A 72,089-nucleotide genomic window follows, 5' to 3' on the forward strand; every position below is an offset into this window, starting at 1 on the left:
GCTTGTTCACACATTTTTGTGTTGTGGATGTAACGACAGTCTAAGAAGACCCAGCCTCTCGAGCTCTGTTGATCTCTGTACTCTCTGTGTGTTACATCTCTGAAGACGAGGAATGTGCAGAGGACCACCAACAAGGATGGAACAGAAAAGAACTGAGAGTGCCTGAAGGAACAAAGTCGTTTAATACATTGATGTAGATGGCTTCCAAAAATGATAAGGAACTTTTGCTGATGGACAGTCAGTGTTAATGCAGTGAGAGTGGACGGCAGTGAGGAAGGTCAATCACCAAGCATGAGTCATAGGAACGTGTTCAGAGCTGGAGCCGACACAGAAGGAAAAAGTAGAAGATATAGAGGTCATCCCTGCAAAAATGCCAGTTCACAGCCGCGAAATCCTTTATTTGCAAACAGAGAGATCAGATAGATTCAGTGCCTAAGCTGAGACCCAGCTTTACCAATAAGAATAACATCAGCCAAATGGGTTCAGGATGTGAGGCCAACTGCAGAGAGAAAGTCACAGAGGCTTGGACAATACAAAAATTAGTGAGGTGTGCGAAGAGTGACACTTAAACATCAACGTCACAATGCCAAGGGCGGATGCCCAGCCATGTTTACAATTTGGCTTGATGGGCCGACTGACCTAACTCTGCTCCCAGAACTTCTCAATTTATGAAAATGTAAGTTAATGACCGGCACATCAATACACACATCAATAATAACCCTATTGATGGGATGTGTTCAACTATGGGTGGAAATACGATTGACACGGAAGTTCAGCAACTCTCGACATATGAACAGCACACTGAATCCAAAAGTCATTGCTGGTGAGAGACAGAGGACACACGGTCAGATGCAAAATACCTTTCTCATAATGATGAATAAATGAATCAGATCACTAATCTGATCACCATCCTTTTCTTAGTTATCCTGGGATCCAACCGCTGTCTTAAAAATGCAATGCTGGCCACCCGTAGTGTGAAAATCTGATTCAAATGGAGAATAATGTATGTACACACTACCAGGGTGCAGAAAGCTTCAGTGGATCTTCAGTGGCTGCAGACACATGTTTAGATAAGTATATAAGGACTTTCCATTGCAGGCATAGGACGGCACAATGGCACAGCAGGTGGAGCTGCTGCATCAAAGCACTAGTGAACCAGCACTAGGACGTCTGTGGAGTTTGTTTGTTCGCGTGGGTGTCCTCCGGGTGCTCTGGATCCCAAAGACATACGGGTTTGTAGGTTAATTGGCAGCTGTAAATTGCCCCTCGTGTGTAGGGAGTGGATGAGAAAATGGGATAATATAGAACTAGTGTGAATGGGTGATGGATTGTCATTGTAGACTCGGTGGGCCGGAGGGCTTGTTTCCATGCTGTATCTCAAAAATTAAAACTAAATGTGTCTGCAAATAAGGGTGTATTAAAGGGCCCACAGCATAAAAACTAATAAAACAGAAACATCAACTGAGCATTTGGGCGCTGGTAACATAAAAACATTTAACCCTTTATCTTCTCGTGACCACAGAGATTATGGGGTTAGAGAGCTGAGAACAACTCTCTAGTGTTCGATGGATGCTGCCTGACCTGCTGGGTATTTCCAGCTTTTTGTGGGGGGGTTTTCCAGGACCCATCTGAGTCTGATTCAGATGAATCTGGAAAGAGAGTTGAATGAAAGTCAGTTGAAATATATGCTAATAAAGGGAAGTGGATTACATGGAAGTTTAAAATTTAAAAAAAAAAGGCAAATGCTTGATATCTGAAAAATAAAATCAGGAATTGCTGGTTACACCCAGCTGCATCTGTTTTGGGTCAAGGACACTTCATCAGAATTGGGAAAGGCAACGGAATAACGTCACTCACTCCGACAGCCACGGGGCCACTTGTACCCACCGTCACCATAGCAGATGACAAAATGGCTTTCCTGAAAGTAAATCAGCGGAAAGCAATTGACTCCAAAGGAATTCCTGGGCGTGTCCTCGGAACAAATGTGGACCAGTTGGCATGAAGTATTCACAAATATCGTTAACATTGTGGGTGATATTGTAGATAGTGAAGATGGTTGTCAAAAAGTGCAGCAGGATCTTGATCGGTTGGGCAGGTGGGCTGAAGAATGGTTGATGGAGTTTAATACAGAGAAATGTGAGGTATTGTATTTTGGGAAGACTAGCATGGGCAGGACCTACACAGTGAATGGTAGGGCTCTGGGGAGCATTGTTGAATAGAGGGATATAGGGGTGCAGGCACATTGTACAAGATACAGCATGGAAACAGGCCCTTCGACCCATCGAGTCCATGTCAAACATCGATCATCCGCTCATGCTAGTTCTTTGTTATCCTACTTTTGCATTCACTCCCTGCACACTAGGGGTAATTTACAATTAAGTTTCAGACCTGCACGTCTTTGGGATGTGCAGGATACTAGAGCACATGGAGGAAACCCACGTAGTCATAGGGAGGATGTGCAAACTCCATAAAGACAGCACCCGAGGTCAGGATTGTACCTGGGTCTCTGGTGCTGTGAAGCAGCAACGCTATCAGCTGTGCTGCTCATGACTACCATCAGATAGCCCTGACATCTACAATCATGAAGAGCTTTGAAAGGTTGGGCATGGCGCATATCAACTCCAGCCTCCCAGACAGCCTTTATTCATAGCAGTGAAGATAACTACAGGAATCTCTGCCTCAAGGAGGCAGCTATTATCATTAAAGACTCGCACCATTTCACCACACTCTCAATATGTTGCTATCATCAGGAAGAAGGTACAAGAGCCTGAGAACAGCTTGATCCTATCAACCATCAGACTCATGAACCACATTGCACAAATCTATATCAGCACCAAACTATTATGGAGTTTGTATATGGTTGCACCACCTACATTAGCTTGCACTATTATGGTCTAGATAACCTGGTATAACTGATAATTTATTGTATTGTCGTTTTTGGATATTTATTTATTGTGTTAATGCGTTAATATGCCTGTAAAGCAGCAGCAAGTAAGAATTGCATGGTTCTGATCCCGGTGCATATGCAATTAAATACACTTTGCTCTGTACCCCTTCAATTATTGTTACCCAATTCAATGATTCTTTCTCATTCTTGAACTTTGAATCTCTGCTGATTCAAATCCCCTCACACCAGTCCCGCCCAGACCAGCAGCACATGTATTGAGAAACAGCACCGAACAGTTACGTATTCTTCTCGTTTCCTTTCTAGTCCTTTCTAGTCCTTTATTTCAACTCCATGTGGAGATGGAAACCTCGGTCATCTATGAATAACTCTGAGGAGTGTTTACGATCACAGATAGAGTGAGTCAGTGAGCCTGCATCTGGTCTCAATTGACATGAGACTATGGTAAACATATGGCCCAATTTCAAGCAGACGTCATTGTTGATGTGGGCTGATAAGATGGTCTTGTTTCCTTTTGCTCAGTCTATTGTTTTGCTGCAGGGTTGACTGGAGTCCTTAGTTCAGGCATGAAAGATGGGAAATTACATGCGCAAATTGCCTTTTGGTTACCTGGTGTGATAATGAAGGCGGAGGCTGTTACAAAAGTGGCATTTAAGAGCTTTTAGATAGGCACATGGATATGCAGAAAACAGAGGGATCATATGCAGGCAGAGATTAGTTTATCTTGGCATTATGTTCAGCACAGATATTGTGGGCTGAAGGACCTGTCCCTGTGCTGCACTGTTCTGTTCTATGTTCTATTCACTCTGGTGAAATTTTATATTGCATAACCTTGAAGTAACAGCACAGTGTAATCTGATTTCTGCACTGGTATGCTATGTGTGTCACCTTTGGTTCCTTTAGATACACACTTGAATCCATAGTTTCTAATCACTTGAGACATGTGAGACTGTAGATGCTAGAATCCTGAGCAAAAATCCATCTTCCGGAGGAACTTAGTGGTGAGTTAGCATCTCTGGATCAATATAGATAGATTTTGGATAGGAACCTTTCTTCAGACTGACGGAATAGAGAGGAGATAGTCAAGTCAAGTCGAGTCACATTTATTTATATAGCACATTTAAAAAACAACTCTCGTTGGCCAAAGTGCTTTATATTTGTTATAAGAATAGTATAAACAAACAAACTACATACATATATACATATAGCCCTTGCTCAGTGGACGTCAGGAAAGGCTTGGGAGTATAGATTTTAGTCTTGACTTAAAGGAGTCGATGGAGGGGGCAGTTCTGATGGGAAGGGGGATGCTGTTCCACAGTCTAGGAGCTGCAACCGCAAAGGCGCGGTCGCCCCTAAGCTTATGCCTAGACCGCGAGATATTCAGCAGCCCCAAGTCGGCCGATCTGAGGGACCTGGAGGTGGAGTGGTGGGTGAGAAGACTTTTAATGTAGGAGGGGACAAACCCATTGAGGGCTTTGTAGACATAGAGGAAGGTCTTGAAATGTATACGGAACCGCACAGGGAGCTAGTGGAGAGAGGTCAGGATCGGGGTGATGTGGTCCCTTTTTCGGGTGCCCGTCAGGAGTCTCACTGTGGCGTTTTGGACCAGTTGCAGACGGGACAGGGAAGATTGGCTGATGCCAGTGTAAAGAGAGTTGCAGTAATCTAGGCGGGAGGAGATAAATGTGTGGATGATCTTTTCGAGGTCATCAAAGTGGAGGAATTGTTTTATTTTAGCTATCGTCCAAAGCTGAAAGAAGCTAGCTTTTACCACAGCATTGACTTGTTTGTCAAATTTCAGTGCTGAGTCAAATATCACGCCGAGGTTTTTGACGTGAGGTTTGAGTAGTGGGGTAAGGCTTCCAAGACTGCCTGCTATCATTTTGATTGAGTCCGAGGGGCCGAGAAGGATGACCTCAGACTTACTCTCATTTAGTTGGAGGAAGTTCTAGGCCATCCAGCACTTTATATCCTCGAGGCAGCGGGTAAGGTTAAGTAGATTTGATTGATTTTTGGGCTTCAGGGGGAGATAGAGTTGTGTAGATAGCTGGTAGAAAGAGGTGAGGAGAAGGGATGTGGTAAAAGCTAACATGCGAAATGTAGACCCAAGGAGGAGAGGTTAATTGGCAAATGTGTCAGGTGGGGGTGAGAAGACTGAGATCGTAACCAAGGCTGGAGGTGATGTGGAGAAGACAAACGGGTGCAAATGGTGGAATTGGAAAGGAAAGTGGGGATTGAAATGCGGGTTCAGTGAAAGGGATTGGACGAAGAAGGGAGGAAAGAAAAGTGGGGCATGGGGAGACAGAAGGAGTTGGTGCTGAGCAGTTGGAAGAGGTGGAAGAGAGTGAAGGAACTGGGTGATGAGGTTGGGGAAAGAGAGGCATATGTGGAATGGAGTGGAGAATGGTGGGCAAATGAGTAGGAGCGGGGAATGGGGTGGTTTACCTGAAACTGGATAATTCAATACTCATGCTATTGGGTTGCATGCTACAAAGCTATGTATAAGGTGTTGTTCTTCCATTTTGTGTGTGGCCTCGCTCTGGAAGTGGAGAAGCCCCAGGACAGAGAGGTCAGTATGGGATGGGGAGGTTAATTGAAGTGGCTAGCAACCGGCGATCAGAACATAAGTGTTTGACAAAGCGGTTACCATGTCTGTACTTGGTCTCACCGGTGCAGCTTACCATGTGCAGAGTTCTTCTCCTTATTGATTCTATAAAAAACATTCTTGATTTTGAACATCTCTATAACATCTCTTCTAAACCATCCCAGCTCTAAGGAGAATTCCATAAGGTCACATGATAGGAGTAGAATCAGGCCAGTTGGTCCATCAAGTTTACTCCGCCATTCAATCATGGCTGATCCAACTCTTCCCCCTAACCCCATTCTCCTGCCTTCTCCCCATAACCCCTGTCACGCGTAATAATGAAGAATCTATCTATCGCTACCTGAAAAATATCCATTGTCTTGGCCTCCACAGCCTTCTGTGGCAAAGAATTCCAGAGGTTCACCACCCTCTGACTAAAGAAATTCCTCCTCATCTCCTTCCTAAAGGAACGTCCTTCAATTCTGTGGCTGTGACCTCCAGTCTTAGACTCTCCCACTAGTGGAAACATCCTCCACACATTCACCCAATCCAAGCCTTTCACTATTCGGTAAGTGTCAATGAGGGTGCCCCTCATCCTTCTAAACTACAGCGAGTACTGGCCCAGTGCCGTCAAATGCTCATCATATGTTAACCCGTTCATTCGTGGGATCATTCTTGTAAACCGGCTCTGGACCCTCTCCAGAGCCAGCACATCCTTCTTTAGATATGGTGCCCAAAATTGCTCACAATACTCCAATTGTGGCATGACCAGCGCCTTATAGAGCCTCAGCATTACATCCCTGTCTTTGTATTCTAGCCCTCTTGAAATAAATGCTAGTATTGCATTTGCCTTACCCACTATCGATTCAACTTACAAATTAACTTTTTGAGAATCCTGCACCAGCTCTCACAAGTCTTCAGGTTCCACCCAACTGGACTACCTCCATTCTCGTAAATCCTAGATAAACCTCCATTGCACACCTCAGTACACGTGACAATAAACTAAACTCAAACTCCAGGAAGAGCGCAAGGAAATAGGAGTAGGAGAAGGCTACTCGGCCCCTCAAGCCTGCCCCACCATTTAATATGATTCTGGACAACCTCTGCGGCATCAGCTTTTCCATGCCAGTTCTCTAAAGCTGTCTTCAGTTTCTCACACCCTGATTGTTTGAGCTTCCACAACCCGCCAGGGTATAGAATTCCAAAGATTCCTCACGCTCTGTATGAAGAAGATCTGACATACCTCAGTTTCCACCTCCTAAATCTTGTAGCTATCAACTTGTATATGAGTTGTATATATATATATAACAGATATAACTTGTAACCATTTCCACATCTTGACATCTACCCAGTTCTACCCCCTTAGGATCTTAAATTGCCTAATAAGATCACCCTTCAATCTTCTGATCTCCAAAAGAGTATAGATCCAATTTCTTTAGCTGTACAAGTTAGGGCAACCCTCTTGTTTCAGGAATTAGTTTCCAAGGGCCTGAATTAGACACTTTGCTCAGCTGAGCTGAATTGACACTTCTTCAAAGTTTGGCAATGTCTTTACTTTTTCATTCTTTGCCATGGGACTCTGGAGCAGTTTTTGAACAGCATTCTCAAGTTGTCTGAGATCATCAAAGTCTTGCGCACATATTTCCCCTGTTCGCTTGCAACCCTTTTAGAACTGAACTAATTTCTCTGACTAAAATGCATCACTTCACACTTCTTTCATTAAACTTTCATCTGCCGAAGATCTGGCCATTTCAGCGGTCTCTCAATGTGTTTCCAAGTCTCTTACTATCCACATTGTTTACTGCATTCCCAGTCACATCTGGAAATGTTGAAGCTATGCCATATATCCACAAGCCAGGTCATTTAATACAAATCAAAAAATAACAGTGGGGGCATAACTGCACACAAACCTTCCAGTCAGAGAAAACAACAGCACGCTGTAACTCTCTGCTCGCTATCCTTGTCTTTTATTTATGTCCCTGTAGCTACTGGCCCTTTAATTCAATGGGATTTACAATAGCAAACAAGTCTAATAAATGGTACTCAATCAAACACTGTTAAGAACTCCAAGCACACAATGGGAGCAACATTACTCTCATATTCAAATAAATCCAAACTTTTACATTAATTGATCAAAGAGGTACAGGTTCGGTGCAGAAAAGTACCCTCTCGGCCACTTTGTCCATGACGACAGTGGGGCATATTTACGCTAATCTCATTTGCCCCTATTAGGCCTGAGTCCCTCCAAGCCTTTCCTCTCCAAACAACTGTCCAAAAGTTGTTTTAATGTTTTAATTGTATCTTCCTCCATCACCACCTCCAGAGGATCATTCCAGATAATCACCACTCTTCGTGTGAAAAAATTATCTTTAAAGTTCTCCCTACTCACTGCAAATTTGTGCCCTCTAATTCTATACATCTCTGCCCTTGGAAAAACTATCTATTCCATCTCACCCTCAACATTTTATAAACCTCTTCAAGGTCACCACTCAGACTCCTACATGCCTGTGAGAATAAACCCAGCCTATCCACAGCTCTCCATTCTAGGCAAAATCCTGATGAATCTCCTCTGTACTCGCTCTGTTGATACCGCATCTTTGCTGTAATGTAATGATCAGCACTGTACACAATACTTCATGCACGATCTAGCCAATGATTTTTACAGCTGCAACGTGGCATATCAACTTTTATACTCAAAGCCTTGGCCTATAAAGGCAAGCATACTAAATGTGTTAACCGTGAACTAATCCATTAGTTCCTATCTTCCCAAAGAAAATTTGCCTTGGAATATTTTCTCTATAGGTTTCTCAACCTTGGGTGGCACATTGGTGCAGTGGACAGCGCCAGAGCCCCGGGCTTAATCCTGACTACTAATGATATCAGTACAGAGTTTGTATGTTCTCCTTATGCATGTGTGGGTTTTCTCCGGGTGCTCCAGTTTCCTTCCACATTCCAAAAACGTGCAGGCTTGTAGGTTAATTGGCTCCTGTAAATTGTCCCTAATGTGTAGGATAGAACTAGTGTATGGGTGATTGCTGGTCGGCACAGACTTTGCGGATCGAAGGGCCTGTATCCATGCTGTATCTCTGAACTAAACATAAATAAACGTTGAAATTTACCTATTTGTCAGTTTTCTCACTTCTCTCCCAGTGTCACATTCACTCACATCACTCTTACTCTCACTCACTCACACAAACTCACACACACACACACACATACTCATTTGCACACACACGTTCTCACTCACACACACCACTCTGTTTAGAATAGGGGCAGTATCTGCATCAGCCATCCCTCTGACACCACCTCCACTATCCAGGGAAGATTAGAAAATTGTGACCACAATTTCAATCTCTTTTGCTCTTAGTAATTTAGGATGCTTCCGATTTGAGCGTACGACCTTTCTACTTTAAGAATATCTTTTTATCTATTTTTATTCTAAACAATATCACTATTTCCTCTTTTACTGCTGCATTGGCAATGAACTTTTCTAGGGAATACATGCAAAGTACTCATTTAGTACCTCTCCACAAAAAAAAATATTTTTGGTCCTTAACTAGCCGCTCCCTTCTAGCGAGTACCCTTTTACTATTTTTATGTTTATCAAAGTCTTCTCGGTGCCCTTTTATGTTACCCACTAATCTATTTTTTCACTCTGTCTCTTTGCCACTCCTGTGGCAAGTGCAGAAATGTAACTTTAATTGGTTTTGGTGGGCTTCTTCGAACAGCTGCATGTTGTACATGTTTAATCTCCACACTCGGGGTGGGGCATGTATCTGCTGTCACCCCAAGCTCCCTCCCACGCTTATCTGCAGACTTCATTCTTTTTGCAGCCCCACAGCACTTGAACAGGCCATTCACCCCATCGATTGAGGTCCAGCCACCAAGCTCCCATATCTACAAATCTGATTTTATGCTTCCTGACATTTTCATCAATTCCCCCCCAGATTCTACCACTTAGCCATGCACCTGGGGCAATATACAGGGCCTAGTAACCTAGCACCCACATGTCTTTGGGATAGAAACATACGTACATAGAAACATAGAAAATAGGTGCAGGAGTAGGCCATTCGGTCCTTTGAGCCAGCACTGCCATTCAATATGTTCATGGCTGATTATCCAATATCATGATGATCGTCAATACCCTGTTCCTGCTTTTTCCCCATATACATTGATTCTGTTAGATCTAAGAGCTATATCTATCTTGAAAACATCCAGTGAATCGGCCTCCACTGCCTTCTGTGGCAGAGAATTCCACAGATTCATAACTCTCTGGGTGAAAAGGTGTTTCCTCATTGGACGAAGACAAACACAAGAGAGAGGGAAAATAAGGTTGCTACAGGCCCAGAGAAAATATTATATGGAGTGTGTACAACATTTTCTGTTTTTGTTTCAGATTTCAGATACTCACTGCCGATGATGCTAATTACCTCAGCTTATTAAAGAAGCAATTGTAAATCAATTCTAACTTGGTTGGATGCCTTGACACTTCCTCATCTCTGACTACTCAAGTGGTCTGGTATGGTCCTGTTTAGACAATTCCTGGTAAATCCATGAAACAGCTGGAAGAACACAACCTGTTAAGTAGCATCTGTGGAGGGAAATGGACAGATGACATTTCTTTAGAATGGTCATGAGCAGATAGTCTGTTTCATTGCCAATATTAGGCCGGCCACCAGGGTGAATGCCCACAGTGTTCTTTGAAATAGACTATGAACAGTTCTCAGTTCAGCCTGAGAGTTGCAGGAGTAGGCCATTCGGCCCTTTGAGCCAGCACCGCCATTCAAATTGATTATCCAAAATCAATACCCCGTTCTTGCTTTCTCCCCATATCCCTTGATTCTGTTAACACTGACTATATCTAACTCTCTCTTGACTGGAGACGGTAGGAGGTAACCCATTTGTTCTTCAAATAGAGTATGCAAACTCCACGCAGGCAGCACCAGGGGTCAGAAATCACTGGACCTGTGAGGTAGTGGTTCACCTGTTCCAGCAGAACTGAACTGGAGTAGCCATATGCATATATTCTCTTTGAATACATTGAAGTTAATCCTTTGCCAGTTAAATACTTTTATAAGTGATGTGTAGTTTATTCTTTGGCATGATGATTGATTATATTCATTCTATAAAGGAAGTTTTGAAGATAAAGTTAATTCAGGGAAAATATTGGCTAATAATATAAATATTTAGTTGAGATGTTTTATAAATACATGAAAGGAACAAGGATAACCAACAGCTAATAGATCTGCCATCTCACAGCTCAAGAAACCTGGGATCAGTCCTGGTCTCGGCTGCTGTCTGTGTAAAGTTTACATATTGTCTCTGGGTTTCCCCTGAGTGCCCCCACTTTCCTCCCACATCCTAAAGACATGTGGGGCTGAAAACTGCCCCCAAATGTTCAGCTGAGTGGTAGAATCTTGGGCAGGATTGATGGGAGTGTGGGGAAATAAAAATAGGGTTAGTGTAAATGGTCAGTGCAGAGTCAGTGGGCTGAGGGGCCTGTTTTCATGCTTTATGTTTAATTGGAAAAAGTAGGTCCCATAAGACTGGGTCCTGTTACGCAACATGTGAAATGCATTCCAAACTCTTCCACTTCTGCATTATCTGTCTCCTACATTTTCCTTCAGGGAAGTGGAATATAATAAAGGATTTGACAAGGGGCTGAGTGGGTAGGGGGAGACCTTAAAGCGAAACAGCAGAGAGAGAATATATTAAGAAATCCAGCATCTTTAAAAGTGCTTACACAGCTTGGTACACTACCAAAACATATCCCAAGCCTTGAAAGTAGAACAGTGAGAGCCTCAACATCAGCTTCTGATCTTCATTGGCAACAGGCAAGGTCTGGAAGTCACACTGAAGTTATAGCCAAAAAAGCACATCAACACGTCGAGAAGTCTAAGGAAGTTCAGCGTGTCTCCAATGACTTGTAACCATCTCTACAGATGCACCATAGAAAGCATCTTATCTGAATGTATCACAAGAAGATAGATACAAAATGCTGGAATAAGGCAGCATTTCTGGAGACGAATAGGTGACGTTTCCAATCAAGATCCCTCTTCAAAGTGAAGAATGGTCCCAATCCAAAATGTCACCTATCCATTCTCATCTCCTTCCTGATCATGAACCAAGTTAAGTCACTTAGCCCAGGCATGCTGCCACCAGGTCCCTCCAAGTGTGGACAATTTTACATATCTGACAAGGTTTTGTTCAAGAGGGCGGTCACTTGTGGCGCAGCGGTAGAGTTACTGCCTTACAGCGAATACAGCGCCAGAGACAACTGTATTTTCCTTCCACTATCTGACCGCCCTCTCTTACTGTCACACTCGTATCTCCTCCCACTGTCACATTGTCCTCCATTTCTACTCTTACTCTCCGCCCCGCCAACAGTCTTTCACAAACGGTCCTCTCAAAATTTTGCCCCACTCACTTTAAAGCCAACTAGTCTCCGATATTTCCACCCTTGGAAAATGTTTCTGACTGCCCACTCTATCTATGCATCGCCATAATTATATATACTTCTATGAGGTCTAGATGCTCCATCAGACTCTGATACTTCAGAGAAAACTATCCAAATGTTTCCAAACTCTCCTTATAGCTAGTATCCCCTAATCCAGGCAGCATACTGGTAAACAACCTTTCCAGAACTCCACATCCTTACTGTAATAGGGTAACCAGAACTGCACACAATACTCCAAATGCAGCCTAATCAAAGTCCTATGAAGCTATAACTTGACTTCCTGACTCTTATACTCAATGCCCCGACTAATGAAGAAAAACTTATCATATGCCTTGTTTACCACACTATCTACATGTGTTGCCACACACTGCCCACACCCCAGGATAGGTTCCAAAGTTAATTGGCCATAATAATATGCCCCTGGTGTGTTGGAGAGTGGTTGAATCTTGGGTGGAGTAGATGGGAACATGGGGAGAATCAGTCAGGATTAATGTAGAATTGGTGCGAGTAGGTGGTTGAATTGTTGGCATAGGCACGATGGGCCGAAGGGCCCGTTCCCGTGCAGTATCTCTCTATTACTGTGATTCAGTGAGCACCATAAGAAGGACCATAAGATTCCCATGTCCTGCAAGAGTGTGTGAACGGACCCTTGTCTTGCAAGGCTGGTGTGGAGTTTGCAGCCTCACCCTCACCCACACCCTCTCCTGGACCCTGTCCAACCACCGCTGGCCTGGGAACATTGTCAAATCTTCCCAGGCTGGCAGGACCATCACTTGCTCATGATTTGTGGTCACAGACTGGTTTGTCCATTGGAAGCAGATACGTAGTGCAGCTGTTCGCAGTTACTGCCAGAGAGTGCCGCCCTTACATGAAAAGGCAGTGCGGTGGGAGTTTTGACGTCGGTTTGATATGACACCCTTATCTGTGGTCTGACGTTAGGAACTGTTTCATGTATTACTTTGAGGGGCGATGTGAAATATCAGGCATTCATTTTCGTGAATAGTTCCCAAACTTCCTTGGTGCCTCTTCGCTATTCAGGAGAACAGTACAATTACTCTTCTTCTTCTCTTTGTTTTCTTATCGCGTTGAAGATGGCCATTCGGCCCGTTGTCTTTATCCTGGCTCACAAAACAATCGCATTCGGACATTAATTTTTCCTGTAACCTATTCTCGCAACATTCCCATCAGCTCCTTCTCAGTTTCTACCCTTCACCTACACACTGGGGGCAATTTAGAGTGGCCAAGTAACTCACCAACTCGCACATCTTATGGATGAAGGCGAATACGATGAAACCCATGGAAAGCCCAGATGGTCACAGGGAGAACGTGCAAACTCCGCATGGACAGTACCTGAGGTCAACATCGAACCTGGATCAGCTGCACTGTGGGGATGTGGCTCTCCCCGCTGTGCCACTGTGGTACCCAATCTATAGGAAGAAGCTTAATTAGTACTATTGATTTCAAAAAGAAAGTAACTGCTATTTACCCTCTTCGGCTCTTTCCCCCAGACCAGAGCTGTTACAAGCGTTACCTCACTGTGCCAGAGATCCAGGTTCAATCCTGATTTTGGGTGCAGCCTATGTTGAATTTGCATCTTCTCCCTGTTACTGTGTGGGTTTCCTCCGGGTGCTCCGGTTTCCTCCCTCACCCCAAAGACGCATGGATTCGTAGGTTAATTGGCCTCTGTAAAAGTAGGTCAGGAGTGGGTCAGGAGTGGTTGTGAAAGTAGATTAACATAGAACCAGTATGAACAGGTTATCGATGGTCGGCAGAAACTCGATGGGCTGAGAGACCTGTTTCCATGCTGCATGCTAAACTAAACAGAGAATGCTACTGTCGTTTGACCAGAAAGGTTAAAGTCTATTTTCTACCATGATGACGTTACCTTAAATAATTGCATTGTTTGAAAATACAGCATAGAACTTTCGGCCCACCAAGTCTGCACCGAACATTTATGCACTAGTCCAATGCTGTCCTATTTTCCAATCCACTCCCAACACACTAGAGGCAATTTACAAAGGCCAATTGACTTACAAGCCCACATGGCTTTGAGATATTTGAGAAAACCGGAACACTGGAAGTAGAACGTAGAATATAGAATCGGACAGCATAAGAATAGGCCCTTCAGCCCACAATATCTGTGCCAAACATGATGCCAAGTGCAACTCGTATCTGCCAGTACATAATCCATGTCCCTCCATTCAATGACTATACAAATGTTTCTTGAATGCTGCATTTGTATCTACCTCCACCGCCAACCCCAGCAGCGCATTCCAGGCACTCACCAACCTCTGTGTAAAAAACGTGTCCTGCACATTTTTATATAACTAAAAGCCTTCGTCTTGTTTGTGCCCACGATGTGTCTCTGTCTGTGTCGATCTGCTTAATTCCTATCTTCTTCCAAACGCTAGGCCACAGCCTTCCCATTTTCACACATCCTACTCACATTCTTCACATGGTGGCGATAAACATCTTCCCATCGCATTTCCACCTGTATTTCTGAAGTTATCGACGATTCAAGTTTTAAAAAAAGGAAAAAACGGTTCTCACACACAGCCACAGTGCCAGAATGACATCACGATGGGGCGTTGCCAATAGTAACCGCAGCTTCTCACAGACAATCTTTTTCCCAGTAGGTTCCACTGATGATGTCACAATGCAACTCACAGTGCACCAATCACAATGGGCTCTCAAGCTGCCGCATGCCACAATGACATAACAATGGGACGTTGCCAACGGTAACTGCAGCATGAGGTTCCTGCCCATGTACCAATATTTGAAGGGGCTGCTCCTCAAGTTCTGGTTGCATTTTAGTCCCACAATCCTGGTGTTTGGACACAAGGCAGGGAGTGGGGAGGGTCGATCGGGGGAGGGGGGGATCTCCCTGTCGGTTTGCGCCTGGGCCTGGCCGAGATGGTCCAGGTAGCGGGCTGTCGATGGTCACACCAGAGTTGGCTGCCTGCCCCTCTTCCGGGCCTACGTCCGTGCTCGCTTGTACCTGTAGAGGGAACACGCGGTGTCCACGGGGACGCTGGAGGCCTTCTGTCAGTGCTGGTCGCCGCGGAGGGAGAATGCTGCGCGCTGCCATCGAGGGAGAGAGGGAGAGGGAGAGAGAGATGGAGAAAGAGAGAGAGAGAGAGAGAGAGAGAGAGAGAGAGAGCGAGAGACAGAGACAGAGACCGAGCGGCAGAGAGAGAGTGCCCACAACCCCCCCCCCCCCACACGTCGAGTCCACGCTGCCCACCCCCCTGCTCCGGCCCCCCCTGACCCCCCCTCCCGTCCCCCCACCCCCACAACCACCTCCCACCTCCCGCCCCCCCCACGCCCCGTTCTCCCACCGCACCCACCACCCCCACCCCTGCCCCCTTCTCCCCCCCCCCAAGCCCCGCAATGTGAGGTTCATTGATTGCCTCCATTAATTCCATAATTTTCCTTGTGGGGGGTGATAAGGTTGATTGGCTCCGGGGGGAGCCTGTCTCCGGGACGAACGCCGACGCCGCGCCCCCACCCCCCCGTGTTTGGGGACGGGGCCCAACGGGTCCCACTTTGTCTAGTCTCCTTTAAAACTTTGCTGCTCTCACCTTCAAGCTATGCCCTCTAGTATTTAGATTTCCATCCTGGGGAAATGATTCTGGCTTTCTACGCTATCTATGCCTCTTATATACAGTACTTCTATTCGGTCTTCCCACATCCTCCGGCGTTCCAGCGAAAACAATTTAAGTCTGTCCAATCTCTCCCTGTTGGCCCCTAATCCAGCCATCATTCAAGTAAACCTCCTCTGTACCCTTTCAAAAGCCTCCTTTTATCCTTCCTGTAATGGGGCGACCAGCATAGCATGCAATACTCCAAATGTGACCTGACCAAAGTCCTCTAAAGCTGCATGATGACTTCCTGACTATTTTTACTCAGTTCACTGACCAATGAAGGCTAGCATACCATATGCCTTCTTTACCACTCTATCTACTTGTGTTGCCACTTTCAGGGAGTTATAGACTTAGATCCCAAGATCCCTCTAAACATCAATATTGTTAAGGATCATACCATTAATTGTATATTCTTCTCTTACATTTGACCTCCCAAAGCACAAACTAAACTCCATTGGTGTCATCTGCAAACATATTAACCAACCCATCTATGTTCACATCCAAAATGTGTAGTGGTCCCAGCTCTGATGTCTGCAGAACTCCACTGGTCACAGAACTCCACTGGCGTTTTACTCAAGGTTCTAGCATCTGCAGTTCATGGTGTCACTCTTGAACTTGAATAAAGTTAGATAACTTACCAGAGATTAGATGTCTGCTGAGATCCTCCAGCACTTTGTTTTATGCTCAGGATTCCAGCACCTTTGGACTCTGGTGTCTCCACAGCTAGATGCAAGGTAGGCTGCTGTTCATTTACATACATTTAAATAACCAGGTCATCCCCAGGTTATGAACTCCCGACTTTTATGTACATGGATGGGTGACATTTTGGGTTCCAGCCTCTCCTTGTACCTAAAACTCCTTAATTCCCCAACACCACTCTTTAGTCAGAGGGTGGTGAATCTGTGGAATCTGTTCCAGACTGCAGATGTTGGTTTGTGCAAAAGGATACAAAGTGCTGGAGTAACTCGGCAGGTCAAACAGCATCTACGGAGAACATGGATAGGCAACGTTTCGGGTCTGGACCCTTCTTCAGATTGATTGATGTCTGAAGAAGGGTCCTGACTCAAAATGTCACCTACCCATGTTCTCCGGAGATGCTGCTTGACCCGCTGAGTTACTCCAGCACTTGGTATCCATCTGTATTCCCTATTTGTTTTGCAAATCTTACTCATTAACATATGCGGTATTTGAGAAAATTATCATAAATATATACAAGGGGAATTTAACAGAGTACACGAGGGGGAAAGCTTTGAAGAGTGTGTTGATAGGATGAGATGGGATACTCATGAATCTATCAGCCACGCTAACACGACCCCAGCTCTGGAACAAAATGAGGTTTGCCACTTTAAAGTGCCCTGAAATTACTCATAGATTCATGCAGTATGGAAACAGGCCTTGCATGTGAGCTTACAGAGGCACACATGCGAACACACACAGAGCACACACACACATACGGAACCACACAAAATTCTATCTCCTTCTGTGTTTTCAATTTTAGAAAAGTCCTCCAACTCTGGGAAATGACATACTCACCTTTGTTTCTCAATAAGAAAACAATGAATAATTTAAATGGTATTTCATTAGTATGTTTTTGTCTGTGGTATTTCCCATCATTGCATTGCTGTGTGCTTGCATCATGTTTAGCTTTGTAATGAAATCCATCAAATTTAACTGAATGCCGATTCCTCCCTTTTTTCCACAGATGTGTTACTTTCTAGAGAATCAGCAAATAAACAAATTATCTCTGGCTCTGTGTGTTACCACATTTAAAACCAACCCCATTTACATCTGTAACCTTGTGCCGATGGATTTTCAAGTTCCACATTAAGTCATGGAAGCTTTGATCAATGTGTTTGAGATTTCATGATCCTTTGTTCCTTTTGATCTAATTAGATCAAATCCAGGAATAAATTTGCAAAACAAAAATATTGCAGAAGTTGAAAATTTGAAATGAAATAAAGAAAGCTGAATTTCTTGGCAAGAACTAAAACCAAATAGCCAAGGAAAGCTAGTAGAACAATGGTCACTGGTCCCAAACGGTTCACCCATGAACACATCAGTCACTTGCTCATCCCAATTTAGATCAAGCTCTGGTCTCTCCTGTATAGTGCTCTCTATATACTGCCTGAGCAAATTGTCCTGTACACTGTACATTTGACCAATTCTATCCCGGCTAAGTCTTTCAATTTGTGACAGTCCTGGTCCATATTGGGAAAGTTAGAATCCCCGACTATGACAATGTTCAATCTTTGTCTTTTAATTGAACGTAAGTATTTTGATTTGCCCTGCTTATCTGCGACTACACAGAAATACAAAGAGCCTGGATATGTAATAACATCTGATCAATGGCAATCAAACAAGCACAAGTTGGGCACTGCAGGATCCTTTACAATTCCACAATTGGGATGTGGGCAAAATGTCTTCAAATGCAACATCCACCCACAATCTTAATGCTGTGGTGGTGTATCCAGAATTGCTAGTCTTAATCATACTTCTTGTTGAATATTATTAAGAAAAACTGGCTAAAAGCTGCCATGATGCATTCCCACACAACACATTCATAAACACATGACATTGTCTAACACATGCCCAAAACACAGACATGCACATTTTTCGCACATTTACCCACACTCAACACACACACTTAACACACTCAACATGCACATGCACATGCTCATAACAATTTATGCAAACACAACATGCACATGCTTACATTCACAGTAAAACACTCCATGCACACACAATTAGAGTGACACAATTTTACAGATACAAGCTTGTATATCCATCCTGCCAATTTTGCACTGACATACACTACTCTGCAGGAGTGAATAAATTACCATCAGGAGTAGTAGATTCATTTGACTCCTCCATTCCGGAGAATTGGGAGCATTTTTGAAGCCAGGAAATGATAAAGAAATAAAAGCAGAAAATGACTGTAAACTGATGCAATCAGACTGTAGGATCTTCTACAGGTGTGAAGAAAGAAATCAACGGGCCGGGGCAAATGAGGTTCCTCTACAAAGTTGGAAGAATTTATCACACATAATAAGGAATTGGCAGAGAAATTAAACAATTACTCTGTGTCTGTCTGGAAGGAGATACAAAACACCTTCCAGAAATACTGGAGAAAAATGTTCAAAGAAACTGAGGGAGAAAGAGAACTTAGGTTTAGTAACAAATACTACCAAAGCTATTTAATGGACTGAAAACTGATGGCTTCACAGACCTAATGATTTGCATCCCAGAGTTAAAAAAAAAAAGTGGCTGTTGCGATAGTGGACACTCTACTTGTAATATTTCCAATTCACAAATGGCTCTTGCAGTTCAAAGGGTAACACATGTGGCCTCTCCATTTAACAAAGGAGAAAGGGAAGAAACAGGGAAATATTGGCCTGTTACCTGACATTAGTCATATGAAATTTAAAGGATGTGATATCAAGAAGGCTGGTGACATCATCGAAGACCCACACCACCCTCGCCACGTTCTCATCTCACTGCTACCATCTGCAAGAAGGTTCAGGAGTCAGAAAACGTTTGCCTCCAGGTTCAAGAACAGATTATTTTCATCATAGAAACATAGAAACATAGAAATTAGGTGCAGGAGTAGGCCATTCGGCCCTTCGAGCCTGCACCGCCATTCAATATGATCATGGCTGATCATCCAACTCAGTATCCCGTACCTGCCTTCTCTCCATACCCTCTGATCCCCTTAGCCACCAGGGCCACATCTAACTCCCTCTTAAATATAGCCAATGAACTGGCCTCGTCTACCCTCTGTGGCAGGGAGTTCCAGAGATTCACCACTCTCTGTGTGAAAAAAGTTCTTCTCATCTCGGTTTTAAAGGATTTCCCCCTTATCCTTAAGCTGTGACCCCTTGTCCTGGACTTCCCCAACATCGGGAGCAATCTTCCTGCATCTAGCCTGTCCAACCCCTTAAGAATTTTGTAAGTTTCTATAAGATCCCCTCTCAATCTCCTAAATTCTAGAGAGTATAAACCAAGTCTATCCAGTCTTTCTTCATAAGACAGTCCTGACATCCCAGGAATCAGTCTGGTGAACCTTCTCTGCACTCCCTCTATGGCAATAATGTCCTTCCTCAGCGATCAGACTCCTAAAACATACTGCACAACCCTAACTGCAACTCTACCTCAGCACCGAATTATGATGGAATTTTTCGACGGTTGCACTACATACTTTGACTTGCACTATTATGGTCTGGTTACCCTGTATAACTGATCATTTATTGTGTTATGGCTTATTGTATATTTATTTGTTGTGTTGTTGTATTAATGTGCCTATAAAAGTTGCAGTAAATAAGAATTGCATTGTTCCGCTCCTGGTGCATATGGCATTTAACTACGCTTGACTCTCTTGTACTTCAGAAAGTAATGGGACTAAGCAGAGCCAACATGCATTTATGAATGGGACATCATATTTGACTCATCTATTAGTTCCTTGAGAATGTACCAGTAGAATAAATGATGGGGTGCACTAATGCCTGTTTCTTTTGTGTTTACACCAACATCTTGTTCCTTTGCCAAGTCTTTTTATTTTCATGTGTCAATTATGGACAATTTTGAGAACAGTTCTCCTGAAGACCACAATTGCAGAAAGTTGTAGATGTAGCCTAGTCCATCATGCAGACCAGACATCCCACCATTGACTCCATCCACGCTGCCTTGGAAAATCAGCCAACAAATCAAAGACTTGTCCCACCCTGGTCATTCCTTCTTTACCTTGCGCCCATCTGGCAGAAGACACAAAAGCTTGAAAGAACAAGCCATCAGATTCAGGAATGACTCTGTTATTGAGTTTCTGAACAGTTCTTCATAAGCTAGACCACTGCCCAATTCACCTTTTCTCCATTGAGGATATTGAACTTTGTCTATGGAACAGATGTGCTACAATGTTGAGAACTATATTCTTCACACTATGCATTTCCCCCTTTGCTCTGCCCCTGTATACTGAAGTTTGACATGATTGTATTTATGTATGGTATATGTGATCTTTTTGGCTAGCATGCAAAACAAAGCTTTTCACTGTAAGTCGGTACATGTGGCAATAATAAACCTAAACCCAAACCTTCTTGTGCACATGACAATAAACTTGGCTTGACTTGACTTGAATATTGGAGCAGGCTAGAGGGCCCCAGTGACCTACTCCCACTTTTGCATCTTGTGTTTTGAAACTCACCAGAGCAGGGCGTACTCTGTATGCATGAAGAAACTGCAGTTAATCAGTCACTTATCAATTAACCCCTTACCTTCCCACTCATTACTTCTGACATTAGCCAAAGTGATTGAAGTATTTTTTTTCAATTCAGTTTAAACTTTAGTGATACAACATGGAAACAGGCCCCTCAGCCCACTGAGTTGACGCCAACCAGTGATCACCCCCGTACACTAGCACCATCTACACAGTCCATGCAGACAGCACCCACACTCAGGGTCGAACCCAAGTCTCTGGAATTGTAAGCCAGCAACTCTATCGTTGTGCCACTGTGTCACCCAACACACAGTTTAGTTTAGTTTATTATAGTCACATGTATCGATGGTACAGTGAAAAGCTTTTTTGTTGCATGCTATCCAGTCAGTGAAAATACTATACATGATTATATTCACGCCATCCACAATCCATCATATTTTCCTGATAAATATTGCAAAAGTCAAATTAACACAATCTACTGGATCTTTACATTCTAACTTTACATGCTATTTAAGTTACCACAAACTTAACATCCTATACATCCTATAATTTTCACAACAACTTCTCAGCTTCCATTGCCCCTCCTGATTTATTCTAATGGTCCTACCACCAACTAAGCAGATTTACGATCAAACCATTTTAGGACTTGAGCTGAAGACCTCTGTGTGTTGTAAACCATCACAGCCTGAGGATCTGAGGAACTTGCTCACAAATTTAATGGGAGCCACTCTGTACTTATTTGATTGCCAGACCTTAACCGGCGCCTAGGGACCACCGCGGTTCCTCAGTTAAAAAATATGAGCCAAGTGCAAAATCAAAGTCAGCATAAATCAATGTAAATCCTATCGACTGCTTCCAAAATTAGAAGACAAATATTTTGATACATGCATATTGTGCATATCACTGAGAGCCACAGTTCTCTGAGCACACTCTGTCTATATGTACCCAATATTGACAGAATCATTATATGAGTAAAGGTTGATGTAAATCTTTTTTTTTACAGTATGCCCAAATATCACATTGTTCTGAATTATTTTATTTTATTCTTTTTTTTTAATGCATGGAAGTAAAGTTCTGTGACACAATGGGCCTCATCCAGATCTGGTGTGGCGCTGTTTGCATTGGGATGCTGTAGATAATGGAGAATGGGTCAGTGAGATAAATAAAGCAACTGGGAATGGATCCGTAGATTAACTGAAGATGATTGGATCCATGGTATAATTGAAGGTGGCAATAAATAGAACCAAATTTTCTTAATGATGATCAGCAATTGGTGAAGAATTGATTAATTGCTCTTCACCTTAGATCTTGTTTAAGAGGGTGGTCGGGACAGGATCCATACAGATTATGTAATGAAAGGGTAAAAATCCATTGAGATCCTGTAGAGATGAGGAAAAGATATGTGGAGATCTGTCAGGAGGGGTACGTACCTGTATAGATGGGAAAGGGTCCATTGAAATTCTGTACAGCTGGGGTAAAAATCCTGTGCAGATGGGAAAGGAACCATACAGATACTTCAGGGGGTGGGGAAAGGATCTGTATAGATCCTGTAGTGATGGGAAATAATCCATATGGATCTCTTGGATGGAGAAACGTTTTCTTCCAAAAGGGAAACCAGAGTCTGAGAATGCCTGTAGTGGAATTTGACACGTACTCTGGAAGTTGTCTCTCCTCATTGCACCTCAAGTGCCCATGGACCATTCATCATAGGCTTCACTAATCGACCCTTGGCCACGGCTTCCTTTGTTCCTTCCAATACATAATATCATCGATAAAATGTCAACATAAGCATGGAATAAATCAGTGACACATGGTGAATTAGAGAAAATCATTCTTTATTGTGTGCCAGCACCTGCATATCTGTAGACAGATGAGGTACAACGACACATAACACTCCATTCACACTTAAAACAACTGCACAGTTCAAAGGTGCAACTTTCAGACGGAATCCTCCACGTCCAAGACTGGTTGTAAGGAGGGGGGCTTTGCTAATGAGCTTTCCCTGGGGAACGTTATCAACATCTCACCAGCCCATCCTCCCATCAGCAGCAGTTGGGAGTGTTCTGTATTGTTATTCAGAGTCATCATCATGACCTTGGTTTCTTGTAACTTTCTTTTCTTAAGATTTCTCCATCCACTGAAACTATTATTTATGGTCTCAAGGAATATCACTGTTCTTGGAATGCCTATCAATCTCTTGTATGAGATATTAACCATAAATGGACTGCAGTAGGTATCAGTACTGAGTTCCCTTACTAGGTACAGGACAGCATGGTGGCACAGCTGGTAGAGCCGCTATCTCCTTCTCCAGACACCCAGGTTCTATCGGGCATCATCAGTGTGGAATTTGCATTCTCCTTGAGACCGCTCTGGATTATTCCCACATTCCAGGCAAATAGATTGGTACATTAATTGGCCATTGTAAATTATCCCCTAGCACATATGCGAGTGGTAGAGGCTGGAGGAAGATGATGAAAATGTGGGGAGAATAAAAATTGGGATTAAGGTAGCATTAATATAAATGGGGTTAATGGTCAGCATAGACACAATGGGCCAAGGACCGGTTTCCATGCTGTAAGGCTCTACAAGGCACACTGTCCACTCCAGGTTGTGGCCTATTATATGTAATTTCACAGCTCAAGGAATCAATCAGGGCTTTTCTCAATCCATACACCTGAGATCACCAAATTAGCAATGTTTTATTGCAGGAAGATCCAGTCAATAATTTGCACACTAGGGTTCGGAAAACAAGCTAATCCCATGGAAACGGCAAGATACAAATTCTCAACAGTAACTCTAATTGAAAATCCAATTGAATTTTACTTTTCATTGTCTGTTAAGTGCTGGAGGATTTTATTTTATATCCAATAACAATTCAGAACAGGTCCCTGACTTGCTGCTGAGGTACAATGCATTGATCTTACAAAGTGTATAGAATTCTAAATAAATAGAAAATAACAGCACAAATTCCTCCAACAGAACTCTAAAACCATCCCTGGACGAAGGGATATTTCCACTGGTCATGTGACATTGTAAAAATGATGGGAAGATTACTTTGTTCTTGCTTCAATGAAATAGGGGGAAAGCGTTACAATGACGAAGAAAATTAAGGAATGTTGGAGTTTAGGATATGGGTGCCGATTGCATAAAAGTGAAGGGATTTTATGGTACTTGGATAAGTAAGTAAGTCATAGGAGTAGAATTAGGCCATTTCACTCATCAAGTCCACTCTGCCATTCAAGCATGGCACGATGTACGATCCAACATAAAGTGGTTGGGCCAAGCTCTCAGGCTAGATATTATAATCTGTATGAGGTTTGGACCCCTTGGAAGTCACACAGTGCAGGTCGAATCCACCCTTTTAAAATAAAGGGAACTAAATAATACATCTGTGTGGAGTTTGCTGATTTTCCCTCTGATCACATGAGACTCCTCTCGATATTCTTGTTTCCTCAAAGACATGTCGTTTAGTAGGTTAATTAGCCATTGTAAACTGCCCCAGTGAGTGGGTGAGTGCGGAATCTGGGGGAGCTGATGGAAAGGTCAGGAAAACAAAAGGTAGAGATAATGTAGGATTAGTGTAAATAAGTAGTTAATGGTTGGTGCAAACCAGGGTGATTGGGTGGCAAAGGGCCCGTTTCTGTGCTGCATCTCACTGTGACTCTCATTTGCATTTACATCGGACGATTATCACAGTGAGATGCCCCAAAATTGTTTGCAGTCAGATGTAAACTAACACAAACCACATCAGATAACAGACCATGATGTGTAGGAAGGAACTGCAGATGCTGATTTATACCGAAGATAGACATAAAGTGCTGGTGTAACTCAGCGGGTCAAGCAGCATCTCGGGAGAAAAAGGTTGGGTGACATTTTGTGTCAGGACCCTTCTTCAGATGCAGTTGACCATAAAATAGGTCAATGAGTTAGATCTAATATAAGATCACACTTTAGGGGAAGAAAGTGATCGTGTGGCTCAATGGTTGAGTGGAGAAATTCCAATATAAATTTTTAAAGATGAAGAGAGTGGAAGTTCAGACAGGAGGTTCTGCAGACAATAAGCTGAAACTGGAGTGAAAGGGAAATTGAATGGTGAGGGATGAAGGAGCCTGAAGTCTAGTTCAGGATTGTGTGGGCACTTTGCTTCTACTTAATCAAAACAGCTCCGGAGAGGAATGGAACTGCTACCAAGTGAAAATAAGGTTTAATCAGTCCATTTAACTCGCTCTGACTGTGATTAAGTGACTAAACATTCGTCATTAACTTTGGTTCCCAAATGATGATGGACCAATGGAAATCTCCCTTTTGTTCCTTTGCACGTTGAAAATATAAAGCTGAGAAAATATTTGGGTTTATAAAGCATATAATCTGCTGTGACTATTGAAAATCAGCGGATCAGTGATGCAATACTGTACTTTCTAACATATTAATGGATTATGGTAAGGTCACACTGTAATGTAGTGTAGCAATGTAATACAGGGGATGTATTGTAATTATGTCACTTGGTACAGGAAAAATTAGAATAGAATACATTCAAATAAGTCAACAGGCATTAAATACAAGTACAGAAAGTTTGACATCAGACATAATGGACGCCTACAATACCCACTGGAATCAACCAGTGCCAATTTTCAGAACTCTCCTCTATAAATAAGGTACACCTTTGATCTTTGTGGAACTTCCAAAAAAGCACCTGTATCAAAGCAGATATCAGTTACAGGGCACAGGCACAGGCACAGGGTGGTTTGAGGCTGAACCTTTTGAATTTCCTCTGCCTTGGGCTGTAGGATTTGTGAGTTTCTTCCTCATGGCCAGAAAATAAAGCTTTGAATAGGCAGATGAATGGGGAGAGCAGCATGATATAAAATGGTGAATGAAATTGAATGGTTCATTCCTGCTCAATTCTACATTCTGACTTCCAACACTAGCATTGAATTCACAGTAACATTGAAGAGGAGACAGCAGTAGAACTAGTGCTTCCTGCCACTTCTTCCTTAGTGCTATCATAACCTTGTTCGCTGAAGTTCTGGAACCTTCTTTGGCAACTTGCCCAGCAGTGCCATCAAAGGAGTTTGACTCTGGGAGGGGCTCAAGCCCCGACTTGCGTGCTTGCTTCTGTTTGAATCTTCACTCTCTGGAATCATCTTATATTGCAGTAATTTTGAAATCCATTTGGCAGAATTGGAGGTCTTTTTATATGATTTATCCAAATGTTCTTCCTGAAATAAACCAAAATAGGTATTACACCTATTGCCCAATGCTCATTTAATGAACAGAATTGCATGCATGGGCTGGGATAAGTAAGATAGAAACGAGTCATTCAGCCCTTCGAGCATGCAATCACCATCAAGTTCCCATTCACATAGCTTTATTTTATTATCCTCATATTCCCTTCAACTCACATCAGATTCCACCCCTCACCTGCACACTAGGGGCATTGGTCAATTAACCAAACAAACTGCACATCTTCAGAATACGAGAGGAAACTGCAGCATCCGGAGGAAACCCATGTGGTTACAGTGAAAACGTGCATACTCCACATAGATAGCACCCAAAGTCAAGATTGAACCGGGGCTTCTGGAGCTGCAAGACAGCGACTCAACTGGCTGTACCATAGTGCTGCCTTCATGGAGGATGGATGGCAGAAGCCACAATTGTAATGCCCCTCTAGGTAATCTCTCTTTGTTAATTGTCCTCATCACTGTGAATGTCCAGCTATCATGCGTAATTGAGCAAACTGGGACTCTTTTCAAGGGGATGAAAATTACCCGATTGGGATCTTTAAAATTCTGGGGTGATCGGACTGGAAGCATGTGTAGAAACTGCTTCTAGTTGCTTGCAATTGAAGAATATAAGCCAACAAACTAAATGGAGACTCACAGAGGAATTCCCTCGTATAGACAGCAGGAAGAATATAAAGCTCATTAACAACTGAATGTTTGAAACACGGATATACTGATATGAAAATTTGATGGACTCGCAAGGGTTGAGAGGAATCTGGTGTAGGGTGGGCCGAGACTGTTGAGGTGTATGGCGTATAAGCAAGGGCTAGTTGTAGATGTGCTGGAGGTCCTGTTCAGATGATTTTAGTCACAATGTCATGTGAGTACAAAACCTGTACAAAGCACTTCATATTTCACATTACTGCTGTATGTGTCAGCAATCAAAGATATCAGGGTTTTTCTGATCACCTAAGGCTGGAACTTTGGGAAACCCTCCAGGCAGACAGTCTTTCTCTACAACACCAGGAGAAATAACTAATAGTAATGTTGATTACAGTTTAGTTTAGAGATACAGCGTGGAAATAGGCCCTTCAGTCCACCGATTACTTGCTGACCATCGATCACCCGTTCACACTAGTTCTATGTTATCCCATTTTTGTATCCGATCCCAACACACCAGGGTCAATTTACAGAGGCTAATTAACCTACAAATAAGCACATCTTTGAAACAATGGAGGAAATCGCAGCACCCGCAGGAAACCCACGCGGTCCGAGGGAGAAGATGCAAACTTTACACAGACAGCACTCTAGGTCAGGATGGAGCCCAGTCTCTGGTGCTGTGAGGCAGCTGCCATTACAGTTGCTCTGCGCTGGACACAGGCTGCCCTGATCACAGCTTTTGTGTCAGATAATCAGAGTTTTACAGCAGTGAGTTTGGCTGAGGGACGCTGACTCCTTGCAGAAGCTGGTCAACTCACCTGGTGCCGGACGGTAACCAACAGAGGCACAGATCTCGACTGGCGAGGATACGCGCAGTATAATTCCAGCAACTGTAAGTCGCAACTTTTGAAGCAGCATTCCTCCACAATCCCTTTACTTGGCCTCTTTACGTAGTCTTTGTCCTTGAAGTACGAGGGAGTCTTACCTGGAGAGAACAGTTCACAGTTATTTCTTGACATTGAACATGGCATTTCCTGATTAAACATTTCCCAATCAATCAGAATATTTCTCAGCAAACAAAGGCTCCAGACTAGCAAACCTCAGCATATCTGGGCCAACATTATGTGTGCAATATCATTCTCAGTCAGTGAGTCCCAGCTCTTCCCAGTGGAAGGGCTCTCTGGGCCAGCTCGCTTTGTGCCAGAATGAAATTTTGTAAGATTGCAGACACTGGAGATCTGAAATAAAACAAAAATGTTGGAAACATAGGTCAGGCCGCTTCTGTGGTCAAAGAATGTTTTAGTTCAGGGCCCTTTGTCAGAACAGGGAAAGTGAGAAAGCAACATATACTCAGGAGAAGGGAAGCTGGATGATAGGGATGGGTTGAACGAAGGGAATATCTCTGATAGGATGAGACAAATTGAGTTGAAGCAGCAGTAGGAATGGTGGTTAGCATCATATTAGGATTCTTTGCTTGTGTAAGAGATTGATATTAGTGAGAATGTTCAACATATCCAGCTGGTCAGATTGTACTAATAAAAAGAGAACTGAGCCAAAATGATGAATGGCAGAAATGACCACTTCTGTTACAGAGAGAAAGGGTTACCTAAAGTTGGAAATTCAACATCCAGTCTGGAAGGCAGCCATAGAAGATAGAATATGGCTGAGGAACAGACACTTTGGCACATGATGTCTGAGCTGATCATGATGCCAATTTGAGCTGTTCATCTGCCTACACTGTCGGCATCACTGCATTCCCTGCCTGTTCATGCACCCGTCTACATGTATCCTAAATGTTGCTATCGTATCTGATTATACCACCGTCCCATTTAGCGCGTTCCAGGCACCTGCCACTCCGTGTAAAAGAAATTACTTTGTGAATCTCCTTTAAACTTCTCGCCCTCCCACTTTAAATCTATACCCTCGTATTTGACATTTCCATCCTGTGGAAAAAAGATTCATGCTTGCCATTATGATTTATTTGGCATCCCATTCATGCCTGCCATTATAGCAGGACTCCTCTCATCCTCCAACACCCCAGAGAAAACAACCCAAGCTTGTCCAACTTCTCCTTATAGCTAAGATAGACATAAAATGCTGGAGTAACTCAGCGGTCAGTTGCCATCTCTGGGTAAAATGGACAGGTGATGTTTCGGGTCGGGACCATTCTTCAGTCTTGTAATCCAGGGAGGCCCCATAACTTCAAGTGTGATCCCACAATTGAGATGGTTGATAGGTGAATTGTCCCCAGTGTGTAGAGGTGTGGTAAAAGCTGGAGAGAGTTGATGGGAGTTTGGGGAGAAACAAATAGGATTTGTGTAATCCTGCACTAGCACAAACTCAGTGTGCTGAAGGGCCTGCTCCCGTGCTGTTGGATTCTATAAATCCACTATTGCATCACATTCACTGCAGCAACTTAGCCAGGCTTTAGTGACAGTGCCTCGCAACTCAACGTCCTGGAAAGGCAAGGGCAGCAAGTGCACTAGAACCCCATCACCAGCAAACTCCATACCAACCTGCAAACTTTGAAATGTATTGCTGTTCCTTCTTACTTTATGAGACTACGTATATCAGGCATTTATGTAGGCAAACCAGAGATGCATACAGTCCGAAGGCAGTCCTAATGTTTCCCCTGGCTGAGGAATCTAGTATCAGGGGTTGCAGATTGAGAACAATGGGCACCTCATTTGGGAATGAGATGAGGAGAAATGTCTACATTAAGATGAACTTTTGGAATTCTCTATCCAGGAGGGCAGTGGAGGTTCAGCCATGGAGTTCATTTAAATTAGACATCGATAGATTTCTGGTCGTTAAGGAGAGCTGCAAAATGGCACTGAGGTAGCTATGATCTTGGTGAATGGAAAAGCCGGCTCGAAGGGATGGATGGCCTTCTCTTGCTCCTCTTTCTTATTTATACTATCGAGGAGTCATGTCTATAAAATGGGCTCTGGAACTGAATGTTGGTGTGCAAATATACAAGAAACATTCAATACCAAACCATCCCTCAGGAATGCAAGGTATGTGACCAGTCCTCTGCCTAACGGTCCGAGTTCCCTGCCATCTAGTTGGGCTGTGGATTGAAACTGAATCCAATCTATTCAATTCAAGCAACTGCTTTCATATTACACTGCACACATTGGCTTTAATTAGACACAAGAAGATGTTTTATTTTGTTTAATCTTGGCTCCAGGCCCAACATCTGGTAGAAATATTAGGTCCATACAGCTCTGCATATGGGCCCCTTGGTGTGGAGCAGGCTAATGCACTGAACACTTGAATCAGAAAACCACACTATGCCTGTGATTCCAGTGAAATAAAAGGCCAATGAACTTAACATCTGTTTTTTTGACAGAAGCTGGCAAGATTTCATATATAAGGTTAAACATTCCAACCATTTACACAGGACAAGAGCCAATCCTTCCTATAACCCAATCATCTTCACTTCCCCACAGCCTATATCCTATACTTAGGAGTGTCTTGGAATTAGATCAGATCCAACTCCTGAACACCCTGGAACCCATGAAACAGATTCATACATGTTACATAAGAGGTGACTGGCCCTGGAGGCTGTCAGTGGAGGTGTCATCTGAGGTGCCATCTTCTATATGGTCATATTTTTACCCATCCAAAACTGCCAGGTGATCCTTTGTACAGCACAGCAGCTCACTGGACCAGGTCATAGGACATTCAGGAGGCAAGCAGAGAGTGTGATTTTGAATAGCAGATAAGAGATAAGAGGTGAAGGATGCGAACAGATAAGAGCAGATATGAGCAGAGGCAGGATGACACGTTCAATACTTCAGAAACATTAATAAATGAGCTGTTTTTTCATCACAATGCTATTGGCCTTCATAAGAAATATAGGAGCCCATTGCACCAGTTCTGCCATTCAAATAAATCATAACTCATCAATTGACCTCAGCTGGACTTGAATGCAAGGGAGTGAGTAAAATTTGTATGAGGTGGGGGGTGAGGATTGAGTGGGAAGTGGGATTGGGATATCAAAACCATTTCTGAACTTGGAGGAATTAACACTTTCATGTTCCAGAGTAGAGGTGCTACAAGTGAGACGGGTGGAGTGGAAATAGAGGAGGGGAGGGGGAGTTGTAGTTGTGATTAAGAACATTGCAGGTTATAGTCCAAGATGTAGCTACAGAGTGGTTATCGTGTTTATGGGTGGGCTAAGAAATAACATGATCACCTTGTTGGCTATGTACTATAGTCCTCAAATAGTCAATGGGATTTAGAGGAACAAATATGCAGGGTAATTGTGTAATGTTGCAAGAATAATGGGTATTTCATAGTAGAAGGTCTTAACTTTTCAATTAGAGACTAGTATTGCCATAATACTAAGGACTTAGATAGCTTGGAATTTGTTGAGCATATTCAGGAAAGTTTCCACAGGCAGTCTATCGAGGGCCCTACAAGGAAGAGGGCAAAGTTTAACCTACTTTTGGGAAATAGGGCAGGGCAAGTGACTGGGGAGTCAGGGAGCATGGTTTGGTTAGTTTAGAGATAGTTAGGGAAAAGAACAAAACTTGTCTACAAGTTGGAATTCTAAATGTGGGAGAGGGGAATTTTGAGGGTATTTTTGAGGGAATTTTGAGAGACAGGAGCTAGCAAAAGTCGATTGGAGTAAATTGTTTGCAGGCAATGGGACATTCAGCAAGTGGGAGACTATTGAAAGTGAAATAGCAAGAGATCAAGGTCTGCGTGTTCTTGAAGACAAGAGATATTGAGGTTCCAGTCAGAAGAAGAAAGGAGCCATGGATCAGGTACAGGCAGCTGGGATCGTGAATTCGTGGAGGAATATAGGGGATACAAAAGTATACAAGGAGAAAATCAGGAGGGCAAAAAAGGGACACTAGATAGCTTTGGCAGAGAAGATTAAAGAGAATTGTAAAATATTTATGTACGTTATGTACACCCTATACATAGATAGGGTGGTAAAGAAAGCTTTTGGTGTGCTGGCCTTTATAAATCAGAGCATTGAGTATAGAAGTTGGGATATAATGTTAAAATTGTACAAGGCATTGGTGAGGCCAATTCTGGAATATGGTGTACAATTCTGGTCGCGAAATTATAGGAAAGATGTCAACAAAATAGAGAGAGTACAGAGGAGATTTACTAGAATGTTGCCTGGGTTATAACACCTAAGCTACAGAGAAAGGTTGAACAAGATATTCTTTGGAGCGCAGAAGGTTAAGGGGGGACTTGATACAGGTCTTTATGAGAGGGATAGACAGAGTTGACGTGGATAAGCTTTTTCCATCGAGAGTAGGGAAGATTCAAACAAGAGGATATGATTTGAGAATTAAGGGACAAAAGTTTAGGAGCAACATGAGGGGGAACTTCTTTACTCAGAGAGTGGTAGCTGTGTGGAATGAGCTTCCAGTGGAAGTGGTGAAGGCAGGTTTGTTTTTATCATTTAAAAATAAATTGGATAGGTATATGGACGGGAAAAGAATGGAGGGTTATGGTCTGAGTGCAGGTAGATGGGACTAGGTGAGAGTAAGTGTTCGGCGCGGACTAGAAGGGCCGAGATGGCCTGTTTCCGTGCTTTAATTGTTATATGGTTATATGGTTATTATAGGAAAAGGATACCTAGAGAGAGAATAGGACCCCCTCACAGACCAATTTACATCCATGTGCGGAGCTGCAGGACATGGGTGGTCCTCAATGAAAATTCTCCTGTTTTTACCACGGAGAAAGACACGAAGATTAGGTAACTCAGTAAATATAATAAGGATGTCTTGGAGATAGTCGGCATTACAGTAGATGAGGTGCAGAACAACCTAAAATGTGTGACGGTAGACAATGGTGTGCCTCAGAGGTCGTTGTTGGGCCCATTGATGTCGGTTATCTGTATCAATGATTTGGATGTGAATGTAAAAAGCATGATTTGTAAGTTTGTAGATGACACTAAAATAGTAATGTAGATAGTGAAGAAGGATATCAAGAAGTATACTGTAGTGGTATCTTTATCAACCTGGTAAATGGGCCAAGGAATGGCAAATGTTTAATTAAGATAAGTGCAAGGTATTATTACTTTGGAAGTCAAACCAGAATAGTAATTTTCACAGTGAATGGTAGGGCCACGACGAGTATTACAGAACAAACAGCTTTGGAAGTTTAGATCACATGGGATTCAGGGAAAGCCAGCTCATTGAATAGATAATTGGCTTGATGGTAGTAGGTATATTGTTCTCTGAAAGTGGTGACACAACTAGATAGGGTGGTGAAGAGGACCTTCAGTATGCTGACCTTCCTTAGTTGGGGCATTCAATATAGAAGTTGGGATGTTATGTTACAGTTGTATAAGACACTGGTGAGAACATACTTGGATATTGTGTTCTGTTTTGATCACCGTGCCATAGGAAAGATGCCAATAAGCTAGAAAGAGTACAGAAAAGATTTGTGAGGATTTTGCCAGGACTCAAGGGATTGAGTTATAGGCAGAGGTTTGGCAGGCTAAGACTTTACTCCTTAAAGCCTGGAACACTGAGGGAGTGGTTGAGGCAAGTAGAATGCAATGTTTAAAAGACAATTGGACATGTACATGAATAGGAAGGGTTCAGAGGGAGATGGGTCAAACCTGGGAAAATGGGCTAAGCTTAGATGGAGCATCTTAGTTGGCATGGAAGAGTTGGGCCAAAGGGCCTGTTCCTGTGCTGTATGGCTCCAGGACTCTAAAGGGCCTGTCCCACTTACGCAACCTTTACAGGCGACTGTCGGCACCCGTGATAGGTCGCCGAAATTTTCAACATGTTGAAAATTAAGCAGCAACCAGAAAGACGCTACGACTTTTTGGATACAGGCTCTATGGTCGTGATATGCCACCCGCGACATGTCGCCAGGGGTCGCCGTATAGGGTCGTGAGAGGTCTCCAAAGAGTTGGAGCGTCTTTCTGGTCGCCGCTGAATTTTCAACATGTTAAAAATTTCGGCGACCTATCATGGGTGCCGGCAGTCGCCTGTAAAGGTCGCGTAATTGGGACAGGCCCTTAAGTGCAATAACTTTATTGTCAGATGGACGAGATGTTAAAGCCCTGTCTACTGCCCGGTTAAACTACTAGATTGGAAATGCTGGGGAGATTTCAGTGGAGTCCTGTCCAATATTTATCCTCCGCTTAATAAAAATAAAAATTGATTATCTGATCGTTATCACGTTATTGTTTTGGGATCTTGTGTGTAATTTCGATGACATTCTTGTATTACAACTGAGCTGCAAAGTAATTTGGATTGTCTTAAGACAGCAAAGACATAGAGTAGATCAGAATGAGAGGGTAGATGTGTACAGTCCACATTCCTATCTGCCCCCCTGCCTCCCCCCACCGATTCTCCCCTGACCGACACACAGGGGCAAGTGATGTGTGGATGTGGGAAGAAACCGGACCACCAGGAGGAAATCTATGTAGTTACAGGGAGAACATGTAAACTACACGTCAGGATCGAATTGAGAGGAGAGTTGGAATTCTCAGAGTGATCAGGTCCTCAGAATCCCAGTGTCAGGACGCGAGCCGCAATTTATTGGCCAAATTATTAACCCGCAAAAGTGGATACTTTCTCCGGCAATCTATTGGAATCATGCACATCGATTTATATTCAGGCGAGGCAAAGCTGAAGGTGTTCACCAGAACTTACTGAAGTAAAATCCTCGATCACCACATACAAACTGCAGCGTATCCACCAGCTCTGAACCACAGAGTGTCTCAGCAACCACAGTCCATAGAGGCAGGACAGAGAGGCAGACCAGAGTGTACAGCATCCAGAAGTGGTTCAATGCACGGACCTGTCCAGCGAAGTAATAAAGAACAGCGTCAGACAGCTGAAGGTACACTCAGAGAGCTAAGCTTGGCGTTTACACTGTACTGTATGGCACACACACTCAGTGCCTTTTGTAGCCGGATGACAAACTGACTCAGGATCCCAAACATGTTCAATTCTGGACATCCCCACTCAACTGAACTAAAGCCAGGAATGACTTCCCTCTTTTCCCTTTTTCAATCCCTTGTACCTCCCAATAGTCTTAATTGAGGACCACACGGTACCAATTAGATTCCTCAACACTTCACCAACACAGAATGGCAATTTCAGGACACTATCAGATTCAGTCAACAATCTACTGGAGGAACTCAGCAGATTGAGCAGAATATGTGCAGGGAAATGGACAGTCAACGTTTTGGGTCAGGACCCTTCATGTCATATTTTTCACCATTTGTAAATGAGAACCAGGTGCAAAATTGGCACCATAGGAGACTGCAGATGCTGGAATCATGAACAAAAAATAAACTGCTGGAGGAACGCAGATTGTTCAGAAGATCTGAACAATAATCCTAACCCGAAATGTTGTCTGTCGATTGACTCTCTAAGTTCCTCTAGCAATTACGGTGGTTTGTTATTGAGCGTCTAACATGATGAGATATCATGTGGATAGACACTGGCTGGGATACAATGCAGTCCCAGAGATATAAAGCAAGATGAAATTAAAGGAATGGACACTAAACAAAGAGGAGATATCGTATACAGTCAATCCCAGAATATACACGATCACAGGGCAAGATACCGTACACATATAACGACAGGGTTCGATATTATACACAGCTGGCCACAACTTTTTATACTATACAGAGCCAGTCATCAGATGGAAGATGGACACAAAATGCTGGAGTAACTTAGCATGACAGGAACATCTCTGGAGAGAAGTAATAGGTGACGTTTTGGGTGGAACATTGTACAGGTGATCACAGGTGGAATATTGTGAACAGATGTTCACAGGGTGTGCTACAGCACCCAATCAATCATGAGATGGAATATTGTATCAAATCAGTCACGAGGTGGAATATTGTACATAGACATAGGATGTGATACTGTACACATTCACAGGGTGGGATACTGTACACAGTAACAAGTTGGTGTACTGATAATCATAGAATAAAACACAGCCCAATTAGTCGCTTTATCTACTGTATATATATATATATAACTAAAATTCTCATCTTATCTGTATGTATGTATGTTCCCGAAATACAGCCAAAATGGTACACGATAGCTCAACAATTTTAGGGGTGCCTTACTCATCATTCGCCTGCGGTGTGCTGTATCAAGTTTCGTTATAATTTAAAGTAATTCATGTTATAATCTTTAATGAACTTTATACTGTGAATGGGACAAGTTTCAACGTGGCAGTCGCGTCTGCGCAGTGCGCTCCCACTTGCCAGGTCCGTTATCCGCGCGTGCGCAGTTGGGGAGGGTTGCCGGGCCCTGCGGCGGGGCACCCAGAAGGAATGAAGAGACGGAATTTGAAATAACTGAACATCTCGAGTATCTCCGAGAAAGAATGTTCCCGATAGCGCAACAATTTTAGGGGCACCTTACTCACCATTTGCCTGCGGTGTGCAGTATCAAGCTTCGTTCAAATTGTTGCGCCATTGTGTACCGTTTTGGCTGTATTTCGGGAACATACATATATATATATATATATACACAAGATGAGATTCCCATTTTCAGATTGCCATTATAATCTAATTGTGTGCACTAGACTGGCGTCACAACGGGGACCCAACGGGTCTTCTAGTTGTGTATAAAAATCATAGGATGGGATGGTTTAGAGCCACAGAGTGTGATTCTGTCCAGATGGGTGACACGGGGTGGGGAGGGATGGGAGGTGGGAGTTGCAGGGTGGGTATGGGGACGGATGACTGTACAGGAGTAATCACCAGTGTTATAGACTCATATGACAGTATATTGTAGTCAGAGCCACAAGGTAAAGGACTGTGTAGGTACAGAATCAGCACACAAACTCACAGGTCCGTTATCCGCGCGTGGTCATTGAATGAATTAGTGGACACACAGTCAAAGGTTAAGGAATTATATATAGAACCTGAGCATATTGTTCAATCATAATATCCAGGAAGATAATATAGAAACAGGGAACAATGTACACTCAGACAATAAATGGGACATATAAACAGAAGAATAAAATGGACATTGTATACACCAGCACAGAATATTGTACAAAATGTATTCCAATAAAAAAGAATACTTTACATGAAAGGCAGACCAATCATAAAGGTTTAACATGCTCAGGCTTCACCTAGACTTTTCTAATACAGTACAAGGGACTAGCACTTTGATTTTGGAAGTCCTTCAGATAAAAATTCAAAGCATTTCCTTCCATCACAGGATACGTTTTTAACTTTATCCGTATCTCTGAACTGTTTTGGCATTAGCTTTCAATAGTTCAGGCAATCCATCGCAGTTGGTTCAGAGACTGCTCGCCAACCCAGCTGTGAATATTTCTCTTGCCAGAACGAGAGTGAACAATCAAACACTTAACCAATAAACACCACTATTCAAGTCAAGATTCTTAAGCGGATGGAGAAAGCACTCTGATCCCCTTCATGGTCACTCTGTATATTTGTCAATAGTTACACTTCTACAGCTTTTCATTTCTTATGACTGGAATATAACTAATTATTAAACTTTATGCTCACAAGTTTTAAAGTAAATTGTTAATATCTTCAATATTTCTCCTTCTATTCACATCTAATGTTTCTTCCCATGATCTGCTTCCTTACCCTCTCTCTCGCTTTTTCTATTCTTGATATTATCTCACTCTGTCTCTTTATCTCTTGATTTCTGCTTAGCCCAACTTCCTGTAATTTTTAAACCTACCCCCCTATCCCCTTCTCCCACTGTTTTGTTTTTACCTCTCGGTTCCTTCACATCCTGCTCTCCTTCTTGGTCCTTCTCTCTCTCCTCGACTCTCTGCCTTGATCCACTTTTAATTTGTTTTCTTATGATTGCACATTCAGTGTTCCATGTCTAGCAAGAGCCGAACCTCAAAATCTAATGCCCTGGCAGAAACAATTTAAGCTTCACATTAAATGCCCAATTGCTATTTCAAATGTTTAAAAACATCCCAGCCTAAAATCTCTCTGGTAATAAATAATGGAATTCAATATAAATCACAGGCTTTAAAACAATGACTTGTGGTTGACTTTAGATATCAAACACAAATTGGCAAGATTATTCCATAAAAAGGGTCACCTTTAGTGCACAACTGCAGCAGATGGAGCTGTGTGCAGAGTTCATGATGAAGTTTGCTGTATGTCTCTCCTCCCACAGCGATTCCACAGTGTCTGCTAATGTGGAGAGCTGGAGTCCTTTGCTTTATAGCACAAGGGGAAGGTCCTTCCCTCAGTTGCACACGCCTACATCAAAGTTTAACTTAGGCAAAGAAAAACCGTGGTTTTGGTTGCATTCCACCCCTTCCATTAACACACTCTGCATCTTGACTTGCATTCTCCTTAAATCTTATTATCAATGCAGCATATTAAAAAAATGTAAGCCGGCTCTGCTTTTTGGCAGATGTCCTCATTCCACCAGACACGTTGTAAGTTCTGTCTAAGTTATTACTCTACATTGTGGGTGTAATGTAAGCTGCTCTCTTCTCTCTAATAATTCAAAACACCAGAGAGACTAGAACTGTTTTATATAGGTTAGGAGGGGACATGACTTGGGTACATAAAGTTATGAGGGTAGATAGGGTAGACTGCAGGAAACTCTCCCCTTTATCGGAGCAAGAATTGCTTGCCATTGGAATAGGAATATGAATACTTTATTGTCACATGTAACTTGGCACAATGAGATTCTTTGTTTGCATACACAATGTATACAAACATCAGCCACCTACAAGCGCTGACAAAGTTCCCCCTCACGGTGATCCTCCTCACTCTCATCGACCTCAGGTCGACCCGCGAGGCATCACCACTGCCACGAGGCTTCACCACCGCTGAGGCCCCATTGTCGCGAGGCTTCACCGCTGCCGCTGCTGAGGCCTCACCGCTGTCGACGCCCCACTTCCTGGCTCCGTGGTGCCGACCAGGGCCCCAGCCGCAGGCTCCGTCAGCCGCTTTGCCCAACCCGGGCTTCTACCCGCGAGGCCCGACCCGGGCTTCTACGTGGCGATCCAGGAGGCATCGAGACCGTGGCGCCTCGATTAAAGCCTCCGACCACGTTCTCAGTCCACAGCTGTGGCCCGTCGGGAGGCCTTCTGGCCGCACGACATCGCATAAAGAGCTAGGAGCCAAGTGCTGGAGGTTAGGATAAATACAGATGGGTGCCCTTTGGTCAGCGTGAATGTGGTGGGCTGAATTACCTGTTTCCATGCTGAATGGCTTCAAGACTCATATGGAAGACTGCAGAGTCCCAGCTGCTTATTGTAAACATGTGCCAGCTCCTCCTTCCTTGGAACAAGCTGGCAGGGTTCTTGATTAGAATGATTGTCAACGGTTATGGGGAGATCTTGTTCTCTTTGTCATACATTTGGGGCGGCACAGTGGTGCAGCGGTAGAGTTGCTGCATTAGTGTCAGAAACCCAAGCCCGATTCTGACTGTGGGTGCTGTCTGTATGGAGTTTGTACGTTCTCCCTGTGACCACATGGATTTTCTCCGGGTACTCCGGTTTCCTCCCGCACTCCTGGTTTGTAGGTTAATTGACTTTAGTAAATTGTAAATAGTCCCTAGTATGTAGGATAGTGCTTGTGTACAGGGTGATTGCTGGTCGGCGCAGACTCTGTGGGCCGAAGGGCCTGTTTCCTCACTGTACCTCTAAAGTCTATCAATAATACCAGTGCCCAAGAAGAGCAAGGTGACGTGCCTCAATGACTATCGACCAGTGGCACTAACGTCTGTGGTGCTGAAGTGCTTTGAGAGGCTGATCATGGCACAAATCAACTCATACCTCGACAAAAGCCGGGACCCACTGCAGTTTGCTTACCGCCACAACAGGTCAACAGTGGATGCGATCTCACTGGCTCTCTCCACTCCGCTATGGACCACTTGGACAACAAAAACTCATATGTCAGGCTGTTATTCATTGACCACAGCTCAGCATTTAATATCATCATCTCCTCCAAGCTGGTTACCAAGCTCTCAGATCTGGGTCTCTGCGCATCCCTCTGTAAATGGATCCTCGACTTCCTCATTCACAGACCACAGTCTGTCCATATTGGTGGAAATGTGTCAGCCTCGATAACAATCAGCACGGGAGCACCTCAAGACTGCATGCTCAGCCCCCTGCTGTACTCACTCTATATTCATGACTGTGTAACCGGACATAGTGCAAACTCCATCATCAAGTTCGCTGATGACACCACTGTTGTGAGACGTATCACTGATAGGGACGAGTCAGAGTATCGAAGTGAGATCGACCGATTGACCAAATGGTGCCAGCACAATAACCTGGCTCTCAACACAACCAAGGAACTGACTGTGGACTTTGGAAGGGGTAGGATGGGGACCCACAGTCCCATTTATATCAATGGATCGATGGTGGAAAGGGTCAAGCTTCAAATTCCTGGGCGTGCATATTTCTGAAGATCTCTCCTGGTCCCAGAACACTGATGTAATTATAAAGAAAGCACATCAGCGCCTCTACTTCCTGAGAATACGGAGAGTTGGTATAACAAGGAGGCCTCTTTCGAACCTCTACAGGTGCACAGTAGAGATCATGCTGACCAGTTGCATCGTGGCTTGGTTCAGCAACTTGAGCCCCCAGGAGCGGAAAAGGCTGCAAAAAGTTGTAAACACTGCCCAGTCCATCATCGGCTCTGACCTCCCTACCATCGAGGGGATCTATCGCAGTCGCTGCCTCAAAAAGGCTGTGGTCTGTGAATGAGGAAGTCGAGGATCCAATTACAGAGGGATGCGCAGAGGCTGCCAACATCATAAAGGAACCACACCATCCTGGCCACACATTCATTTCTCCGCTACCTTCGGGTAGAAGGTACAGGAGCCTGAAATCTGCAACATCCAGGTTCAGGAACAGCAACTTCCCCACAGCCATAAGACTATTAAACACAATTCAAACAAACTCTGAACTTTAACAGCCTATTGCACTTTATCTGCTTATTTATGTGTGTGTATATATATATATATATATATATATATATATATATATTCTATGGTATATGGACACACTGATCTGTTCTGTATTTATGCCTACAATATTCTGTTGTGCTGCAGCAAAGCAAGAATTTCATTGTCCTATCTGAGACACATGACAATAAACTCTCTTGAATCTTGAATCTATGCGGGCGTACATAGCACCAGACCCCGCAGTGATATAGAGGGTTTTAAAGAAAGGGATAACTCTAAAGTAGTAATGCTGATTACAAGTCAAATGGTTTATAATGCAAGTGTTTGTTATAATTGTATGAGATGTCAGTGAGGCCTCACCTAGAATACTGCACACAATTGTGGCCCACATACCAAGAGAGGCTGGATTTAGAAGAATAAATGGTGGTCCTATTGAAACATCTAAGATCCTGAGGGGAAATGGTAGGATAGCTGTTGGGATGTTTCTACTTAGAGAGTCTCGAATGAGTGGACATTGTTACAAGGTAAGGGGTTGGTTACATAAAGTTAAGGCTTGGTGAATCTCTGGATGCCCAGCTCCAGAGAGTTGTGATGACTAGATAATTATAAGTATTTAAAGTGGAGTTAGATATATTTTTGAAAGATCAGGGAATTGAGGGATGTGCAGATCTGGAGTTGAGGGCAGGGGGTAGATCAGCCATGATCACATTGAATGGTGTGGTAAGGTAAAGGGGATAAGTGGCCCACACCTGCTCCTATTTTCTTACCTTCCTCTGTTTTTGTGGCTGAACGGGAAGTGTCGTGAGTACGGTTAGTGAGCACCACCACTACCAGATTCACGAACACCTTCTTCCTTATTATTAACAGACTCCAAACAGACCTCTCATAGAGTAAGGCAGAATTTCCGGTCTTTCAATCTACCTCGTTGCGGTCTGTGAACTTTTTTAATCTGCATGTTCTCAGCAACATTACATTCTCCACTTTGCTTATATTCTCTTTTGGACTACCTGATGTACTTATCTATGATATAGGCTAATGGACCACCTGATGTACTTATGTTTGTCACTGTATCTTGGTACACATGATTATAACCAATACCATCTTCAACAAAAATCCACCAACTCCCCCCTCTCTGTTAAGTACTCTGAACAGCCATGGATGATCAGCCATGACTGATCAGCCTCGAAGAGCCGAATGGCCTACTCCTGCACCTATTTTCTATGTTTCTAACAGACGAATTGACCTTCATAATTCCCTGCTTTTCTTTTATCTCCTCAAACCACCCCTTCTCATGACACCTCCTTTCTCAACATACAGTGACCCAGTCGGGTTTTCCAGGTGAAACAGCTATAAACTTGTCTAGACTTGCCTCACATTGACCTTCTTATTAAAGTAGTGGACAGCCTTCAGTAAGTTGTGCCAGAGATCAGCACCAGCTGCAGCCTGCACTGTTCCTGAGGCTAACAAACTGAGTCACTGTGATTGTCTCCGAACATTGTGAGGTTGGATTCGAGGTTTGCTTTTCAGAAATTAGGTTGCAATTCACACGAAAGAATTTTGTGTCTTGCACACCACTATTGATGTGATCTGGGAGAGTTTAACGGCACATAAATGGTGCCTGCACTAATGAAAATCTCACCAGGAATTCAGCAGTAAAAGCTGATAAGATACAAATAAATCATGCAACATTTCTGTTTTGCACTCCAAGCCCATTTTCAATCAACAGCAGTGTTTTATTTGGAATTTGCAAAGAGCTTCTAGATCCTTATATTTTAGTTTATTCATAGAACGAGGATGTTGCTGACAAGCGTGCCTGCTGTATTTGCCCTGGAGGCCGTGCTGTTGGGCGATATTCCTGAAGCTATCCAGCTGATGTGGTCTTACTGTGTTGTTAGGCGGTGAATTTAAGGAAGCAGATCCAACAGTGGTGCAGGAATACACATACTTTAACCAGTTTCAAGGATATTTGGTTATAACAAAATTCTTGTGTAATATTATACAGTGGGTGGGGAGATAATGAAGGTATTTATGGCCATGTGGGTGGAGGCAAGAATGGATTTGAAGAAGGAAAGGAAGGCATATCAGTTGATAGGATTTGGTTGGGTAAGGTAGAGCAGACCCGTACAAAGGTTTTTAAAAAGGGGGGTGGCATGACAGGATTACAAAAATTTTATGTGAAATAATGTGCGCTTAGCGCACATCACGAGCGCGAAGCTCGAAGTCCCTCGCGGCCGGGGTCTGGGGTTTTAGATGCTCTCTGGTGCATTCTGAGCCTTATTTTGGAACAGTTTTGCACCAAATTTATGAGCAATATTTCAGGAATAATTTTGGTTGAGTCAAGAGTAATGAGTGGGTGGAATGGGATGATTGGGGTCATTGTTGTATACATTTTTTTAAATCAAGATTTGAAGTTGTCCTTGTTTTAATAATCAAGTTGTACTGTTGTAAAATGTTATGTAAAATGTTACAAAGGAGCATGCAAAAACTGCAAATAAAATACAGTAAGTTTTTGTGGTAAAGAATTAACTTTTTTAGAAAATGTTTTGTGTTGATTTGTTTGCCTGTTACTGTTAGACTGTGTCAATGTGTGCAGTGCACCTTTAATGGTCCTCCTGACCTAACAACTTCACATCACATCAATTTCAACATGAAATAGTGATGTGAATACAACATTTAGTTTGACTTCAATTTCCATCATGAACTAACTGGTGCATTTACATTACTATGATCGCTTTCAAACTAACCTATTTTACTGTCATAATATTATAACAAATTCTAGTTCCATGATGACTCATAAGATCACAAATAACATTTTGAATTCTCAAACACAATGTGATTGTGAATAATTGCAGAGCTGCTAAGTTTCACCGAGCATTTTCGTATTTTGATGGCTGAAAATCAGTATTTTGTTGGGGAAATCGGTATATCTCACATAAATGCAATAGAACGTACTACACAGAAACTGGATTTTTGAAAATCAGTATTTTGTATGCAACCTCATGTATTCTCAAATATCAGTATGGAATACTGAAAATCAGTACTACTGAATTGTGAAACCATTTTTGAAATGTGAATTTATAATTCTTGATTTTGATTCAATCATATAACTATTAAAAGTCTGATATTGTGCTTGTGTTTGTTCATGTGTGCGTTTGTTTGTGTATAATCGCATATTCTCGAAAAAATGACGTGCTCACGGTAACATTTTTACATATTCCGGTAGAGGTTTTCCCCCTGGAGTCCAAAACGCCTTATCTGAAAATGTTATGCTTTATTTCTCGAATTATTAACTAAAATCTGACAAACTTTGAAGTCTGCGCCGTCTTGCTCTTGCTGCGAGTTTGCCACCACCGCCTTCTTCGAAAGCCATGCCCTCAAATTTCGCAGCGTGAGCTGCCCAGACTCGGCACAGCAGCGGCGATAGCGGCAACGAGCCGCTCCGGGGGAAGAACAAGCCTCTGCCCTCTCGGACATCGAGCGCAATGCCAGGGTCATCCAGTGGCTGAACGGCTGCAAGAGGGCCAAGGAGCCCAAAGGCAAGGCTCCTTCTGTCCTGGTGTGGAATAAAAAAACATAGCACCTCAATTTATTTATTTATTTTTTACTCTGGGGCGAAAAAGGGGGGGTGCGACTGCACCCATCGCACCCCCCCTTCGGGCGGCCATGTAGAGGACATGGTTGATGAGATTTGGTTGGGAGAGGGTAAGATACAGTTGGTGGGGGAAGGGTAGGGTATAGGGGTAGCAACACCTAGCATACAGTTTACTGACCAACTTTATTGCTTGAAGTTCAATGTTTGCAGACCAATGTCTGAATTTGAATACTTGAATCTCAAAGATTCTAACCCATTGATCAAAGTTAAACGATGGAACCCAACTCTTGGATTCAAGATTTGAAGCATTTCTCATACGCACCCCCACCCATTCCAGCCCATCTCCTATTTTAGTCCCCCTCTTCCCCCTGGTTCTATCCGCCTACTACGCAAACATTTTACCTACTGGTTCCCTTCTTCATCCGATAACGTTTCCATCTGTCCTTCACCTCCCCCTTAACGTTTCCCTCTATCAACTTCTTTATTTTTCAGATTCCAGCATTGTAGAATTTGTGTTCCTGGTTATCACCCATCTAGCTGTCTCTGCCTTTACCTTGTCTGTCCTCCACACCTTGCTTCATTTTTCCTTGTTATATATTCCTCCATCCATCATACAATTGCCTCAGTTTCACAACTCAACCGTTCCTCCACCTGGCTCCATCTGTCCTTCATCTTTCATCCTACCTCGGTCCAACATTCACCCTCAAGCCTCCTATCTTATGATTTCCTCTATCTTCTTTATTCTAGCTCATTTCCCTCTCCACTCTCACATTTGATGCAGGGTTTAAACTTAAAATGTTGACAAAATGCTGCAGAAACCGGGTATCTGAGAAGGCATGGGAAATACAGCAGGCCTTGTTGAACAGAGGCTTTCCTTCCTCCGTACATTCCCTGTTCCTGAGTAGCCTATTTCTCTTTTATCCTTGTTCTGTCCAGGTGAAGCAAGAGGAGAACTGCGGGAAGATGTAAGTCCAGATAACTATAGGAGTCAATGGGTTTATAGGAGACAGGGAGTTTATAATAGTTGATAATCTGTTCTCTGTGGGAGACAGAGTGATCGAGAAAGGGAAGGGAGATGTCAGAGATAGTCTAAATGAATTTGATAGCAAAATGGAAGTTACTGGTAAATAATAATAATAATAATAATAATAATAATAATAATAATAATAATAATAATAATAATAATAATAATAATAATAATAGGTATGTTGCAATACTTACCTTCAGCAGCGCTGCAGTTCTGCCACTGGCCGTGTGCGCGATTTTGGCGCGTTTGAGGGGGGGGGGCCGGGTTAAAACGCGATTTTCTCTTACCTTGTCCTGGATTATATTTTGTCGGAGTCCAAGCGTTTGCTGAAGAATCGTTCCGACGGGCGTTCTGTGTCTTTTTCTTTTTAAATCGCCCGACAATTTCAACGCTGGAGTCATTTTAAAACCAGCTTCTAAAGCCGTAAACGCCGACAACGGGGACGGATTTTAAGTAGGTGACAGGTAAAAGAAAGTCGTTTATTTCTATGTATAAAAGTATTTCTTAAGATGCCTTTAGTTCACATTTTAAGTTGCGAAACGACGATTTAGTCCCCATACGAACCAGAATGCCGATATGGGGGTATAAATCACCACAACCTCAACGTTCCAAATTGTCCCGTTCCAGTAAAACCCACTCGCAAGTTGATTTAAATGGCCATTAATTTACAGGTATTAAACATTAAATTCCTTCCATTAGGGCTATAAATCCATGACAATGAGATTTAAAAAACATGTTTTATTGTGAATTCTTGTGTGAATGTTATTTGAACACTTAGGCTATTTAAAAATGTTAATCTATTCTTAAGAAATTGATAGATGTTTAGATCTAGTAATTGAATTTTGTAATTAGCTACAATTAGGTAACTAACTAATTATATGCTTTAATTTCAAGTCATAGAAACATAGAAACATAGAAATTAGGTGCAGGAGTAGGCCATTCGGCCCTTCGAGCCTGCACCGCCATTCAATATGATCATGGCTGATCATCCAACGCAGTATCCCGTACCTGCCTTCTCTCCATACCCTCTGATCCCCTTAGCCACAAGGACCGCTTCTAACTCCCTCTTAAATATAGCCAATGAACTGGCCTCGACTACCCTCTGTGGCAGAGAGTTCCAGAGATTCACCACTCTCTGTGTGAAAAAAGTTCTTCTCATCTCGGTTTTAAAGGATTTCCCCCTTATCCTTAAGCTGTGACCCCTTGTCGTGGACTTCCCCAACATCGGGAGCAATCTTCCTGCATCTAGCCTGTCCAACCCCTTAAGAATTTTATACGTTTCTATAAGATCCCCTCTCAATCTCCTAAATTCTAGAGAGTATAAACCAAGTCTATCCAGTCTTTCTTCATAAGACAGTCCTGACATCCCAGGAATCAGTCTGGTGAACCTTCTCTGCACTCCCTCTATGGCAATAATGTCCTTCCTCAGATTTGGAGACCAAAACTGTACGCAATACTCCAGGTGTGGTCTCACCAAGACCCTGTACAACTGCAGTAGAACCTCCCTGCTCCTATACTCAAATCCTTTTGCTATGAAAGCTAACATACCATTCGCTTTCTTCATTGCCTGCTGCACCTGCATGCCTACTTTCAATGACTGGTGTACCATGACACCCAGGTCTCGCTGCATCTCCCCTTTTCCTAGTCGGCCACCATTTAGATGATAGTCTGCTTTCCTGTTTTTGCCACCAAAATGGATAACCTCACATTTATCCACATTATACTGCATCTGCCAAACATTTGCCCACTCACCCAGCCTATCCAAGTCACCTTGCAGTCTCCTAGCATCCTCCTCACAGCTAAAACTGCCCCCCAGCTTAGTGTCATCCGCAAACTTGGAGATATTGCCTTCAATTCCCTCATCCAGATCATTAATATATATTGTAAATAGCTGGGGTCCCAGCACTGAGCCTTGCGGTACCCCACTAGTCACTGCCTGCCATTGTGAAAAGGACCCGTTTACTCCTACTCTTTGCTTCCTGTTTGCCAACCAGTTCTCTATCCACATCAATACTGAACCCCCAATGCCGTGTGCTTTAAGTTTGTATACTAATCTCTTATGTGGGACCTTGTCGAAAGCCTTCTGGAAGTCCAGATACACCACATCCACTGGTTCTCCCCTATCCACGCTACTAGTTACATCCTCGAAAAATTCTATAAGATTCGTCAGACATGATTTACCTTTTGTAAATCCATGCTGACTTTGTCCAATGATTTCACCACTTTCCAAATGTGCTGCTATCCCATCTTTAATAACTGACTCTAGCAGTTTCCCCACTACCGATGTTAGACTAACTGGTCTGTAATTCCCCGTTTTCTCTCTCCCTCCCTTCTTAAAAAGTGGGGTTACGTTTGCTACCCGCCAATCCTCAGGAACTACTCCAGAATCTAAAGAGTTTTGAAAGATTATTACTAATGCATCCACTATTTCTGGAGCTACTTCCTTAAGTACTCTGGGATGCAGCCTATCTGGCCCTGGGGGTTTATCGGCCTTTAATCCATTCAATTTACCCAACACCACTTCCCGGCTGACCTGGATTTCACTCAATTCCTCCAACTCCTTTGACCCCCGGTCCCCTGCTATTTCCGGCAGATTATTTATGTCTTCCTTAGTGAAGACAGAACCAAAGTAGTTATTCAATTGGTCCGCCATATCCTTGTTCCCCATGATCAACTCACCTGTTTCTGACTGCAAGGGACCTACATTTGTTTTAACTAATCTCTTTCTTTTCACATATCTATAAAAACTTTTGCAGTCAGTTTTTATGTTCCCTGCCAGTTTTCTTTCATAATCTATTTTTCCTTTCCTAATTAAGCCCTTTGTCCTCCTCTGCTGGTCTCTGAATTTCTCCCAGTCCTCCGGTATGCTGCTTTTTCTGGCTAATTTGTACGCATCATCCTTCGCTTTGATACTATCCCTGATTTCCCTTGTTATCCACGGATGTACTACCTTCCCTGATTTATTATTTTGCCAAACTGGGATGAACAATTTTTGTAGTTCATCCATGCAGTCTTTAAATGTCTTCCATTGCATATCCACCGTCAACCCTTTTAGAATTAATTGCCAGTCAATCTTGGCCAATTCACGTCTCATACCCTCAAAGTTACCTTTCTTTAAGTTCAGAACCATTGTTTCTGAATTAACAATGTCACTCTCCATCCTAATGAAGAACTCAACCATATTATGGTCACTCTTGCCCAAGGGGGCACGTACAGCAAGACTGCTAACTAACCCTTCCTCATTACTCAATACCCAGTCTAAAATAGCCTGCTCTCTCGTTGGTTCCTCTACATGTTGATTTAGATAACTATCCCGCATACATTCCAAGAAATCCTCTTCCTCAGCACCCCTGCCAATTTGATTCACCCAATCTATATGTAGATTGAAGTCACCCATTATAACGGTTTTGCCTTTGTCGCACGCATTTCTAATTTCCTGTTTGATACCATCTCCAACTTCACTACTACTGTTAGGTGGCCTGTACACAACACCCACCAGCGTTTTCTGCCCCTTAGTGTTTCGCAGCTCTACCCATACCGATTCCACATCCTCCAAACTAATGTCCTTCCTTTCCATTGCGTTAATCTCCTCTCTAATCAGCAACGCTACCCCATCTCCTTTTCCTTTCTCTCTATCCCTCCTGAATATTGAATATCCCTGGATGTTCAGCTCCCAGCCTTGGTCACCCTGGAGCCATGTCTCTGTGATCCCAACTATATCATAGTCATTAATAGCTATCTGCACATTCAACTCATCCACCTTATTATGAATGCTCCTTGCATTGAGACACAAAACCTTCAGGCTTGTTTTTACAACACTCTTACCCCTTATACAATTATGTTGAAAAGTGGCCCTTTTTGATTTTTGCCCTGGTTTTGTCTGCCTGCCACTTTTACTTTTCACCTTGCTACCTATTGCTTCTACCCTCATTTTACACCCCTCTGTCTCTACGCTCACACATTTAAGAAACCCTTTCCCTTTAACTCCATCCTCCACTATCCCATTCGACACCCCACCCCCCTTATTCAGTTTAAAACCACCCGTGTAGCAGTGGCAAACCTGCCTGCCAGAATGCTGGTCCCACACCTGTTAAGATGCAATCCGTCCCTTTTGTACAGTTCCCCCTTACCCCAAAACAGATCCCAGTAATCTAAGAATCTAAATCCCTGCCCTGCCTAAGTAAGATTGTTTCAGATTTGGTTCAGAATGCTTCAATCTATAATAACTGAAAATGTCTTTCAGTTCTCTTAATATTTAATAAAGTTATAGGCTTTTGACTGTCCTCGATCACAGCTTTTGTGTTCAGTCAATGGAAAAGCAATAGGGAACAAGATGCTTATTTCCGAGTATGAAAATGGCCATAACTTTTTTAATACTGAAGATATGAAAGTGAATTAGGTGTCAAATTAAACTTCTTTTTATGCTTTATCGGATGGGATAAATTACAGACTTGATTTTTAAAATCTCAAAATTTTGTAACATTGCTAATAATAATAAACTTTATTACGGACTCGAGGTCCATGGTAAAGTTGATGAAATTAATGAGTTCTGTACAGGTGCTGGAGGCAACCCCATCGCAGTCACTGATGTAGCGGAGAAAGAGTTGGGTGAGGTACGCAGTGTATGTCTGGAACAAGGGATGTTCAATGTAACCAACAACCAAAGAAGGCATCTTATCTGGACATATAACAACTTCATTTGATAACTGCTCTGCTTAAGTAAGAAATTGCAAAGTTAAGCAACCAATATAATCAAGGATTACTCACAAGCCAATCATTCTCTCCTTCCCCTCTGCAATTGGGCAGTAGATATAAGATCTTACCTTCATGGCAGAGCACGCTTGATAGGCCATGTGGCCTACTCCTGCTTCTGTTTTTTTTTTAACTTACCTCTGTGGGCGTCAATGAAACTCCTGCTGTCCTGTAGGCTTCTGAGACATGGTGGCGGCAGCGAACGCAAGAAACAAAGGGGCGGTAAGCAGACTGGCTGCGTGAGGCAGTGCAGTGCACCTCAACAGTAGAATAGGCTGCTGAAGACCCTACACTAGTCTTGGGCTCAGCTAGATCGGCTGCAGCTCCAAAAGGCTGAGCGCATGGACCGGACATGTCCTGTAGCATCTCGGAGTGGTAGGGCAGTGGTGGAGGACACCAATGGGTACACTTGGTCAGGCCAATGCAGCAATGCCTCCAGGTCAACAGGTCTTTATAGCCAGGTTAAAAACTCTGCATTTATACCAACTTGGACTTGAAAACGGCGCCTGTTGTAAACTGTCCCAGTGTACTATTCATAATCATCATAATCATAATCAGAATACTACTTTATTAGCCAAGTATGTTTTGCAACATACGAGGAGTTTAATTTGCCAAACATTCAAACCAATAAAGAGCAACAAGACACCCAAATAAAATTTTAACATGAACTGAACTGAATCTAAAATGTGTTTATGTATAATAATACTTTTACACATCTGAATGCAAAAATGAATTTCACTGTACCTCGGTACATGTGATAATAAAGTACCATTGACCATTGAATGGGATTAGAGAGGGTAAGGGTGTTAGTGTATTTTTTCAGTCATATCATTGATAAGGTTTGTCCACATAGTTTGGTGATATTTACACCTAGGATCTCACCATTCTCGACTATCTTCAATTCAGCACCATTGGTGCTAACTGTGACGCTTATTAATGTAGGGTTGTGTCTAAATAGGTGGTTGATGGTTATTTGGAGTGCTATTACCTTGTTGTATAGCTCTAGATTTAAAGACCAAGGCAGTTGCCTTTGGAAGCTAATCTGATATTCATCTCCAGCAATATTAAAATATGTCATATTCACTATTATCTTTCCTTTGTTAAAAACATTACCTCAAATTCAGTGATTGTAAAGTTCTTTGGAATATTGTAAGATCTGCATTTATATATTATGTTTTACAGAAGCATGCCAAGATTTCTAAGACAACAGCAGCCAAATATGTAAACTCCATAATCAGGAATTACAAGGTTGGTACAGGAATGGAATCAACTTGTTCCTCCATCATAGCTGGATCAAAATCCTGTGGAGGACCTTGACCACAATGTGATGTTGGTTCAAGATGAAGCCTCTCCAAAGGCAACTAGGAATTGGAAATAAATTCAGGCCTGGCCAGTGAGGGTCACATTGAATGAATGAATTGTAGAAAAAGAAGGGTGTTGGCAATTGACCTCATAAGACAGTAAGAAGGAAGTTGTTTCATGGCAAATTGCTAAGGACCAGCTTTTCAAAACAATCTGAGAGCCACAGGAATGTACTGTGCTGCTCTCAAAATAACTGAAGAACTTCAGCAATGTGCCTTGGTTCCAACTATGTAATGGTTTGAAAGATTATTGGTATTTATCTCCAGACTTGGTGAACTCGACCACCTCAAGTTGCTGTTTACTGAACAGCAAATGGCCCATGGCTCCCCTCAAAACAAGCGTGCCTAGTTTATCTGCATTTCTATCTGCCAAAAACATTTTCCAGAAAATAATGGTTGAACACACACTTACACCGTGTTTATTTCAACAAGGCACAAAAGAGAATTGAAAGGTTTAGAAGGACCAGGACAATTTTCTTACTAGGCAGTCAGGATGATGCACTTACATTACAGTATAGCAGTGAAGTTTTATATTTCTTCTGAAATATACCTGCACTTACAAGGATCACCAAAAGTATATTGACATTTCAGGTGTATTCGCTTTATTATATATAGAGCTGACAATGGAAGCACAACTCTTAGAAAGTATGTATGCTTACAGTAAAGCTCAGTCTAGTACACCTTTCCCCCCAGCACAGCTTTTCTCTGAGCACAGCTCCTCTCCAAGTACAATCCACATTTCCAGATTATAGTATTTATCCCAGTGCAGTTTTTTTGTGTTTTTTCAAGCATTCGTAAGATATGGGTCCCACTGGCAAGGCTGGTAGTTATTGGCTATTTCTCATTGCTCTAGAGAAGATGATTTTGATGAGCCAGCTTCTTGAACTGCTGCAATCATTATAGTGAAGATACATCCCCCTTATTCAGTTTAAAACCACCCGTGTAGCAGTGGCAAACCTGCCTGCCAGAATGCTGGTCCCACACATGTTAAGATGCAATCCGTCCCTTTTGTACAGTTCCCCCTTACCCCAAAACAGATCCCAGTGATCTAAGAATCTAAATCCCTGCCCCGTGCACCAGTTCCTCAGCCACACGCTCAGGTCCCGTATCTCCCTGTTCCTGCTCTCGCCAGCACGAGGAACTGAAAGCAAACCAGAGATAACAACCCTGGAGGTCCTGCTTTTCAGCATTTTTCCGAGCTCTCTAAAGTCACGCTGCAGAATATTCATCCCCTTCTTTCCGACATCGTTTGTGCCGACATGCACTACCACTTCCGGATGTTCACCTTCGCCCTTGAGGATTTTCTGCACTCTGTCCGTGACATCCTGGATCCTGGCACCAGGAAGGCAGCACACCATCCTCGCATCCCGTCTGTTGCCGCAGAAACCCCTGTCCGTACCTCTCACAATGGAGTCTCCCACTACAATGGCGTTGCCTGCCTTAGGCCTTTTTGGTTTTGGCTCAACAGCCCTATTCGCATCACAAGCCAGTCCGCCGCCCAGTGTAAACACGTCTTCTGTCCCGACAGCTTCTAAGTGGGTGAACCTGTTCACAAGAGGTACAACACCCGGGGACGTTGGCATTCCATGCTTCCCTCCCGTTCTCACTGTCTCCCACCTTCTCTCTTCCAGTACCTTAGGTGTAACAAACGTACTGTAGGACTTGTCGAGGAACGACTCCGTTTCTCGGACGAACCGGAGGTCATCCACTTGCTTCTCCAGTTCCCCAACACGGCCCTTCAGGAGCTCTACCTGGATGCACTTCTCGCATTTGTAGCAGCCAGAGGAAGCAGCGGTGTCCTTGACCTCCCACATACTGCAAGCATCGCACTGAATCAGCTTGCCTGACATCTCCTTCTTTCGTCTCTCCCTCTCAAGCGTATTGCGTGGTCTCCTCTCCGAAGACTCTCGAGCCAAAGACTCACACTTCCCTCACAAGGCCGCTCACTGACTGCTGCTCGCTAAGAGCCATCTTGCTTAAATTGACTGATAAATTGCCTGATTTACCAATTTACAAACCAAATTCCTCAGTTTTCAACTGTTTTCCCGGCACTGACTCACTTCCATCCTCCCACTTGGGCTAGAGCCAATCAGTCTTATCTCTTGCTTAGCTCCTGCTGCTGTTGCTCCCAAATCTACAGCAGTTCTGAGTAAAGTCTGCCTGTCCTTCGCCTCTACTTTAACTGTTTTCACCCCTCTGACTCACTTCTCTCCTCCCACTTGGGCTAGAGCCAATCAGTCGTATCTCTTGCAAATCTCCTGCTGCTGTTGCTCCCAAATCTACAGCAGTTCTCAGTACACGTGACAATAATAAATCAATAACAGTCTTCCTCCCAGTATAGTTTCTGCCATGTACACTCCCGCTCCCTAATAGTCCACCCCCCACCCTGAGCAGTCCCCTCCCATACAAGTTCCCCACCCCCGGTCCCAGTAGAGTCCCACTCCGCATAACAGTCCCACTCTCAGAACAATCCCTTTCCTACCACAGGCCCTCTGCCAATGAAATACTTCTCCCTGTTCAGACATCTCCCAGTACCACCCCTATCTGATGAGACAATGTTTGTCTTTCTTAACAGTAAAGAGACTAGTATATGAAAGATGTGTAAGAAGGAACTGCAGATGCTGGTTTAAACCGAAGATAGACACAAAAAGCTGGAGTAACTCAGCGGGACAGGCAGCATCTCTGGAGAGAAGGAATGGGTGACGTTTTGAGTTGACCCAGTCTGAAGAAGGGTCTCGACCCAAAACATCACCCATTCCTTCTCTCCAGAATGCTCACTGTCCCGCTGAGTTACTCCAACTTTTTATGACTATCTTCAGTACAGGTATATGAAGGATGACTGGATTAGCCTTGGCAATGCATATATTCAAGACATTCAATATTGATTAGTTTAGACATGTTCATCATGCTGCTTGTTGTAGAGCAAGTAACAGCATTTTTACAAAAAAGAGAATTTGACTCTCTTTTCCTGAGTTAAGATTGTCCTTAACAACTCTCACCAATACATTAGGTGTTCAAAAGGGAACTGCAGATGCTGGAATATCGAAGGTACACAAAATTGCTGGGGAAACTCAGCGGGTGCAGCAGCATCTATGGAGCGAAGGAAATAGGCGACGTTTCGGGCCGAAACCCTTCTTCAGACTTTAGCACAAGCATGTAAGAAACCATGATCTACCAAAACGAAATATAACCTGCTATTCCTCAATTTGCATTTGGCCTCACTCTGGCAATGGAGGAGGCCCAGGACAGAAAGGTCATTGTGGGATTGGGAAGGGGAATTAAAGTGTTTGGCAAGCGGGAGATCATGTAGGCCCAGGTAGACTGAGCGAAGGTGTTTAGCGAAATGATCGCCCAGTCTACATTTGGTCTCGCCGATGTATAAGAGTCCACACCGTGAACAACGGATACAGTAGATATGGTTGGACGAGGTGCAAGTGAATGTCTGCCAATTTCAAAGGATTGTCAGGGTCCCTGGACAGAGTTGAGGGAGGAGGTATAGGGAGAGGTGTTGCATCTCCTGTGGTTTCAGGGGAAGGTACCTGGGGAGGGGATGGTTTGGGTGGGAAAGGATGAGTTAACCAGGGAGTTGCGGTGGGAACCATTTCTGCAGAAGGCGGGAAGGGGTGAAGATGGGAAGATGTGACTAGTTGTGGGATCCCATTGGAGGTGAGGAAAATGTTGGAGGATTATGTGTTGTATGCAATGGCTAATGGGGTGAAAGGTAAGGACTAGAGGGACTCTGTTGCTACGCGGGGGAGGTGGAGCAAGGGCAGGGTACCGAGAAGACATGTGTGAGGGTCTCATCTATGATGGAAGAGGGTAACCCCCATTCCCTAAAGAATGAGGACATCTCGGATGTCCTGTTATGGAACACCTCATCTTGGGCGCAGATGTGGCATAGACGGATAACATAGAAACATAGAATATAGGTGCAGGAGTAGGCCATTCGAGCCTGCACCGCCATTCAATATGATCATGGCTGATCATCCAACTCAGTATCCTGTACCTGCCTTCTCTCCATACCACCTGATCCCTTTAGCCACAAGGGCCCCATCTAACTCCCTCTTAAATATAATCAATGAACTGACCTCAACTACTTTCTGTGGCAGAGAATAGTAAGATTAAACGAGAACTTACCAATTTGAAGTTTGATCTTTATTTTATGAGGAGTTACGGTGAGCGATTACGTGAAGAAGCCCCGCCAGTCCGCATGCGTGTCAATCTTCAAAGCAGCGGTGTGAAATCACAGAAAACAGCAGTCGAAGTAACATAGTAAGACTTAGAGAAGACTAGAACTACCGAGTGATCTTTATGAGAGAGGGGAGGGAGTGGTGGGCACATAATCGCTCACCGTAACTCCTCATAAAATAAAGATCAAACTTCAAACTGGTAAGTTCTCGTTTAATCTTACTATTTTACTTCGGAGTCACGTGAGCGATTCTGTGAAGATTTCAAAGCTCTGTGATTTCATGCCGTGAGAAACGAGTCTCCACAACCACAGCTGCTTCATTGACAGATGAGGGAAACATTCATAATGAATAAATAATAGGAACTCCTCTCATTCGGGAGTAAACTAACCACTGAACCTAAAATAGAGTTGGCAAATACCCCTGTTCTGGCAATAGGTTATTATGAAATGTTCAGAAGTTCGTTCACCCATCCTGCAGTCGCCAGGATGTGGTCCAGCAGAACGTACAAAACCCTTGCTGCTGACGTTGTAGCAGCCCTGGTGGAGTGAGACGTGAAAATATATCAGTATCTACACCTGTATGAGCCAAACCCTGTTTCAACCACCTGGGGATGGTCCAAACCAATACCCTTTTATAACGTTTTTTGTAATTAACAAACATTGCTAATTTAGAGCTTTTAAGCTCTTCGTGACCTTGACGTATTGTTGTATATGTGTGACCATAACCGAAGGTTCATGAGGTATGCCATGAAACTAGTTTGAGACTTCATGTCTGCTCGGCTTAACTAAACATTAAAATATAATATTATTTGCAGATGTAACCATCCTATCCAGTCACAATATGTAGTGACTGAACCCGTTGCGCTGAGACCAGCGCCATGAGGATAACTACCTTATGAGAGCCGAGCCAAGCTAAGGATGTAGCTGGAGCCCCCTGGTTAAATAGTGTTAATACCACATCAATATCCCATACTGCCCTGTGCTTGTCCTGGGAGAACTTGTGTGAAAGATATCCTTTATAACTCGATATCAGAGGGTGAAACCCGCCAGAGTGGGTCCCTTTTGTTGCAGCAAATAAGATGGGAAAGCACGTTGGGCACAGTTAATGGTCCTATAACATACTTTTTGTCAACGACCCATTTGAAATGAACTCCAAGCCGTCAGTTATCTGTACCGTATTAGATGTAACTTAAATATTTAAACAAACACTTCACATCTCCTGAAGAGGAAATGTAATGCTTTCCTTTCTTGGTGCTATCCCTGCATTTGCAGCTAGCACTGACATGGATCGGTCTGACAATCCGAGCCGCAGGAGCGGTCTATTTAGAATCTATGTCAATAATTGATTTATCATGCAGAGGCTAATTTCCCGAGCCACAGGCTGAACCAGCAAGTTTTATGTTTAGAATAACCATAAAAGGTTGTATTATTATTCCTGACAAAACGGAAAGCAAGGCTGCATAGCCCAGTCAGACAGAACGACAACCTAGAGCGGGATCTTGCTGACTTTATTGCAAGACCCGACTAATAAGGCAAAATGAAGGGAGACAAACATAACTTCTTTCTCCTTGTAGTGAGAGTGTATTTTTTGCCACTGTTATGCCACATATTTTTGCAACCGGTGAATGAGCCTGAAAACGACATATCAATTTGGTATTCCATTGAGCCATAATTTCATTAAATGCTTTGTGATCCAACACCCATGTTGTGTTGTCATTGATTTTACTTCGGAGTCACGTGAGTGACTACGTGAAGAACCCGCTCAGTGCGCAGGCGCGGCATTACGCCAGCAGTGCAACAGCGGCTGCCACGGGAGTTAGGCTGTCCCGTTACAGGATGAACCAGACCATCAGGTGAGTACCCTGAGGTCGGGTTTTCTTTTACAGGTGAGCCTTTTTCTGCTTGTGTTTTTTACAGGCAGAGAAAAAGGCTCTGGAACAAAACTGTCCCCCGTTTTCCCGTTGGGGAGGGGGGCAGCAACAGGCGGTAGGAGCGTTACCCGGTGTTCCGTAATTCCCCGACACCATGCCGAGGCCAGCCCGCTAGTACCTGAAGCAGCGGGCTGGACGCATAGCCACTCGAGAGGCATTCGGCAGGTGTTCCCGATGTCGGACGGGACATCTCTCCACACCGCACGGGGGGAGAGAGAGCCGCCTGAGCCGCTGGAGCGGCTCACGGAGCAGGTGCCTGCGAGATGCGCTGCTTGAGGGGCGCTCTCGCTTCTACAAGGCACAAAAGCTCCAGAAGAACCTGTCCCCCGCTCGACTCCAGCGGAGGAGCGTTCCATTGCAGGGGGGGGGGGGCAGCAACAGGCGGTAGGAACAATTACCGGTCGCCCCGCTATCCCCATCACCGCGCCGAGCCCAGTCCCGCTAGTGCCTAAACTGCGGGCTGGATGTCTAGCCATCCGAACAGGCATCCGGCCGGTGGCGTCCGATTCGTCGGACGGGGACATGTCTCCACCTAAATGGAGGAGAGACAGCCGCCTGAGCTGCATCCAACAGCAATTGGAGCAGCTCCAGCGAGATGCGCAGAAAGAGCGCTCTCGCGGAGGGAGGTCAGGCACCCCCTCCACAGTGCTTCATGCACTGCCCTCTGCTCCCTCATTACTGGAGGCTAGCATTGGTGACCAGGGCTGGGCTGGTCTGGAACAGGGGCAGGCGGACGAATTCGGGAGTATGCCAGGGGTGCAGGAACATGAAGAGCTGTTGGGTGTGATGGACCGCTTGTAGCAACCCCACGGGCTGGAGCTCCGCTGGAACCAAGAATGGCGGCCAGCATCAACCATTACTGGAAAAGGTGCTCGCTGAGGTGCTGAAACAACACAGCACCAGAAAACGGTGAGGCCCTCAAAGTAAAAAGTGTCAACAGCCAAATCTGGGGGCATGTGGGTCACACATCCAGACCCAAGAACTCAAGCTACAGCGGATCCTAAGGCTCCTGACGTCAGCCATCACAGCCTTTGCTCATTCGTGGAGACCACGGAGATGGATACCTGCCAGCAGGATGTGCTGGCATTAATGTGTACCACACAATTTGAGATCAACAATCTCCGGAGGGAAACATAAGACCTGCCCTCAATCCCAAATTTGCTGGCTTGTGTAAAGCCCCAGCTGCGGAGACGGACGCGCTGCTATTTGGGAAAGATTTCAATAAAAAACTGAAGGAGATGCAGGAAGCATCAAAAACCTTCGGCCTAATGAGGGCAGGCCCCGGGACGAGCAAACCAAGACCTCCGATACCCAAGCGGCAGCACCCCACGGCATCCACCAGTCGACGTCCGCAATATGGGACTGGTGAACGCTTGGGGTCCGCACATTATCCCCAAAGATCTTTCAGATCAGGGCCCGCAGCGGACCCTCTGGAAAATGCGCCTCCCCCCAACATTGCCAGCACGTCAGAACAAAATCTTCAGGAAAATGAAGAAACAGAATCGCCAATAACCATGGAGGTAGGTGGGTCTGGTCCCTACCAGCATATAGAGAATAAGGGTGCTTATTAACATGGGGGAGATTACACTTGTTTAAAGAAGCATGCGGTATGGTCACGAGTGACAAGTATATACTCAACAACATTACAGGATATAAAATACAATTCATGTCAGAAAAAACGCCGCCAGTTCAACAATGGCCCCAAAGGGTATTTCTCCCTCCGTCAAAAAGAAACGTGAGGGACAAGCTGAACTGGTGAGACTTATCACAAAGGGGGTCATCGAAAAGACCAAACATGAACCTTTGGAATTTGTATCGAATATATTCACTAAAACCAAAAAAGATGGTGTCTGTCGCATCATCATTGACTTAACATCACTAAACAAATTTGTTAAGTATATACATTTCAAAATGGAGACATATGTTACTGCCAAACAACTGAATTCCAAAGGACACTTCATGGCAAGCATTTATCTTAAAGATGCTTACTATCTAGTACCCATATACAAGGATCATCGCAGATACCTAAAATTTATCTGGATGGTACAAAGCATTGCCCTATGGGCGAACTTCAGCCCAAGATTATTCACCAAAATATTGAACCCAGCCATAGCAATACTAAGAAAACAAAAACATATTGTCATGGCATATCTGGAGGATATTCTGATAGTAGGGAAAACGATGGAATTGGCTGTGGCAGCAGTATCAGCTACAAAACAGCTCCTCGAAACTCTGGGGTTCGTCCTACATCCAGATAAATCTAAGTTGAAGCCATCCACTATCATGGACTACCTGGGCTTCACAATTAACTCAGTCCATATGACTGTTACCTTGCCAAAGGCAAAAATGGTTGAATTAGCACAATCATGCAACAAATTAATGGTCAACGAGCGACCAACTATTCGACAAGTAGCAAGAGTAATTGGGGAAATGGTAACAGCATTTCCGGCTACACAATTCGGACCTTTGCACTATCAAAAAATTTACAGAGAGCAAAGGTACGGGCAATAAAACGACATACAGGTCACTATGATCGTGTCATGAACTTACCCACTGAAGCAATATCAGAGCTACAGTGGTGGGCAGAAAACGTTTGGCATAGTTTCAGCCCTATCTTTATCACTAACCCTACTTTAGTTATTCAAACAGATGCCAGTGCTCAAGGCTGGGGAGCGACTAACTCCATATCCAGCACAAGTGGTAGATGGACTAAACTAGAGTCATCATTACTACTTACACTGGGCATTAACTATCTAGAGATGTTGGGCGCCTTTTATGGTTTAAAAGCATATTTATCTAATATGCAGCACTTGCATTTTCGGTTACAAATTGATAAATACTACGGTGATGGCTTATATTAACCATATGGGTGGCATAAAATCATTATCATGCGACAAATTGGTTAACATGATTTGGCAATGGTATGTCGAAAGACATATTTGGCTATCAGCTACTTACCTACCAGGTAAGCTAAACATCCATGCCATGAGAAAATTAAACGCCTGGGTTGCAAGTTTGAACAGACCTTACCTGGAACTGGGATTGTCCAAACAAACCATCACCACCATGTCGGCATCCCTTCGAACATCCACCAAGAGGCAGTACTTAACCAGCATCAAAAAAGGGAGAAGTACTGCCAGGAAACATGGACAACATACGCAACAGCTACAGCCACCAACATACTGGAGTTCCTGGCCATCTACACCAAGATGTAGGGATCAGCTACAGTGCCATCAACACAGCGCAGAGTGCTCTTTCTGCTTATCTCAAACCAGCGGCAGGACAACAGGCGATGGGATCCCATCCACTGGTGGTAAAACTGATGAAGGGCATTTACAATATCAAGCCCTAAGCCCAGGTATACCCATATTTGGGATATCAGTGTGGTCCTGACATATCTCAGGGAATGGCCACCAGCCAGATCCCCCGGCCTCGAGCAAGCTACACTAAAGACGCTCATGTTGATGGCACTTGTATCCGCTCAGAGGGTCCAGTCACTACACCTATTGCGACTGGACAACATGATCACAGCTCCAGACCAGATCTGTCGTTATCCAGCGACTGGTCAAACAGAGCAGACCGGGAACACCTAATCCAGTCGTGGCTTACCCACCAGAACCACGGTTATGTGCCATGACCCACCTACTATCCTATATAGACACAACCAGAATATTCGAGGGAGATGAAAAGCCTTGTGGGTCAGTCACAAAAACCTTATGGTGAGGTACGAGCCAAACCATTGCGAGATGGCTCAAGCAGGTGCTAGAAACTGCTGGGATAAACACTAACATGTACAAATTTTATTCCACCAGGGCAGCATCCATGTCGACGGCTAAAGAATGGACATGCCTATAGACCACATCCTGTCTACAGCAGGATGGTGGGAAGGGAAAAGACCGTTCAGAAATTTTATAATAAGCCGTTGGCAAAACCTGGTTTATTTGCAGTAAAGATTTACGAACTGCAAATATTTAATTTAAGCCCAGGGGAGCAACTTAATTCTTTGTTGTTATTGTTTAAAAAATACCATTGTGTTTTTCTACAAATAGACTCATTGGTTCATTACGATAACACTTCCTCCCTCAAGAACTTCGGCAGTGAGTTAAATGAAACTGTTACACGGTTTGAAATCACAGAGCTTTGAAATCTTCACGTAGTCACTCACGTGACTCCGAAGTACAATAGTAAGATTAATAGAGAACTTACCAGTTTGAAGTTTGATCTGTATTTTATGAGGAGTTACGATGAGGGATTACGTGCCCTCCGCTCCCACCCTCATTATATGGATCAAACTAATAAATTGATGTCTCCTTATCTTTACTATGTTTACTTCAAAATAACTGTGTCTATCTGTGATTCCACACCGCTGCTTGGAAGTATGCCGCGCCTGCGCACTGAGCGGGTTCTTCACATAATCCCTCATCGTAACTCCTCATAAAATACAGATCAAACTTCAAACTGGTAAGTTCTCGTTTAATCTTACTATTATACGTGATGATATTCGAACGTAAATTGAGATTAGATAAATTATTACAGGATATTCTGTCTTGATCGCACCCATGTGACTAACATACGCCACCACCATAGTGATCAACTTAACGTTTAAGCATGCAGATTATGCACATTCACTCAATAACCATTTAACCTATAGAATGCACCTAGTGTCTATAGGTAGTTCATACCAAGAACGGAATAATTGTTAATTGATGCAAATCTCCTCCGCCTCTGAACTAGATGGCATTCATAATTTTCCACCTTAGAGCCCCATCAGTTTATAATATAACTGAAATTTTGCTGACCAGATTACTGGAGCAACGCTGAATACTGTTCGTCTATCATAATGACCTTGGTAGCTTCATCATCCAGCAGGAAACCTCTGTAAGAAGAGGTTCCTGCAAGAAAACACAATCTGGTAAGTATTAAAAACTTACCTGCAGGTTTAATCTTACCGCTGGCAGGAGTGACTTGCCTGTCAGTCCGGTGCTTCGCCATGTGAACGATGATATGACACGCATGCGGACTGGCGGGGCTTCTTCACGGAATCACTCACGTGATTCCGAAGTAAAATTCCACAGATTCACCACTCTCTGTATGAAAAAAAAAATTCTCATCTCGGTCCTAAAAGACTTCCCCCTTATCCTTAAACTGTGACCCCTTGTTCTGGATTCTTCCTGCATCTAGCCTGTCCAACCCCTTAAGAATTTTGTAAGTTTCTATAAGATCCCCTCTCAATCTTCTAAATTCTAGCGAGTACAAGCCGAGTCTATCCAGTCTTTCTTCATATGGAAGTCCTGCCATCCCAGGAATCAGTCTGGTGAACCTTCTCTGTACTCCATCTATGGCAAGAATGTCTTTCCTCAGATTAGGAGACCAAAACTGTACGCAATACTCCAGGTGTGGTCTCACCGGGGCCCTGTACAACTGAAGTAGAACCTCCCTGCTCTTATACGTTTGCTATGAATGCTAACATACCATTTGCTTTCTTCACTGCCTGCTGCACCTGCATGCCTACTTTCAATGACTGGTGTACCATGACACCCAGGTCTCGATGCATCTCCCCTTTTCCTAATCAGCCAACATTCAGATAATAGTCTACTTTCCTGTTCTTGCCACCAAAGTGGATAACCTCACATTTATCCACACTATACTGCATCTGCCATGCATTTGCCCACTCACCCAACCTATCCAAGTCACCTTGCAGCCTCCTAGCATCCTCCTCACAGCTAACACTGCCCCCCAGCTTCGTGTCATCTGCAAACTTGGAGATGTTGCATTCAATTCCCTTGTCCAAATCATTAATATATATTGTAAATAGCAGGGGTCCCAGCATGAGCCTTGCGTTACCCCACTAGTCACTGCCTGCCATTCTGAAAAGGACCCGTTTATTCCTACTCTTTGCTTCCTGTCTGCCAGCCAGTTCTCTATCCACATCAATACTGAACCCCCAATACCGTGTGCTTTAAGTTTACATACTAATCTCTTATGTGGGACCTTGTCGAAAGCCTTCTGAAAGTCCAGATATAACACATCCACTGGTTCTCCCTTATCCACTCAACTAGTTACATCCTCGAAAAATTCTATAAGATTCGTCAGACATGATTTACCTTTCATAAATACATGCTGACTTTGTCCAATGATTTCACCACTTTCCAAATGTGCTACTATCCCATCTTTAATAACTGACTAGCATTTTCCCCACTACTGATGTTAGGCTAACTGGTCTGTAATTCCCCGTTTTCTCTCTCCCTCCCTTTTTAAAAAGTGGGTTTACATTAGTTACCCTCCAATCCTCAGGAACTACTCCAGAATCTAGAGTTTTGAAAAATTATCACTAATGCATCCACTATTTCTGGGGCTACTTCCTTAAGCACTCTGGGATGCAGCCTATCTGGCCCTGGGGATTTATCGGCTTTTAATCCATTCATTTTACCCAACACCACTTCCCGACTAACCTGGATTTCATTCAGTTCCTCCATCTCATTTGACCCCCGGTACCCTGCTATTTCCGGCAGATTATTTATGTCTTCCTTAGTGAAGACAGAACCAAAGTAGTTATTCAATTGGTCTGCCATGTCCTTGTTCCCCATGATCAATTCACCTGTTTCTGACTGCAAGGGGCCTACATTTGTTTTAACTAATATTTTTCTCTTCACATATCTATAAAAGCTTTTGCAGTCAGTATTTATGTTCCCTGCCAGTTTTCTTTCATAATCTATTTCCCCTTCCCTAATTAAGCCCTTTGTCCTCCTCTGCTGGACTCCCACTCCCAGTCCTCTGGTAGGCTGCTTTTTCTGGCTAATTTGTATGCTTCATCTTTTGTTTTGATACTATCCCTGATTTCCCTTGTTATCCATGGATGAACTACCTTCCCTGATTTATTATTTTGCCAAACTGGGATGAACAATTGTTGTAGTTCATCCATGTGGTCTTTAAATGCCTTCCATTGCATATCCACCGTCAACCCTTTAAGAATCAATTGCCAGTCTATCTTGGCCAATTCACGTCTCATACCCTCAAAGTTACCTTTCTTTAAGTTCAGAACACTTGTTTCTGAATTAACTATGTCACTCTCCATCCTAATGAAGAACACAACCAAGGGGCCACGCCCAACAAGACTGCTAACTAACCCTTCCTCATTACTCAATACCCAGTCTAGAATAGCCTGCTCTCTCGGGTAGTATGGGCTGAAGGGTCTGTTTCCATCCAATATGACTCTGCTAGCAACCACCTCCATGCGTAGATTCGCTCTCCAAGGACAACCCTTCTCCCTGTAGAACGCCTCTCCCAGTACTGCCCGTTCCTGCACAGCCTGCCTCAGTACCATGCCCCTTCTGAGTACTGTGCGTGTGTCCCCACCCCCCCAGTACTGCCCCCTGCTAGTACAGCGCCCCTCCCCAAATCTAATGCCCTCTCACATCACAACTTCCTTCACATGAATTATCATCTTCCTCTACAGCCCCTCTCCCAATTCAGCTACTCTTCAAGTCTAGCCCCTCTTCAAATTCAGCCCCTGTCCTACTACGGACCTGCTCATATAAGTGCCTCTCTCTCACAACAGCTCCTTTCCCAATACAACCCCACTCCCACTTCTGTTCCTCTCCTAGTACTATCCCTCAGGGAAAAGCATCCCAGGTTCAAGGAACTAGTTCTGAATTGCCAAACCACATTCCATTAAATGCACCTGTTTCACGGAAAACCACATTCTAAACAATGTGCCATTTGAGAGGCATTAACCAGTAACATCTGGCTGTGTAACCTGTGTCCTTGCATTGTAATTATTTTGATATTCAATAAGTTTATGCAGTCAGTCTATTATTTATAGTTGGCACAAAGCTATGATACGTGTTACACCAAATGGTGGAAAGTGCTTTACCTTTCTTTGTCTTGTATTTCCAGTGACCTGGGAATGTCACAGAGTCGTAGTTATTCAACTCATCCATTCCTGCCCTAGCTAGTCCCTGTTTCTCTGATTTGCTCATATCCCTCTAAACTTTCCCTACACATATACATGTACAAATATCTTTTAAACATTGTAATTATTCCTGCCTCTACTGCTTTCTCTGCACCAACTTCTGTGTGAAAAACCTGCTCCTATCACCTTAAACCTTGTTTTAGGCTTCCCTGCTCTGGGAAAAATGACTGTAACCATCTACATTATCTTTGCTCCTCGTGATTTTATAAACCTCTATAAGATCACCTCTCAGACTTCGAAGTTCCAGGGAAAACAGTTCCAGCCTATCCAATCTCCTTATAACGCAAGCCCTCCATTCCTGGCAACATCCCTGCATGCTGTATGTTGTGGAGTGTTGAGGAAACTATGCTCTCTATCCAACCCGTAATGATCCTGGCCTGGGAGACTTTCATGAATCACATGCATAAGATACACTGCATATTCAGTTTAGTTTGCCCAGGCTGGCTTTCTTTTTCCATTTGAATCTTCCATCGGCTTTCCCCAATCTATTTCAATTACTGTTGGCCTCTCTTCCCTTCACCCTCATTTGCTTGCTCAGCTTCCTCATAAATGCATCAATATTTATCTTTAGTCAGAGTGTAGAATTCATTGCCACTAAAGGCTGTCGGGGCATCAATGGATATATTTAAGGCAGAGATAGATACATTCTTGATTAGTACGGGTGTCAGGGATTATGAGAATGCAGGAGAATGGGGTTAGGAGGAAGATATAGATCAGCCATGATTGAATGGCAGAGTAGATTGATGGGCCGAATGGCCTAATTCTGCTCCTATCACTTATGAACATATTTCAATCTCTCCCTGGGGAAGTGAGCTTCATCCTTTGGGTAAACAAATTTTGGCTTAATTTCTCTGGATACGTTATATTGATAGACTGAAGAAATCTGAAGAAGGATCCCGACCCGAAACATTATCAGTCCATTTCTATTCACAGATGTTGCCTGGCCTGCTGAGTACCTCCAGCACTTTGTTTTCTGCAGAATCTTGGTTCCATCTTATATTGATACTCTTCGCCACAGTGGAAATATTTCCCCTGTATCTTAACAATTTATAATTTCATTGACCTCTATTAGGTCATGCCTCATCTTCCAAACATAAATACCCAGTAAATTCATCCTTTCTATATGTACTGTATACTCTGTCATTTGTTATTGCCATTCCCTAGTAAATCTTTGCCCTGTTCTCTGTGATGTTTCAATGCATGAGCTGTACCAGCAGATATCGTGTGTTTCTATCTAGGTTTAATACAGGCAAAACATAACTTATGAGCGGCACAGTGGTGCAGCAGTAGAACTGCCTTATGAAACCAGAGCCCCGGGACTGATCCTGACTATCTGTATGAAATTTGTATGTTCTTCCTGTGACCACTTGGGTTTTCTCAATATGCTCCGGTTTGCTCCCACATTCCAAAGACATGCAAGTTTGTAGGTTAATTGGCTTCTATGAATTGCCCCTCGTGTGTAAAATGCAAAACTGGGATAACGGTACGATGCAGCAAGAAACTAAACTAAACTAAAGATAACTCCTCTACTTTTCATTTCTCTATTAATAGTGCTTTGTTTGCCTTCTTCATGACTATACTGATCGTTAATCTTTGCATTTCAAGATCCATTTATTATAAGTAATCCTATCCTCTGAAGGTTTCTGACTCAAAATGTCGACTACTCCAGTTCCCTCCACAGATGCTGACTGACCCGCTGAGTTTCTCTAGCTGTTTGTTTCTTGCTCAAGGTTCCAACATCTAGACTCTGTGTCTGCAATGCTACATGTGACTTATTTCCTTCCTGCCAAAACGCCCTACCTCACACTGTCTGAGATGAACTTAATTTGACAATTCTTAGACCATTATGCGTGTTTATTATTCATGTTCTCTTGAAATTTAATGTAATCCCACTTAGTGCTGACTGTTACCTTGCTCCAAACCCCCAATATGTTATCAAACCTAAATTTAAAAGTAGAGGTAGTCTTTTTAACTCTTACTCAATATTTTGATTACTAAGTCTGAAGAAGGGTTTCGGCCCGAAACGTTGCCTATTTCCTTCTCTCCATAGATGCTGCTGCACCCGCTGAGTTTCTCCAGCATTTTTGTGTACCTCCGAACCTCCAAAGCCTTTTAAGGAAGTAGAGGTGTTGGTCTGCTTTCTCGGTCATTGCTTCAATTTGGTTGGTCCAGGACAAATTGTTGTTGATATTTATCCCTAAGAACTTGTAGCATTCAACCATCTCTACTACGGTTCCATAAATGTACAGGAAGTGGTTGAGAGAGGTATAATAGCAAGATTTAAAAGACCTTTGGATAGGTACATAGATATGAAAGGATTAAGACAAATATGGGCCAAATGTGGGCAAATGGGAATTAGCAGTCCGGGAGCACGATCCCTTTGGACTGAGGGGCCTGCTTCATGCTGCATGCCTCTATGATGCTGTAAAAAAAAATTTTAGTTATAAAGGAGAAGTGGAAATAATTGGAATCATAGAGAGATACTGTGCAAACTCTGACTTTTAAACCCACAGAATCCATGCCAATCATCAATCACCATTTACATTAATCCTCCATTAATCATTTTGTAATCCCTGCTATTGATTCTCATCCCCCCAGATTCTACCACTCACTACACAGAGGTGCAAGCACAATAAATTCACCCTGATACATCTTCAGCTATTCACAACTTTTACAATTTACTTTCAATCAGCACCAAAATCATTTATGTTATTCACATCCTTGTCTCCATTTGCCCTTGTTAAAAGGTTATGAAATGTTTTCAACCTGAAACATCAACCTTCTCTTCCACAAATGCTGCCCTATCTACTGAATATTTCTGACATTTCCTGCTTTTTCAGGGGTTTGAGCTGATAGATGCCGATGGATGAGTTCATAAGTTCATTTATTGTCACATACACCAATTGGTGTAGTGAAATTCACTGGCCAGGTCAGTCATACAATTTAAAAAAGCAACAGACTCAGAAAACACAGTTTAACATAAACATCCATCACAGTGACTCCTACACATTCCTCACTGTGATGGAAGGCGAAAATAAAGTTCCAAGGCCTTCCCTTGTTCTTCCTTGGTCGGATGAATTCCTGTGAGAAGAATCTGGAACTAGGAAGCAAAGTCTCTGGATAAATCAATACCAATTTAAGACTGAGATGTGGAATAATTTCCTCCAGCAGAATTCTGTAATTCTTTGGAACTCTCCATCCCAGAGATTTGTCGATGCTGAGTCATATTCAAAGCTGAGAAACAGATTGTTTAGCGAGAAGGGAATCATGGGGAGCAGGTAAGAATGAAGTCAATGATCAGATGATCCATGATCTTTGTGAATTGTATCACATACTCAGATGGGAGTTGACTTATTCTTGTTTCTGTTTCTTATATGCATGAATTAAACCTTACATATAATATTCCCTAAATTGCATGAAGGGCCCAGTAAAAAGATTACTGACTTTCCAATCTATCTCGTATGACCCTGAATTACAACTGTTTTCCATTTCATAGAAGTTGGGTCGCATAACACTTACAAACATGGCAGTTTCATCTCTGACCTATGTTAATAAAGTTCATATTATTGTAGTGCACTGTTGCAGAAATACCAATTACTTGAATGAATGAGTAAATCTGGTGAGTATGTTATGAATTTGCATTTGGATCAACAGTTTATACAAGTTTTGTGCCCAGCCTAAACTTTGAGTTGTTTATTATGATTCAGCTCTTTATCCTGTATAAACTAACGAAGTATGTGTGGCCCAAGGGATGCTGATAATTTTTAACAGGAACTGAGGGAGTGAAGATTTTGGATAATCTATTTTGTCTGCAGCAGTGTAGGCAAAATTGGTATTCTATTGCAGTTGACTTTCACTGATCTGTATTAACTTTCTACTAGACCAAAGCCATCCACCTCTTCTTGACTTTGTAGACTTTATTAAGCTCATCTAATGGGTTCTTTGAACTCAGGTGCTATCCTCCACAACACAGATTTGGGGAGTTCCACAAACACTCATCCCCGTTTTGATCATTTAATTGTCCATTTCCATTCATGAATTAATTTTTAAGGAATGCAAGGATCCATTTGATCCATTGTGGAATCATATCGCTTTGACTAAGGCGCCATAGAGTTATACAGCATAGAAGCAGGCTCTTCGGCTCAATTTGACAATGTTGACCATGGTGCCTTTCTGAGCTCATTCCATTATCCTGCATTTGGCTGTTATCCTCTTAAACCTTTCCATAAACTTGTACAATAATATGTTACTTCCACCACTTAGCATAAATGTTGGCCCAACCACCCCCACTTCCAACACAGGAACAACGTACACCACTGGAAGAGAAGAAAGAAGAGGCCGCCAACGTCAAGTCCGTTATTGGACTTTTCTGTTGAGCGGCAGTCGGTCCTTTGATCTGTTGGCGCCGCCGCCTTTCGGGTAGGTGGCGTTTCGAATGAGTGGCCATTCAGTAAGTTTGCTTATAGGCGACGTAATCTTTCAGTTCGTTGGCGTTTAGGCGTACCGCCCTTTTAGTTAGTTTGCATTTAGGCGTCCCATCCTTTCGGTTAGTAGGCGTTTCGTCTTCGGACTCTTTCAGTTCATTGGCGTTTCGGCCTTGTTTCTATTCGGTTCTTTGGCTTCGGCTTCTTTGCTTCGGCTTCTTGTCTGTCGGCGCCGCGTCCGCACACGGATCAGACGTCAGGAGAAATGCAATTAACATTTTTAGGTCAAGAGAGTTAGATAGAGCTCTTAGGGGTAGCGGACTTCAGGGATATGGAGAGAAGGCAGGAACGGGGTACTGATTGTGGATGATCAGCCACATTGAATGGCGGTGCTGGATCGAAGGGCCGAATGGCACCTTTTGTCTATTGTCTATTGAGCAAAGTGAACATTACATTTATTTTTATCTCCACAAATACAGTCTGTTGAGTATATACATCTTTTTCTATTTTGATCTTGGGACCTTTTGTTGCTAAATAAATTAATGTTATGCTTGCTAGCTCTCTCACATACTTATTCATTTAGGCTCTGGAATTCTTTCTCAGGAAGCTGACTGCACTGACAATAAGCATTTTTTATTCGTCCCTTAACTGAGTAGATATTTAAATGCCAACCACATTGACGGATCTGGAGTCACAAATGGGCCCATTTTCTGAAGACAATAGACAATAAGTGCAGGAGTAGGCCCTTCGGCCCTTCGAGCCATTCAATGTGATCATGGCTGATCATCCACAATCAGTACCCCGTTCCTGCCTTCTCCCCATATTCCCTGAATCCGCTATCTTTAAGAGCCCTATCTAGCTCTCCCTTGAAAGTATCCAGAGAACCGGCCTCCACCGCCCTCTGAGGCAGAGAATTCCACAGACTCACAACTCTCTGTGTGAAAAAGTGTTTCCTCATCTCCGTTCTAAAAGACTAAAAGTGACTCTAAAGGGTTTTTAAACAATCCCGATTATTATTAACTACCTAAGTATCTGATCTTAAATTTCTCAGTAGTCCTAGCGGAAATTGAACTCATGATACTAGGTCAACAGTGAAAACCTCTGGCTGTGAGTCCAATAACTTAACACTGTGTGGCGCCTTCACACCGGTTTTGCATACAGCCTGTCACCGCTGGAGACTCGCCAGCAGCCTCACGAGAAGGTCCAGCCACAAGAGCTCAATAACAATTCCAACGTCAGACCCACTAATTGTCCTTCTCTGCACACGGGTTATGATTGGTGAGAATGTTGGTAAAAGGGGCTTGTGGAATAAACGTGACACAAGGTGGCTGGCTCAGCTAAATGTCGTTTGTTCTTTGCTCTCTGTTGTGGGATTCAGTAGATCCTTCAACTGGTGACCCCGTTGCTGCACACAACCTTCTACTTACTCACGAAATGTATGACGATAAAAGTGACATGGTGTCTGTCGACGAAGTGAAACTCGACGTTCCAATTCTTTTTACAACCAACACGAGAGCGTGGTTTTCAATACTAGAAGCTCAATTTCACTCACTCAATGTCACGAGCCAACGGACAAAATTCGGGTTCCTAGCAGCTTGTCTTCGGTGAGCAGATCGCATAGGAAGTAGAGGACGTGCTCATTAATCCTGAAGAAATTACGCCATACGACGTGCTTAAATCCGCTATCTTGGAGCAAACGCAGCCCCCGAAGCAAGCCTACATTTCGGAGCTGCTGGGAGATGATATTCTTGGTGATAGGAGGCCATCACAAATGCTGCGGAGATGGCGCAGGCTGGCGGTAGACTAAAAGATTGACGGCGATGTCTGGAAACAGAAGTTTCACCGCTGCATGCCTACTCAGGTGCAGGGGCACCTGATAGATAATTTTAAATCGGCCAGCATAGACGAGCTCGCAAAACAGGCCGACCTTGTCATGGAGACAACTACTGCGCTGCAATCGACTGTGGTTAATGCAACAACAGTAAAGCCGGAAAATGTACAGCAGGAACAGCAAATTGCAGCACTCACTGCGCAAGTCGAGGCTTTGACAGCCCTGCAGAACCATCCCCGTTTCAAGTTTAACACAAGCCTTGGAAGTCGGGGACGGGGCTGTGGCGACGCCCAACGCATTTGCTGGAAACACTGGAAATATGGTGCAGCGGCCCGGTCGTGTCAACCTCATTGCTCCTTCTACAAACATCAACACCCGGCAAACGACGAGGCCCGGCAGTAGAGACACCTGCTGCCCGTGGGCAAACTAGCCACTGCCTTTTTCTCAGC

General features: G+C 43.4%; 1 protein-coding gene across 1 annotated transcript; it reads right to left on the reverse strand.

The window, feature by feature from the left end:
• Positions 1-22,610: 22,610 nt before the first annotated feature.
• On the reverse strand, positions 22,611-37,812 carry LOC116986902 (insulin-like growth factor I). Its single transcript, XM_033042681.1, has 4 exons — positions 37,730-37,812; positions 34,322-34,469; positions 27,497-27,663; positions 22,611-26,015 (listed from the first exon to the last, which is right to left on the reverse strand). Exons 1-4 carry the CDS (start codon positions 37,772-37,774, stop codon positions 25,800-25,802), a joined length of 576 nt encoding a protein of 191 aa, XP_032898572.1. The 5' UTR covers positions 37,775-37,812; the 3' UTR covers positions 22,611-25,799.
• Positions 37,813-72,089: the final 34,277 nt, after the last annotated feature.

This window comes from Amblyraja radiata, chromosome 24 (assembly GCF_010909765.2).
Source record: "Amblyraja radiata isolate CabotCenter1 chromosome 24, sAmbRad1.1.pri, whole genome shotgun sequence".
Lineage (NCBI taxonomy): Eukaryota > Metazoa > Chordata > Chondrichthyes > Rajiformes > Rajidae > Amblyraja > Amblyraja radiata.

Bases quoted from the DNA above. Each gene is read 5' to 3' on its own strand.
- LOC116986902 (XM_033042681.1), bottom strand. From the start codon at position 37,774: ATGAACTCTGCACACAGCTCCATCTGCTGCAGTTGTGCACTAAAG. The intron at 27,664-34,321 runs GTAAGTTCTGGT...TGTTCTCTCCAG, and splicing joins TGATCGAGGATTTTACTTCA to GTAAGACTCCCTCGTACTTC. The intron at 26,016-27,496 runs GTGAGTTGACCA...GGTTTATTTCAG, and splicing joins TGGTTACCGTCCGGCACCAG to GAAGAACATTTGGATAAATC.